General features: G+C 39.3%; 1 protein-coding gene and 1 long non-coding RNA gene across 17 annotated transcripts; one reads left to right on the forward strand and one right to left on the reverse strand.

Moving 5' to 3' along the window:
- Window positions 1-21405: 21405 nt before the first annotated feature.
- Window positions 21406-34081, reverse strand: ZNF391 (zinc finger protein 391). Of its 15 annotated transcripts, none has more exons than XR_009222090.1 (6): window positions 33959-34081; window positions 33303-33358; window positions 32372-33100; window positions 27923-28034; window positions 23103-27159; window positions 21406-22565 (listed from the first exon to the last, which is right to left on the reverse strand). XR_009222090.1 is itself a non-coding variant. In XM_058555026.1 (6 exons), the coding sequence occupies exon 6, from the start codon at window positions 27079-27081 to the stop codon at window positions 26005-26007; it is 1077 nt and encodes a 358-aa protein (XP_058411009.1). In that variant the 5' UTR covers window positions 27082-27159; window positions 27923-28034; window positions 32372-32485; window positions 32620-33100; window positions 33303-33358; window positions 33959-34081; the 3' UTR covers window positions 21406-26004. The 15 variants fall into 15 exon arrangements, 13 of the variants coding, with proteins under 13 accessions (XP_058411009.1, XP_058411010.1, XP_058411012.1 ...); XR_009222089.1 differs by having other exon boundaries at window positions 21406-21973; window positions 22285-27159; XM_058555026.1 differs by having other exon boundaries at window positions 21406-27159; window positions 32372-32485; window positions 32620-33100.
- Window positions 34082-40904: 6823 nt separating this feature from the next.
- Window positions 40905-57416, forward strand: LOC131414016 (uncharacterized). Of its 2 annotated transcripts, XR_009222094.1 has the most exons (4): window positions 40905-40926; window positions 53225-53736; window positions 54592-54664; window positions 55915-57416. It is a non-coding gene; the product is annotated as an uncharacterized LOC131414016 (long non-coding RNA). The 2 variants fall into 2 exon arrangements; XR_009222093.1 differs by lacking the exon at window positions 40905-40926 and having other exon boundaries at window positions 53035-53736.
- Window positions 57417-63855: the final 6439 nt, after the last annotated feature.

Here is a 63855-nt window from a genome sequence, read left to right on the forward strand (position 1 = left end):
GCAGAGGGCAATAAGCACCAAGAGTGACACAAGTCCAGGCTGCTAGCTCAAAGTGGAGCGGAAGAGCTTGTGGCCAAGTCAAGAAATCCTGCCTTAGACCAGGCTGATTCTCCAATGACCTCCTGGCTCTGCCCAGGGCCTACATGATGAATGCGACAAGGTAGATGCAAGTTAGTGATATTCAGTTTGTCACAAAAGGAGGAGGCAATGAACACAATCTCTAACATGTAATCTTAAAGAAGTGTAATTTTTGACCCGACCTTTCTGTGGGTCCATGAATGTATGTGTGTATGGGTGCATAACCACAACAATCAGTGAGCAGGGGTATTCTATGCAAGTGATCTAAGAAAGCAAGCAAGGAGCAAACTGCAATGCCTTTTATGACTTAGCCTCTGAGGTCACACATTGTCATTTCCACTTTTTTCTATTCATTAGAAGAGAGTGGAATAAGTCCAGCCCACACTCAAGGGGAGGGGAGTTAGGTTCCACCTTTTGAAGGGAGTATCAAGAATCTGTAAACATCATTCAAACCACTACAGTACCTATCTGTTGCAGTTGTCCCGAGGATCAGATAAGACAAACCTGTGAAGTGCTTAGCACAGCACCTGACTCACATAAGCACTGCCTATGAAAGCTAATTTAGCTAATATTACTCTCCCATTGTACAGGCCAGGCTGTCCCAGCAAGTTCTTTGCTGTGTGAGGAAAACTCCTAGAATTTGAGAGGAGACACTCTCTGACTGCTTTTGTGGTGGGAAAGAGTGTATAGCCCACTCTTTCACCAACTTTTAGTCCTAAAGTTCATACTATTTTGGACTCAAATAAAAGTTGGGTGAGTATTTGCCTCTTCATTTATCATAACTTTGATTTATATTTTCTCATGTTATTCTCACAAGAGGTCTTTGGGGGATGTGGGGCAAGTAATTCTCTCCAATTTTTCAAGTAAGAAAAACTGAGGCTCAGGTCTTGTTACATAATATCACATAACTAGTTAGTGGTACCACAGAAATCAGAATCTTGTGTTCCCTGAGTCTGTGGGCTTTTCCCAGACCATGCAACTTTGTGAAACTGATGTCTTAGTTCTAGAAAACTATTAAGTAAGTTAGTATTTGGTTTCCTCAAAAGCTTCTTAAGTAAGGTGGGTTTTAGGGAAGAGTGTCTGCCATTAACAATGCAGTTTGGGTCAGATGGGGGTAGACGCAGAGACTCAGCACATGTGTCTTATGTCCCAGACTTGGCCATTATCCATTGGGACTTGATGCTGTGTCTTTGGTCCAACACTAAGTCCTAGAAGGAGGTGGACCTTGATCTTCGTACAGAAGAAAGGGAGATTCCAATAAACACGTGGATGGTGATTTTTTGCATGGGAATCCTAGGAGCTTCTGAGTAGGACCAGTTATTATTTCTCAGGACTTTATCCTTCCCCAAAGGGGAGCACAGAAGAGGTGTACATGACTACTTTGCCTCTCATGGGTTAGAAGTGAAGAGAAGGCTGGAAAAGTAGGCTTTCATGCTAGGGCTTGAGTTGTATCGCTCACTGAATTGAGGAGTGCAATGATTAGATATGTTTTGGGGGAAGATAACTATGACAGCAATGTGAAAAGTGGGAAAAGGAAGATTAGAGGCAGAGGCCAGTTTAGGAAGCCTTTGCAAAGTTGTAGCTGAGAGCTCACATGTGAACTAAGCCAGTGACAGCAGCAAAGGAGAACAGACATTTCAGAGGTGGAATCAGTGGGGGTTGGTGATCAGCTAAATGTGGGGTAAGGAAAAGAGAAGAGTGGTAGATGACACTCTACAACTGTAGATGACACCATATTTTGAACCAAGATGATGGGATAGATGGTGAGGGCATTACCCTATTGGCATTTGGGTAGGACAGTTCCTGCTGTGCCAGACTGCCTCAGGCATTTTAGGATGTTTATCATCACTGACTCCTACCCACTAAATTCAAGTAACACTCTCCAGTTATTGTGACCATAAAAATGCCCTCTTGAGGGTTGGGAATACCACCCAACATAGTAGCCAGTAGAAAAAGTTGAGTTGAAGATGATGAGTTTTTTGGACACATCTGTTTGTGGTGCCAACAGAATATTGATATGGGTCTGAAGACACCTAGGAAGTAGTTGGAAATGTGGGTCTTGAGGTCATGAGGAAGGCTGTGTGTGAAGATGCAGACCTGGTACACAGAAGCATGGTTTAAACTGCAGCAGAAAGAAAGGACAAAGAGCCAGAGGAATGATGCACAAGATAACTTTGGAGAATGTCCATATTCAAGAAACAGGGAGTCAAAGAAAGGGAGGTAAGGCAAGTCAGAGAACTAGCAGAGTTAAAGCTCTGAGAAGCTAGAGGAGGAAATTCCAAGGAAAGATTGGTGTGTGGTATAGCATGCTATTGAGTTAGGATTTGTACCAGGCAGAGTAAATTTAGCAATTAGGGGTTAGTAGAGTCTTCAAAAATTTAGTTTTTGAATAGGTAAAAAAACAGTGACATGGTTCAAAAATCACAAAAGTATAAAAAATATGTAGAATATATACAATACAAATATATGTAATAAAAAATTTGTCACTCATACCTCTGTCCTCCATCTGTCTAGGACTCCCTCTCAAGTAGCCACTTTAATAAACTTGTGTACCCTTCCAGAGTTTTAATACAGGTATAAGTAAGTATAATTATATTCTTGTTTCAATTCCTTTTAAACACAGGATATAGTGCATAGAGTGTTATGTACCTGGTTTTTTTCACTCAGAAATATATTCTGGGGATCTTGCCATATAGACAGCATCTTCATTCTTTTTTATAGCTTTGTATCATTCACTGTTCTCTAGAGAAACAGAACCTATAGATATAGAGAAAGAAAGACCAAGAGAGATTTCTTTTAAAGAATTGGCTCATGCGATTGTGGGGGCTAAGTCCAAAATCCGTAAGGCAGGCCAGGAGGGTGGAAACTCAGATAAGAGTTGATGTTGCAGTCTTGAGTCCAAAATCCCTAGAGTAGGCCAGTAGGCTGGAAACTCAGGCAAGATTTCTATGTTATAGTCTTGAGGCAGAATTCCTTCTTCTCTAGGAAACTTCAGCTTTTGCTCTTAAGGTGTTCAACTGATTTAATGAAGCCTCCCACATTATGGAGGGTAAATCAACTTGACTTAAATAATCACATCTACAAAATACCTTCACACAAACAACTAGACTAATGTTTGACCAAACAACTTGGCACCATAGCCTAGCCAAGTTGACATATACAATTAACCATCACAAACTGCATAGTATTTTGTTGTATGGATGGCCACAATTTATTTAACCAATTCCATGATGGACGACAGTTAGGTTATTATCAACTTTTTGCTATTAAAAACTATTCAATGAATCACCATATGTATGTGTCATTTTAAATAAATGCAGACGGGCCGGCCCCGTGGCTTAGCGGTTAAGTGCGCGTGCTCCGCTACTGGCGACCCGGGTTCGGATCCCGGGTGCGCACCGATGCACCGCTTCTCCAGCCATGCTGAGGCTGCGTCCCACATACAGCAACTAGAAGGATGTGCAGCTATGACATACAACTATCTACTGGGGCTTTGGGGGAAAAATAAATAAATAAAATTTAAATAAATAAATAAATAAATAAATGCAGATATATGCAATTGTCAGATATTGCCAAATTCCCCTTCAGAGGTTGCTTCCGCCACCAGCAACATATGAGACTGACTCTTTCTCCACAATCTTAACAAGAACTATGTTGTCAAATCTGGAAATTTTTGCCAATCTGGTTAAAATGATATTACAGTGTAGTTTTAATTTTCTTTCCTTTATGAAAAGATATAGTTGAGTTTCAAGGGGATAGGTCAAATTTAAGGTGGAGAATAGAAGAAATAAGTAGTAGTCTAAAGGGATGGAAATCTGGCCATATTAGCAGAGAATTGTCTTAGCGGCTAAAGTAGATGTGGGTTTAATGAAGATGTTTCAAAATAGGAGAGATGTACTAGATTTGTTTAAAGTGATAATGAAAATGAGTCACAAGAAAAGAAGAGATTGAAAATTGAAGAGTGTGAAAGCCAAGTCGTAAAGGAGGCAGAAAGAAATGGTCTCTCTGACAAGGTTGGGATGGATAAGAGCTAAGTGGTGGGTGTGGAAAGTGTGAAGGACAGAAGGTTGTGGGTGGGGAGCAGCTGGCGCAGCTTTTTAAAGGCTGAGGAGGAGGAGAACTTTTTGAACAAGTATTAAAACGGAGGGATTAGATTCACCAGTGGGAGAGAAAAAGCACAGGCAGCAGATGCTACATTACCCACAGGTGTAGGGATTCCTGCCTGCAAAGACCCTAGGGTTCTAGATAAAAGGGAGAACGTTTGCTGGATGATTCATCCATGTAACAGTGATTGACTCAACAAATATTTACTGAGTATTTACTCTGTCAGGCACATTGATGTCACTCAGAATGAAATGAGACCTGAACAAGAGCAGAAGGCTATAAGCTAGATGCCAAAGTCAAGTGTATATGAGAGACCAGGAGGAGAGTGAGCTGTGGGAGAGGATGAAGTTGTAAAAGGGGTGTTCTGGGAAGAGTTGAGATTTACTTTAGTTTCAGATGTACTGTGGAAATGCTAGTAAGAAATTAGGTTTCAGGAAAAGGAATCACTGGGCATTATGGAGATGACATTGAAGGTGAAAATTCATCATTTGGGCAAGGATCAAAGGATGAATTGAACGTGAGGTGGGAGGGAATTAGCTGACCTCTTTGTTCCAAGAGGAATGCTAATATACAATTAAAAAATGTTATTACATAAAATTTCAAATAGACACAAAATGCAAATAGACACAAAATGTGTAGTGAACTCCAGTGTATCCTTCACCCAGCTTCAACAATGACTGATATTTTGCCAATTTTGTTTAGCAATCCCCCTCCAGCCCCACTTTTATTTATTCCTGGAGTATTTTTAAGTAAGACCCAGACATCTTATCATTTGACTTGTCAGTATGTATCTTCTAACCAATAAGGACTTTCTCTTCCTTTTAAACATAACCATAATGCCATTATCACAACTAATAAAATTAACAATAATTTTATAAAGTTGTTTTGACAATAACAGACTGAAGCATTTGCTAGGAGTTCTAAATAAAAACACTGATGTTTAGGAAGCCTGAAAATAAATGCTAATACAGGGACAGGATTAGTTAGTTCTTTGATGGTATCTTTAAAAATTATATTGTAAAACATTAACACGGGGAAAGTTCAAGATGAATGTCTATAGTAAACATTTTGTTACATACAAATTATAACTTTTTTGTTATGTATAAACACATATACACATAATCTCTCTCTCTCCATATCTAGCATATATAAACATATAGGTATCAGAAGAAAAAAAAAGGCTGAAAGAACATTTACTAATATGTTTAATTATCTGAGTGATAGAATAAGTGTTTATTTTTTGCTTTTCCGCCCTTTACGCTTTTCAGGGTGTGTGTGTGTGTTGGGGTTAGGGGAGGGCGGCAGGGAGAGTGTTAGGGGAAGGATCCTGGCCTCTTTGATGGGGCTGAATTAATATTCAGTGAAGAAAGTGACTCACCTTCAATCTCACAAACCACAAATGAGAAATGCAACTGAATATATACTAGGTGCGGAAAATACATGTTAAATGAATAAAATCTAACGAAAAAGAGTGAAAGCTTCACTCTGATTTATCACTTTGTTAGAAAAAAGAGTAGCAACGATTCAGGCTAGTCTACCCTCCCCAAACGAGGCCCAGCGATATCTCTACAGGACTTCCCCGCACCCCAACAGTAGGAAGCCGATGACGTCACACAGGGTTGTCGCGGAGGGGGGGGGGACTTCTCCCTAAGACTTCTGGGAAATGGAGTCTGAGAGTTGTGACGACTGCGAGTCTCGGGGGTTTCTGGGAACTGTAGTTCTCAGAGGCTTAGGCCAGGCAAGGAGGGGCGCGCGGTTGCCTGGCGTTTGCTGCGCAGTGTACTCCCGAGGCCACCTCTGCTTTGGGTGGAAGGATCCGAGGCTCCGCGCGCTCTTGCCTGCTATTAAAGGGGGTGAGAGACCCAGTCGGTGTGTCGATTATAAGCTCCATAACCGCAGCGACTGAACTTGGAGGGCGGGGAGAAGGCTGTGCATACCCGGGTGCTGTACGCGAAGTCAAGTCCTAGTGTGCGAGAGTTCTTGTGTGTAAGACTGTATCGGAAACGAGGTTTGGAGCCGTTGTTTGACGACAAGAACAAGTACATCCCAGTGCGTGGGTCTGGGCAACACTGCAGGGATGGGGTAGGACGGAGAGGCTTGGTACTCTGGGAAATATGAGTCTTGACTCGGAAAAACAAACCCAACCTAGAACTTTTCAGCCTGAGATTTTGGGAAGAAGCAGGAAAATCACGTGAAGGAATATAAAGCTTAAGCTGCTGAGGTTGAAGCCATCTCTGATTGCTTTACCAGGGAAATTTAAGGTAAAACAGTGTCGGGGGAAGAGGGAGAATCTTTCTCTGCCCTTTTCCTTAAGGTTCTTATGGCTGGCCAAATAATCAACAAGACGGGTTAGCAGGAGAAAATAATACCAAGTTTAATAACATGTATACATGGGAGAAACTCAGAAATGAGCAACTCGTCCTTCTGTCTAAGCTGCTTGCTTAAGTATTGCAGCTAAAGGCGAGGAGCGTGTTGGGGGTGGGTAGTGGCCTGGGACTTCAGAGGGCAGGAGGACAATTCTTTTCAGGGTCATCTATAGGTAATGTGGTCAGGGAGAGATAGAGTTTTTTGATAAAAGGGGCTTGGTGCCCCTCCCATTGTAACATCTATTTTACATTATCATTACAGCCATCATGATAGAAGATCTGTTCTAGGCAGGAGCCACCATGTCAAATTCTTTAGGCAGCTAGTGGGGGAGGTGAAATGTCCTTCAGAGAAAACAATCAAGGTAAAGAGATATATTTCAGGGTGGCCAAATTTTGATCTCCCACAACAGCAAAATCCTCTGTGAATACCAAAGAGGTGGTGAGTGGTGGGGTCTTTTGTTTGTTTCAAAGCCTCAGAGAAAGATATGAGTAACAGAAAGATGAGATTCAGGGGGAGAAGAAAATCTCCAAAAGGTGGAAAAGCGAAAAACAGACGTCTCAGAAGAGAACTCTTAAAAGGAAAGCTGGGAAAAAGAACATCTCTCTTGCTTCAGGGTGGGGTGTTAGCGGAATGCGTGGGATCTCTATGTCACCCTCACAGCAGGTCATCCAGACCACTTCTCTCCGTTACACTTTGCTGTGTGTGCCAGGATGGTCTCTGAAATTCCTAAGAAAACGCTTGCGTTGCCTCCTCGCATGGATCAGGGGAGGGGACAATGCAATTACTAACCCCCTTTAGGGAATCCCGCTTCCTAAAGGTGTGTTCCCTTGTAGGGAGGCACGGTAAGATAGAGCAATGTGGTCCCCAGACCCAGACTGCCTGGCTTCAAGCCCTAGCTCTGCAATTTACTTGCTGTGAGACCTTGATTACGTTACTCATCTCTTCCTCAGTGTCCTCATGTTTCAAATATGGATAATATTATGGATGTCTTTTCTAGGGTTTTTTAAAGATTCAATGAATGAATTCATGTAAAGCTTTAGAACAGTGGCTTATAGGTAAGCACTCAATGTTAGTCATCACTTTATTTGTGTTATAAGTTTATAACTTTATAAGTTAAATAAGTTTTTTGTTATTAAATATGAAGTTATTAAATACGAAGATCTGAGCATTTTGCTCTTAAAGCACTTTCATGTGTTTTAAATTTTTTATCAGAGGAATCTTGTGGGATAAATGAAAATAAAGGAGAAACTGAGACTCATGCTAAATGACTGACTTGTGTTCAGGGAGTAAGTGACATTGTTGGGGCCAGAATCCTTATCTAATGGATAATTCTTTTGACCACCACCACATGATGTCCCTGGCAAAATTCTTCTAGCCTCTATCTATGAAGCTTTGTCAAACCTCCTGCAGAATGATTCTGTACACACCTTAGAGTCAGGTAAGTGGTTGGGAATTCAGGCAGTCCTCAATTTATAAACAGAAACTATTTCACCTTTGCATGTGCTGGAGAGAAATTTGAATCCTAAGTTGATCTTTGCATGTTTCAAAACATCTAAGGAGAAAGTTAAATTTATTATGATTTATTCTCATTTATACATGCATGGGATTATGGACAGATATCTCCATGGAAAGGTAAAGTGTTAGAAAATTACCTGGTATCATCTCCCTTCATACCAGATGGAGCCTCATTCCAAATCCTTGCTGACTTCAGAGTGGCAGCTACAGAAGCCAACTGCATTGAGAAGAAAGTGTTGGGTTCTCATGTACGTAACTCAGAACACATTTTTCCCACATTGTTATGATGGTTTGTAAGTCAAAGACATCAGGGATATTATTCATTGCATAAGCTTTTAGGATTTGACCTACCATCCTATCTGCCAAGCAGTATTTCCTTGGAAAATAGCTTCTAAGTTGCTGACTTTTGGAATTTAACTTGTAGGTAAAAGGGAGAGTCCTGTAGTTTTTTTCATTTTGGTGTGGCAGTGACCAAGACCCAGAGATATTCAATCGTTTATTTATTCAATAGGTATTTCTTGAACAATACTGTGTGCCAAGTACTGTTTTGTAACTTGGGGTACAAAGGTGGATAAAAAAGACAAATTACCTGTCCTAATGTTTGATTTGATTAGGAAGTTTGGTTTGGAAGTTTGGTTAGGAAGATAGACTTTAATGAAATAATCATATAAGCTAGAAATTGTGAAGGAGCTGTGAGTGCAAAATGACAGTCTGGAAAGTTGTAGAAAGCTACCCTAAGGAAGTGACATTTGAGCTGAGAGCTAATGGGTGACGAAGACTTAATAGGTTGTATTAATCATATTTACTTTCTGTATTCTTGATGCTCTGGCATCTGGGGCCTTGCTGACTGGGGAGACACTCCCTTCCCAGGATTAACTAATTCCTAGAGGTAGCAAACAATTTGCCCCCAGCAGCATATCTTTCATATGCAAACTAACCAATACAGAGCCCACAACATCCCTCCCCACCTCCTCTCTTTGGCTTTTACTGTCTAGGCCACTATTCCCCTGTCCTGATAATCCCAGGGCCAGGTACCAGACAACTCAGGACAGCCCCTACAACTCAGAGCCCGCTGAAAAAATTCAAACTAGCCAATCCTAAACCTGTTTACCACTCCTCACCTGTTCTTTTCCACAGAAACCACAATAAAGGCTTTTGCCCATATAGAATTAACAGGATAAAGCTAAAGGGGATCATATCAGTATCCAGAAAGGTGATTTTGTTCTTGAGTGGAAGCTGTCCATTCCTGGAGTCAGTCGCTTCTGGGAGGTTTCTGAGAGTTCTTAAATTAAGATAGTCCATTGGCCATCAGTCAAGTTGAGGGTGGTGGCAGCAGTCTGTGTTAATTTGGCCAGATGCCTTGAAGATAAGAGCTGAGAGAAATTAATGGTCCCTCCCTCCACCCTGACCTCCCAGGGTCTAAGGTGTTCACTTTCCACCAGCCAGGGTTGTTGCTCTCATTCTACAGCTGCAGGCCTGCAGTGGTCACTTCATCCTTTTCCCAATGCTCCCCAAATCATATGCCTGGACTCACTCCTAAGTGGCTTGGCAATTTCTTCCTTATATTCCTTGTGCCATCTTAGGACATTTCCCACTCTCTGATGTGGTGGGCCATGCCAGGACTACCTTAGGAGCTGTCAGAGCATATTCATTATCATTATCACCAATATCCATGCCAAATCCAACAAGCATAGCTGGGCAGCAAAAGAAGCACCAGGCCAGAATTGCCCTGTCCTGGCTCTTTGTTGCTACTCGTAATTCTAGTGGCCTGGTTTCCCAGGGGTAGGTGCTGTAGGAAAAAAAATTGGGTGAGAAAGATGAATTATGTGATGTCGGGGGAAGAGGGAGAATCTCCCTCTGCCCTTTTCCTTGAGGTTCTTATGGCTGGCCAAATAATCAACAAGACAGGTTAGCAGGAGAAAATAATACCAAGTTTAATAACATGTATACATGGGAGAAACTCAGAAATGAGCAACTCATCCCTCTGTCTAAGCTGCTTGCTTAAGTATTGCAGCTAAAGGCGAGGAGCGTGTTGGGGGTGGGTAGTGGCCTGGGACTTCAGAGGGCAGGAGGACAATTCTTTTCAGGGTCATCTATAGATAATGCGGTCAGGGAGAGACAAAGTTTCTGATAAAAGAGGCTTGGTGCCTTTCCTATTATAACCTCTATCCTACATTATCTTTACAGCCATCATGATAGAAGATCTGTTCCAGGAAGGAGCCACCATGTCAAATTCTTTAGGCAGTTAGTGGGGGAGGTGAAATGTCCTTCAGAGAAAACAAGGTAAAGAGATATATTTCAGGGTGGCCAAATCTTGATCTCCCACAGTGATTTGGGTCTCACGCAGACAGACTGGGCTTTTTCCCTCACCTTCAACTTATAGTTAAATATTCTTTAAAATAGGAAGTACCCTTTTGGGAATTCCCACATTTAGGACCAAACTGCATGCCTTAAGTGTGTGTGTGTGCTGCACTAGGAGTTGAGTCTCAGTTGTTCAGTTATCTTTTTCAGTTTTTCCTTTGAGTCCATTCCATCTTTTAATATCATCTGCTGCATGGGAATGATATGGGACATGAAAGATCCAGAGAATATCCCAGGTAGCTGCCCATTTCTGGGTACTTACTGCTATAAAGGTGGCTGATTGGATGTATTCAGAGAATCCAAATATCTAACGTAGTCCATTAAAGAGTCCTTGAACAGTATGACCCACATCTGCTCTGTGGGCAAGGATGGCAGTTCCATACCCTTGAAAAGTTGTCTACTGCAGTCAGTGCTCAGCGATACCCTCAAGATGAGGCTAGGGAGCCTATATAGTCTATTTGCCATGACTGGCCAAGTCTGGTACCCCTGACAATGTGTCCCTGAGTTCCCTTTGCTGTTTGGCTGTGTAGCTGGCAGTCTGGATACATTTGGCAGACTTCCTTGGCCTCATATGCTGGAATCACCAAGATTTGTTTTTGGCCTAGTCATAGATTGTAGATAGATTACTATACCCTGTATGATGGTGTATCCAGGTGGGTATGGTCCTTATATGGGCAGCACAGGTCTGCTTAACTTCTGATTCCATTGGTGTTCATCCTTGAAGGTTTTTTCCCCATGGGCAGCTAGATGGGTCATGAGTAGGGATGTAGGTCTTGTGCAATCTGCTGCTATGTTTGTCCCCACAGAGGCCAACAGTTGTTCATCCAATCACCCTATTGCCAGGCACTAGACCACACTGCCAGACCGTTGGCTACTGCTCACGAGTCAGTGAAAATCTAACAAGGTGCATTTTCAGGGGTGTTTTTCAGGGCACGCACCACAGCCCACAACTCCACCCACTGACCAGAGTTCCTTGTTCCATGTATGATTTTAAGCGGATTTCTTTCGAGTTGCATAGCAGAAGCATCCTAGTATACCTCATCAGCCTTTGACTTAGCAAATCCCTCCATGAACCAGGTGCAGCCATTCTCAGGATCCTTGGTGTACCAAAGACCCCAAGAAGCCTGAGGTGCTGGCACAGACCCCACATCTGAGATAGCCGTATTTCGAAGGTGAATAGCTAGTTTTTCAATGTAGATATGAGACTCTATTAATGCCTAGTTTACTTCTTTCCTGGTTATACCACTTCAGTTGAATAATGGGTACTCGTTGGGCAATGCCCACTATGTTGTCGGCATAACAACATCCCATGAAGGGAATGTCAGGGCTTAAGAACACCTGCTGTTGATTTACTAGTCTTTCAATGTCCACCAGCATCCAATAACAAGCCATAATTGTCTCTCAAATCAGATAGACTAGGTGTCGTTGTCAGGCAAGCACTGTCTCCAAAAGCCCAGAGGGCACTGTTGTATAGTGATGCATCTTTTTGCCACAAGCTCTAGTCTGCATAATTCTCAGTCACTGACATTTATAGTTCAAAAGGGTCATTAGGGCTGACTGGCCCAAGTGGAAGGGTAGTCTGTACAGCTTGCTGGATAATTTCTAGGGCCTCTTGTTGGTCAGGGCTCCACTCAAAGGTGGCTGCCTTTTGGGTTATCTTATATAATGGGCTGAGTAGGATCCTCAGGTGAGGTACAAACTGCCTCTAATACGTAAACAAGCCCATCAGATGCTGTGCCTTCTTTTTGTCTCCTGGAGATTTTAAGTCCAACTGTTTTTCTTTAACAGGCTCAAGATTTTTTTCTGGCATCGGCTTGCATGCTTCCCAAGAAATTTACTTCAGTGGCTGGCCCCTGTATTTTGTCAGAGTTATCTACCACTCCTAGTGACTCAGATATGGAGTTGTCTTATCTAAAGCAGCCTGGATGCTGTCCTTAGGCCTTTCAATCAGACTAATGTCATTGATATAATGGTACTAAAGACATGTGGTGAGATTCCAGCCTTTTTTAGGTCTTAGTCTATCCACTGGTGACAAATTGTGGGAGAGTTTAGGTAGTCTTGCATTAGCATGGTAAAAATGTATTGTAATCCAAGCCATGTGAAGGCAAAGTGCTTTCTGATCCTCTGGATGCAATAAGATTCTAAGGAAGGCATTAGCAACATCCGCCATTGTGTTCCAGGCACCTTCAGTCTGGGCAATGGACTCTGTGATTGTTATGATCTCTGGAACTGCAGGTGCAAGGGGGACTAATGCTGCATTGAGCTTTCAGTAGCCCCCAGTGAGGTGCCAATTACCACTGGCTTTTTTTACTGGCCACATAGGACTATTAAAAGGCAATATAGCTTTTTAAAGCCCTTCTGCTTCCATTAGCTCCTCAATCGGTATAGTGGCCTTTTCAGCCTGCCATATCTTACACTGTTTCACAGTGGTGACGTGACTAGGCTGGGGAAGCTGATGGACGCCCAGTTGTGCACTTGTCCCACTATATTGTTCTAATCATGGCATTTATGCGTTGGGAATCTCTTACAATCAAGAGTATTACACATACTTAATACATCTATTCCCACAATATATTCAGCAGTATCAGTTACAAACCCTTTAGTGCATATTGCCCCAAAAGAGCCCATCCACAAAGTTACATCAGTTCATCATCTAATCTGAGAGTTATTTCCAAATTCAGTTAAAGTAATTTTTTGATCAGGCTTATAGGCTTTCCCAGCACAACAGTGACTTGTGCCCAGTATCTAAAAAAGCTGAAAAGGTTTGGCAACCTGGGTTGCCGTCCAGTCCCTATAATACCTTGACCAGAGCATAAGGCCTCCAGTTCTCCTTAGGGATGGAGGAACCTCAGCCTCTGCCCTAGTTCTGTTTGTTCTTTAAGGGGGTAAGGTCTGGGTAGAGAGGTAGTGTTCAAGATGTCAGATCAACATTAGTCCAAACTATAGGGGATCTAGATCCCTTTGGTCTTCCCTTCTGTTTGTCTGTAGTAACACCAAAGCTGGCTAGGGTCTCTGAAGGGAGTTGCAGTCAGGGACTCAGGTCCTTCTGGGCAGTCATGCTCTTCACATATTTGCATTTCTAGCCCAGGCACCTCATTCCTAGTTCTCTTTATATGAGACCTTGGGCAGAGGTGTTCTTCAGGTACCTCTTCTAAGGCTTCTGTATGGGAGGAAAAGGGAGAAATATTGAAGATACTTTTCCTAACTCAGACTCAGTACTTTTCCTAGCCCTCCCTGCAAACCCAGCATCCAAAAAACTGCCAGAGCCTTTTGTTTGGGGCTCCCTCAAAAGTGAGATGACCCTCACATCTGTGATGAACCACTTGACCTTAACCAGCAAGCAATTTCATGGAGGGGAAATAAAACAGGGGGCAGTTGAAACTTTCTCCAGTGTTAACCTCTTGCTTATATTATTGCAGTAAGTGATTAAAGGTTTCACATTGTTATTTTCATTTGGGCTCATTGTTGCTTTAATTAGCTACTGTGATAGTGGACAGCTCAAATCTCTCTCTCCCGGCTCAGCTGAACTCCTGACAGTCACAACTCGTTGCTGGAGGAATTAAGCACATTCTGTGTGACTCCACTTGGGAGAGAACTCTTGGAAGCTTGCATATGGTTGACTCTGACCCCATGTGCCTTTACTGTTTGCTGACTTTGCTTTGTATCTTTCACTATAATAAAACAGCCATGACTATATGCTGAGTGCTGTGATTCCTCCTAGTGAATCACCAAATCTGGCAGTGGTCAACGGGACTTCTGACACAACAACAAAGCAGGGAAAGAAAAGGTAAGTACAAGGTACATAGGTACAGCTTATAAGCACCTCAAACAGAGAAGGTAGAAAATACTCCACGGTTATAGTTGAGGACTTTAAGACCTAACTCTTAACAATTAATAGAACAATGTGCAGGAAACAAGCAAGTATAGAGAACTCAACAACAACATCAACCACCAGGATCTAACTGACATATAGAGAAGGCTTCACCCAAAAATAAAATACACATCCTTTTCAAGTGCCCACAGAACATAAACCAAGATAGAGGCTATCCTGGGCCAAAACACAAACCTCAAAAAATTCAAAAGAACTGAAATCATACAGATTATGTTCTCTGACCACAATGGAATCAAACTAAAAATTGATTAACAGAAAGGTAACAAGAAAACCTCCAAACACATGAAAACTAATGACACATGTCTAAACTAAACAAATATGCACATGAGGTGAAGAGGAAGTCTCAAAGGAAATTAGAAATTACATTGAATTCAACAAACGTGAAAATACACCATATCAAAATTTGTGGGGCACAGCTAAAGCAGTGTTGAAAGAGAAATTTAGGAAAGATGAAAAGTCTCAAATCAATTTTCTAAGCACCCACCTTAAAAAACTATGCAAAATAAACTCAAAGCAAGCAAAAGGAAGGAAATAACACAGAACAGAAATAGAAAACATAAAAAATAGAAAGTCAATGAAACATAAAACTAGTTCTTTGAAAAGATCAATAGAATTGACAAACCTCTAGCAAGAAAAAGAAAAAAAGAGAGACGACACAAATAACCAATATCACGAATTGAAAAGGGAATATCACTACCAACCTTGCATACATCCTTGCATAAATTTGATAACTTAGATGAAATGAACCAATTCCTATAAAAGCACAAACTACCATAACTCAATCAATATTAAACAGTTTGAATAGCCCTATAATTACTAAAACACTGGATTCATAATTTAAAAACTCCCTACAAAGAAATCTCCCGGCCCAGATGGTTTCACTTTCTGCCAAATGTTTAAAGAAGAAGTAACACCAATTCTATACAAACTCTTCTAGAAAACAGGAGAGAACACTTCCCAACTCACTTTATAAGGCCAGTATTACCCTGATACCAAAACCAGACAAAGATAGTACCCCCCAAATTAAATAAATAAAAGAAAACTACAAACATCCTTAATTAATATAGATGCAAAAATCCTCCATAAAATATTAGCAGATAGAATTCAGCAACATATAAAAACAATTATTCGAAATGAGGCAGTAACTGAGAAGGGTGGAGAAAAAAACAGGAGGAGGAGAGGGGTAAAATGGGTGGAATGAAAGTTCTCATAGAGGAGGCCAGAGTGAGAAACACACAAAAGAGGTTAGAGTAACTGAGGAGTAACTTGTCAGGTGATGCAGAACGCAGGACTAAATGGAATATTCACACAGCAGGTTCCATATTTGCTCATAAACTGGCTATTAGAGGCATCTGTTCTCTAATCAGGTTTTAGAGGAGAAAGCAGCTCTGCTGCAGATGGTCCTGGGATTCAGCCTCCACATTATTCCCTTCTTGAACTGCATCTTTTATTTCTCTTGGTTTTAAGAATTGGGGAGTTGGGGGTGGGTATTTCCTTGGCTTATACAGCAGGATGGTGTTATTCACTTCAAAGGCCTCCAAATCTCTCTCCTTGTAATAGCTTCCTGAAGTCAGTGTTTCTGGGGTTAGGAAAACGGAAATAATCTATTCAAAAGTTGCCCTCAGCAATTCCCAAAGAGCACGTGAAGAAGAGAAATAGATGCTTGAGGTAGCGATTATAATATTTAAGAAGCCTTGGTGCATAAGACCCTGGCCTAGGAAAGTTAAATACACACAAGTTGGCCTTTGAGTAGCTAATATTTTTTCTGGGGAGTGAAGAGGACTCAGATACATTTTGATTCTTAAGTGTTTCACAAAATGATAAGTATGACTGACATTGTTTTGTTCCTACATCAGTTTTTTCCCCATGGTTATGTATTATCTATCATTTACTTTGAAAAATTCTCAGCCATTATTTCTCCAAATATTTCTTCTGCTCCTTTCTTTCTTCTCCTTTCAGTATTCCCATTAGGCATGTTACACTTTTGTAATTATCTTATAGTTCTTGGATATTCTGTTCTGATTTTCTCATTCTTTTTTATCTTTGCTTTTCAGTTTGGGATGTTTCTATTGACATGTCTTCAAGTTGAGTCTTTGCTCTGCTGTGTCCAGTCTACCGATAAACCTATCAAAGCTATTCTTCATTTCTGTTACAGTGCTTTTGAATTCTAGCATTTCCTTTTGATTTGTTCTTAGTTTCCACCTCTCTGCTTACATTATCCATCTATTTTTGTATGTTGTCTACTTTTTCCATTAAAGCCCTTAGCATATTCATCATAGTTATTTTAAATTCCTGATCTGATAATTCCCAAATCTCTGCCATATCTGAGTCAGCTTCTCATCAAATGCTTGCTTTTTCTCTTCAGAGTGTGTTTTGTGCCTTTTAGTATGCCTTGTAATTATTTGTTGAAATCCAGACATGATGTATTATCCACGGTAAAAGGAACTGAGGTAAATAGGCTTTTAGTGTTAGGTTTTATGTTTGTCTGGCTGAGAGTTAGACTGTGTTTACTGTTTTCTGTAGCTGTAGGTGTCAGAGGCTAAAATTTCTTCATGTCCTTGTTTTTGTCTTCTCTGTTGTCCTTGGGATTCCCTCGACTACTATATAGTCTGAGTCTTACAGCTCTTTCATGTGTGATCCTCCATTATTATACAGGAACCATATTGATGTGGTGGTAAAGGTATCAGAGTTGGGGTGGGGGAAGTGTTCTATAATCCTATGATTATGCCTCAGTCTTTTAGTGTGCCTGTGACCCTGGGCTAGGACCTTCACAAGTACTTCTCAGCACCCCTCCTCCCTTCTAGGTGAGACAGGAAGGCTGGAGGGGGCTAGAGTTGGGTATTTTCCTTCCCCTACGTAGATAGGCTCTAGTAAAATAGTTTCCCTTGAGGCATTTGTTAAGGAGAATGGAACAACTCTGGGCATATTTCAAAATGGTTACTTCCAGCAGGGAGAGGGTTTTTCTCAGATCTTCACAGTGAGATCCTGGTAGGACTCCTAAAGGTAAACTTCATAAAAATGTGGGGACTCCACTAAGGTTGGACCCCCAGGAGATTTCAAGTCACACCACACTCAACAATTAGTTAATTACCCTTTAACTAATCCTATCAGTAGCTGGTGCCAGCCTTGGTTTCTGCTCTAGGTAAGTTGTGATTGTTTATATCCACTTGTCTGTCTCTCTAGTTTTCAAGGTGGTGTTTGCCCTATAACTTCAATTCTCCGAAAGATTGAAGAAAAGTTGTTGATTTTCAGTTTGTTCAGCTTTTTTCTTGTTGTGAAGATGGGAGTGATGACTTCCAGGCTCTTTACATGTTGGACTGGAAACCAGGAGTCTGTGTTATCTTTTATGAAGTTTTGATGCTTTGTGAAAGCAGATTTTTCTCTCATAATTCTCTGATACTGTGAAAGAGATAAGCTTATTGAACATCCTTCCACACTGCATATATTAATTTGGTTTCTCTCTAATATTTCTTCTTTGATGTTAAGAGATTAAACAAGATCAAAAGATTTCCCACACTGATTAGATAAATAATGTTTTTCTCCTGTATACATTAATTGCTATTGAGAGATGAGTTATGCTTCAAGGACTCCTCCCATTTACAATATTTGTACAGCCTTTCCCAACATCAATGATTTGATGTTTCATAAGGTGTGCAGAGCAATTGACGGCCTTCCCATATTCATTAAATTTCTTTGGTTTTTCTCCAGTATGAAGTATATTATATGCAAAATAAGCTGTGCATTTTGGTTTTAAGAGTTCCCACACTCACTGATGTTGAATAAGATGTGAACTCTGACTAAAGGTTTTCCTACATTTACTGAATTTATAGAGTTTCTTCCCAGTATGAGTTCTGTTAAAAGACTCTGATAAAAGTTCTGATAAAGGACTGATAAAAGAGGGAAGGAAGAAGAGAGGGAGGGAGAGAGGGACACAGGAGGGGGAATATGGTGAAGGAGAGAGAGAGAGAGAAAGACATCTGTTGAAAAATTGTCCCACATTCATTGAATGTATATGAATTCTATCTTGTACAATAAGGGAAGTACTTCAAGGAAATGCCTTTTTACATACAGTGCATTTTTAAGGCCTCCTTCCTATAGGTGTTATCTGACACTGACTTTGGACAGCATGCTGAGTAAAGGAGTTCCCATATTCATTATATGTATAAGACCTCTCTTCTTATGGCATTTCTGATGACAAATATGGACTTTTGTCTGAATTTTTTTTGCAGGGAAAGATTTGCCCTGAGCTACATCTGTTGCCAATCTTCCTCTTTCTTTCCTCCACAAGGTTGTTGTATATCCTAATTGTAAATCCTTCTAGTTCTTCTTTGTGAGCTGCTGCCAAAGCATGGCAAGTGACAGATAGGTGGTGTGGTTCTGTGACCGGGAAACAACCCAGGCCACCGAAGCAGTGAGAGCACTGAACTTTAACCACTAGGTCATTAGGGCTGGCTCTGAACTTTATTTATTTATTTATTTGCTGAGGAAGATTCACCCCGAGTTAACATCTGTGCCAATCTTTCTCTATTTTGTATATGGGATGCTGCCACAGCATGGCTGCTGATGAGTGACGTAGGTCTGCACCCAGGAACTGAACCTGGGCTGCCAAAGTGAGCATGCTGAACTTAACCACTAAGCCACAGGGCCAGCCCCTGAATTTTTTTTTCTTTTATGTCAAATAAGATTGGAATGGTGATGCAAGTCTTTCCCACAGTCATTATAATGGTATGGTTTCTCTCCAGTAAAAATAATCTGATGCTTTATTAGCTTTGAATTCCATCTGAAGCTTTTCTCACATATATTACACTTATGGGCTCTTCTTCCTGTAAGAACTCTCTGTTGCTCAGTGAATACTGTCTTAGCTTCTGCTAAATCTATTACATTCATACCCATGCTCCACAGTGGGGTTTTCTGAGTAAGTGACTAATATTTTTCTCAAAGCCCCTTTCCTCAGAAAGGCATTTCTTGCGATGTGTTCCTGCATAATATCTTCTGAGCTTTGCTATTCTCTTCTCACCTACACAAGATTCTTCATAAAAAGGGTGTTGAGAAAGGTTCTCAATGTGTCTGTCTCTGATGGGCTCTGGTACTGCTTATTCAGTAATGCTCTGCTCTGAAATTGCCAACTTGGCCTAAGTTCTCATCTCTGAATCTGAAACAAACAAAAACGCAAAAACCAGTTTCTCTCTATGTTCATTCTTTAAGTGCTTACTTTTCCAGATAATGAGAACACATCAATAAATAAAATAAATAAAAATCCTTCCTCTCATGAAGCTTACATTCTAGTAGGAGGGACAGACAATAAAAATTTTAAAAAGTAAAGTACAGAGTATATGTTTTGGGTAAAAATAAAGCAGGACATAGGGATAGAAAATACCAGTGGGGTATGTGTTGCAATTTTAAATAGGGTGACAAGAAACAGCCTCATTGAGAAGATGACATATTGCATGAGAAAGAGAGCCATGTGGATATCTGGGCAGAAGCCATCCAAGCAGAAGGAAGAACAAATGTGCAAGTCCTATGGCAAGAGTGGTCTTACATGTTTAAGAACAACTAGGAGGCCAATGTGGCTACAAGGAAAGGGAATGAGAAGAAGAGCAATAGGAGGGTAGATTCAAGAGGTCATGAAGATCCAGACGATGTAGGGTCTTGTAGACCACTCTAAGGACTTTGGCTTTTACGATGAGTGAGATAAGAAACCACTAAAGAGTTCTGAGCAGGAATGACATGATTTAACAAAATTTCAAAAGGATTCCTCTTGGTGCTGTGTTGAGAAAAGACTGTGTGTCTGGATGTGCTAGGGATGGGGCTGGGGGACAAGGATGAAAACAAGGAGACCAGTTAGAAGGCAATGATCTAGCAGAGATATGAAGGCATCTTGGGTTAGGGTAGAAATGGTGGGAAACAGTTTGATTCTAGAACAATTTTGAAGTAGAGCCAATAGGATTTGCTGATGGATTTGATATGGGATGTGTTTTTAATTTCAGTTTACACATATTCATTGTTAGAAGAGTCATTTTAGACTATGAAGTTGTAAGGAAATGGTTAACCATGGGAAGAAGACTTATCAGAGAAGACGAAAAGTGAGGAAAAATATTAGAAAATGGTTCTCAAGGACTCAAATCTGCAGGTCCCCAAGAGGAAGCCAATATTCTGAAGGATCAAACAGGCTCAGTTAATACAGTTCTACTCCAGGAAGTTGAGATGGAATAAGAGGTGAGAAGAAATGTCCTGTCTCAACTCCGAAATTTAGCACAGATCCACATCCGGACCTGGGGCTACCTTAGTTTCTCCCCATTGTCCAAAACAGAAGATGTAGCTCAGGTTGTGTTTCATCTATAAAATGAAGGGTATCCAAACAATTACTGTTAATTTTGTTAGGTATGATAGTAGCATTGAGGTTATGTAAGAAATTGTCCATGGTTTTTAGAAATGCATAATGAAATATGTAGGGATGAAATTACATGATGTCTCAGTTTTACTGAAAATATCTCAGCAAAAGAATAAAACAAAGGAAGAAAAAAGGGGCAAATAAAGCAAATGTGGCAAAATTTTAATAACTGTTGAATCTGGGCAATAGCCATATGGGAGTTCATGGTACTATTCTTTCTAATTTTGTGTATGTTTTAAATTTGTCATAATTTTTATAAGTAAATGTTATGTTTTATCAATTTAATTATTTCCTAGAGAACAAGTTTAAAGTAGATTTGCCTGGTTTTATGATCTTTGAGATAAAAATTAAAACTTCAAAAAAATCATAAAAGGTATGGACTTGGTGTCTTGATTCTCCTCCAACCCCTTTTCTTAAATTTTATCATCCTATGATAGTCTTTCCTATCTCCTTCATTTCCTTTCACAGCCAAATTATAAAAGATATCATGTATTGGGAGAGAAAAGGTGAAAGGTGATATGAAAAGATAGAAATGGCTTTGATGGGATGTGAACGTTAAATTTGTCACCAGCTGCTGCCTCCATCTCTCAAAATTGCATAAAGAGCCATCAAGTAGGAGGGCAAAGGGCTATTCCTCAGCAACTCCGAACTCTGTGTTGACAATATTTCAGACATCCAGGTTTCATAGACACCAATAGTCCTTTTTTATCTTTAATTGTTAAAAATATTAAAACACAACACCTTCTGATTAGTTTGCAAACAACTTAATTCATACCAGGAAAGACAGAAAATTACTAGCAGAATTTCATCACAAACATTTGCATAAAAATGGGATTGAAAAATGAGTATGCTGAGTTAGTAAGCATAGCCAAAAACGCAGCTTTTTCATTAAAACTAAGTATTAAAATAAACTGAATTTAGAGTCCAAATCGTTGTACCGAAAAGTATTAAAATAATATTAAAAGTAATGAGAGGCATAGTCAAGTTTTTGTATGACTAACAAATACTTTTTTCATTACAGAAGAAGTCAGCAAATATGAAGCAATAGCCCTTTTGTAAAAGAAAACTGCACAACTCACTTGCTGTTCCCACACTCTATATGTAACTCAACATTTCTTCCTTCTCGTGATAAGGTTGAGCACTATTTCGGATCTTGCTTTACCGCCAGCCCTACTTGTAGTCACGCATTAAACCACGTTCGCATCCTTGCTCAGGAGGTAAATCGAGAACCAGAATCCACACGTGCTCACTTCGTTCTACACTGTCTTAAATAAAAAGTTGGTCAATTATTGTTTTAAAAAGGAAAAAAAGAAACAAAAACGGGTCCAGTGGAGGGGCAAGTCACGCTCCCCGGCCCGGCCCAGCCCCGGACTGACTGCGGCCCCGGGCGACGCTCGCGCTCGGCTGGACTGCGGGCGGCCCCTGCGCGAGAGACTCCAGCCCACCACGCTTCCCAGATGCCGGGCCGGCCCCCCACGCGGCGCCCTCCTGGCTCTTTGGCGGATCTTCCTTCAGAGCGCCCCCACCCCGCCCAAGAAGCCACTCGAGGAATGGCCCAGGGGCCCCAGCGACCTACCACGAGGCAAGGCAGCTGGCCTCCGCGGGAGCCTTTCTCCCTCTCCACCTGCTGGGCTCGCAGAAAAGTAAGGGCCCAGGCTGAGCGCCTGGATGTGGGCTCCGTGTAAGGCAGGAGATTATTTCGAAGTGGTTCTTCAGTGTGAGCTGTCACGATGACTTCGGCTGCATCTGAAGGCCCTCAGTTTCTCCTTAAAATAAGGCTGACCCCTCCGGAACACTCTTCCATTCTGACCCGACTTCCCCACCGGAAATCCCAAGTTTCTGGATCCACACTGACTCCTTTTTAAAGATGCAGGTTAATCTTATCAGACAGTCAACTTTTTTATGTTTTGTGTTCACGACTAACTGCTGATTGTATATAAGAAATCCCTCCCTCCATGCCCTAATAGCTTACATGACATTTAACAACAGCAATTAAGGAACGTAGCCACTGGTCTCTCTTCTTCCTTGCCCCTATCTCGTCACCAATTTCACTGGATCTTTCCTTTACCGTTTCTTCATCCGTTAGCTGCTCTCCGTTTCCCAATACCACTATTCTGAGACTCCAGCTTCCCACCTAGTTTCTGCCTACTGTCTCTCTCTTTTCCAAATCATCCTGTCTCCTCTACCAGATTAATCTTCCCCCCTGAAATGAAACCCAATTACCATGATCAAAAACCTCCTGTAATTCCCTTATTGCCTAAAAGATGATCTAGTACTCAAGGCTGCCATCATCTAGTTATCCAATTCCAAATCAACTTTCTCATTTTTTACTTCATTAAACTCTCTGCCATAGACAGGGAGTTGTTCATCTACTGGAACAGGGCATTTTCCTACCTTTATGTCTTTACTTGCAGAGCTCTTTCTTTCCCAGATCTTGCCAGGGTACAGCTTAAGGGGTCCAGTACCGGTCAGCAGAACTGGGATCAAATCCTGGTCCTTGGGTAAATTATTTAACATCTGTATACTTCACTTTTTCTTTCCACAATGTGGTGAATTAAATGAGTCAAATGTGTGAAAAGAGCTTTTCTTCTGGCACCCATTAATTACTTGATTATCTAATATACTCTGCTCCCTGCTCCTGCTAACCCCACTCCACCCCAAGAACAATCTCCATCCCTGCCTTTCTGAGCCTTCTCCTATGAACTAAATATTTATTCACTAGAGAACCCACTATATACTAGGTGTTGTGGAGGATATATTATTTATTTTGCTATCAAATGCATTGTATAATTACATGAAGGCTAATGGAGAATTCATCTTAAATCTATTAGGAAAGCTTTGCTTTCCTTGAAAAATAGACATTTGTTTTCCTTCCAAATATAATATAAGCAAATGATCACCTCACTTTGGTTGCCAGAATGCTCAGTTTGCATCTCTAACTGAATAACCCTATGGCATACCATAACTTGTCCTCATCTTGATCTTCTGGGTGCTTTCTCTTTTTTCTAATGCTGATTTGTATGTGTTTTTGGTTTTCTATTTTACTACATCTTGTAAGCTATCTTGAGTCATTTTTGACACATGATAGAGTTATAATAAAATAGATGGCTATTGCCAATTATGGCAGTTCGAAGAAATATCTTCTAACTTATTTTCTTGTGATCCTAGTTTTTCATTTATGGTAATGGAGTTACAGACCCTGCAGGGGATGAAATGAAAGGCTACAGGAAGATGTGAAGCAGTAGAATCATAACAATTAGCATTTATTGAGTACTTACTATATGTCAGGCACTGTTTTCATGAATAAACTCACTCACTCCTTACAATAGTCTCATGAACTGGAAAGCCAAGAGGCCAGCATCTCAGGAGCTCTAAAGGAGAGTCAGTCCCAAGAGTTAATGTACATAATTCAAGGTGGGACAAAACGGAACAAAACAAAACCATTCAAAAGGCTAATTTTATTAAATTAAACCTTCCTGGTTTAGACTAAAACTAGAGTCCAGGCCTGCATTGTAGTTTGTATTAGATGGAGCTTCTCAAGATTTAAAACAATTTCTAACTTCAAAAAAGCTTATGGAAAAAAGCACCTGAAAGAACCAGAGAACAGAATAATAAAGTGTGTAATGCAGGAGAATAATGCAAACCATCCCTGCAAAGGACTTCTAAGAAGGCGGGGGACTGCAAGTATCAGAGGAGGCAGGACTTGAGCAGGGCCTTTTATAGAGTGTGGATAGGATTTCTGGAGATGCAAGGAAGAAAGTAGGACATGGAAAAGGGTGCCATGGAACAGTTTGAAAAGAAGCCAAGTGTGAGAAGAGGGTGTAACAGAGACAAAGGATAGGCCTGCCCATGTGTATTGGTAAGTAATGGAAAATAAGTAAATAGATCCAACTGTGTGAGGCCTTGAAGTTTCAGTTTGAACTTTTTCCTGGGGACAATGGGAAACTGTGGACTCTTTTTGAACAAAGTGGTAGTTTAGTCAGGCAGCTAGATAAAGACAGGGAGACAAGGGCAGTAATGATGTGATTACTCTAGTAAATCTAGTAATCTAGGCCCAAACTACCAAGGACTTGGCAACAGCAGTAAAATAGAAAGAATCAACTGTTAAGCCATTTCATATAGGCTAGCAGACTGATTACCTGGGATAAAGAGGTGTCAGTAAGCAATAACTATGGGACATTTAGTGACTACTCAGCACTTTGTGATGTTTAATAGGGATCTAAAACAAGATTTCTGTCTTCAGGAAGCTTACAATCTAATTGAATAACCTCAAGTTTTATAACCCAATAAAATGAGATTATTCTGGTTCAACTCTTGCCCAAAGTCACCGAGCTGATCACTGTTAATCAGAGGAGTGCTGGGAGGTAGGAAAAGTGTGGATCAGCACAGAATCCTGGATCCCAGAAGCTCAAATTTTAAGGCATAAGAGTGGCCAAAAGTGCCAATTCTGCAAATGTCAAGAAGGAAGAGGACTGAGAAATAGGCACTGAGTTTGTCCTTGAGAGATCAGCTTTCCAAGACTGGTAAGAGTCAGAGCCAGAGGGTATAAATTTTCTGAAGATTGTAAACAAAAGAAAAGTTTAAAAAATAGGGCAGCATTTTTTTTTCTTCAAGATAATGGAGGAACTAAATGTCCATAAGAGTTGTAGGACATTTTTGCTATGGATGAGATAAAATAACACTAGGATTAGTTAGGCGCATTACTGGAACTATGAGGGTTATACTTTGAGGAAAATATGCTACAGCAAAGAAAGGTGAGGGAGAAAAGAAGAGAAAAATCTGTCTTTATAAGTCCAGAGACTGCATTTGCCTCAACACTATTGTCCCCAAACTAGGGGGAAGTTTTTGTCCTGTTCTGAAGCTAGCTCCTTCTCTTCTGCTACTGGAGCCAGCAAGCATTGAAAATACACACACACACACACACACAGGATTTTCTCTTTAAGTGAAGGGGCTGATGTAGTTGGGAAACAGAGGGTTCACTGGTTGTTCAGGGACCCAACCCCCAAGGAACAGATAAGATGAAGAAATGCAAAGTGTCAGGTAGCTGTATACTCTTAAGGTTGGAGCACTCCAGAATATTAGATTGAATATATTAAGTTTTTAAAGTCAATCCCTTGTTGTATTGATCACTCATTTGAGCATTTAGTTTACAAAAAGGAAGGCAAGCTAGCTTAAAACTGGCTTCTAGCTAGCTAGGAAGGAAGGAAAATTCAAACAAGTATATATATATATATTTTTTCAGCTGTAGGAGGTTATACTGCATGCTCTTGTGCTAACATTAATGAAAGCTCAAATATTACTCTTTACTGTGAAGTTGCTGATGTCTGATGAGAGTTGAGCTCTGACTGAAGGCTTTCCCACAGTCATTACATTTGTAAGGCTTCTCTCCGGTATGAGTTCTCTGGTGGATAATAAGGGAAGAGCTCCGACTGAAGCCCTTTCCACACTCTCTACACTCATGGGGCTTTTCTCCAGTGTGGATTCTCTGATGTTCAATAAGGGATGAGCTTCGACTGAACACTTTCCCACAGTCACTGCACTCATAGGGGTTCTCTCCAGTGTGTGTTCTCTGATGTTCAATAAGAGATGAGATCCAACTGAAAGCTTTTCCACATTCACTGCATTCATAGGGACTCTCTCCAGTGTGTATTCGTTGATGCTGAATTATGGTTGAACGGTCACTGAAGGCTTTCCCACATTCATTACATTTGTAAGGTTTTTCTTGAGTATGAGTTCGCTGATGTTGACTAAGGTTAGTGCTTCGGCTAAAGGCTTTTCCACATTCACTACATTCATATGGTTTTTCTCCAGTATGGATCCTCTGATGCAGACTAAGGTGAGTACTCCGGCTAAAAGCTTTTCCACATTCACTGCATTCATAAGGTTTCTCTCCAGTGTGAGTTCTTTGATGTTCAATAAGGTGTGAACTTCGGCTAAAAGTTTTCCCACATTCATTGCATTCAAAAGGCTTTTCTCCACTGTGAATTCTACTGTGGATAATAAGGTCTGATTGGTAACTAAAGGCTTTCCCACATTCATTGCGTTTATAAGGTTTCTTTAGTGGGAAGAGTTTTGGGTGTTTAATTAAGTCTGAATTATCTTTGGAGTTTTTCCTAGATATGGGGGATCTAGTTCCCTTTGGAATTTTCTGCTGTGTATTAAGTTTTGAGCTCAGACTAAATTCACTGGATTCAGGGCCTCTCTCCCTGGTGAAAATTTCCTTGAGGGTCATTGACACTTTTCTGATTGCTCTTTTCTCAAAAGAAGATTTCTTCTGTACACGACATTTTGTCCGCCTTGATAACTGGTCCTCACTTTTACAGGCTTCTTCATTTGCAGGACCTTGGGCAGTATTTCCTCTGAGACTTTCCATGGCTGACCCTGAAAACTCTAGTTGTTCAGAAATTGCATGATTGGTGTTGATGCTTTGGTTCCTTTCAACTCTCCCTATCTGAAAGACATTTAAAGTGCAAATGTCACCTCTGTTTAATGTAGAGAGCAAGGAAAATAAATCAGCAGAAAAAAAGACAGCTAATTTGCAATTCATGCATACAAGCAACTTTATATGTGGAGAAAATAAAAAGAGACAGAGGAAGAGAAGTGAAGAAGGCCAGAAGAGATAACAGGCATTTTTACAGCGGGCATGGTGAGCACAGAGACATCAAGAAATATGGGAAGGGTGACTGAGTAATACGCTTAGCCAAAAAAATGGAAATAAGAAGATACACTAGCTGACGAGCAAAGAGTAGGGGATTAGAAAGTAAAATGAGCTATTAGTTACTGTAGCTGATTAGTCATGGTAAATGAGAGAAAGGAAAGAGACAAGAGTGGACCCTCAAGTGTAGAAAAGATACCCCGGAAAAAGCAAAAAGTAAGGATGACTCTATCAAGCATGGATGTAACCATTTTCTTGGCATTGAGAGAGAACAAAATTTCAGAAATGCTGACTACCACACTGCTACCCTCATTGGTTCTCCCACCCTTCTTCCAACTAGTTTAGGTATTCTTCTAAACAAGTCTACAGTCATAGACTATCAGAGGTTTAACAGAGCTCATCTTAACAGAGCTTGACTTTGAATTCATCTGGGCCAACTTGCTTATTTGACAAATAGAAAACATGAGTAACTTAAGTCACCCAGTGAATTGCAAGAGCTTAGACTAGAACTTATGCCTCCTAAATATCAAATTCGTGGTCTTTTCATGATAGCACTCACCGAGACAGGTATTTTTGGTCACTCCCCTCTTCAGCTCCCTGAAGATCCAGTATCTATAGTTGTTCTCCCTCCAACTGGGTGATCATGTCCAATTTGCCTCCTGGGATTCCTGCTGATTAGAAATGATTTAATACCAGGCTATTAGTGCTGGAGACACTGGGCTATTCATAGCTCAATCTTAATGCTTTGAATCTATAGAAAAGAAGGTATGAACTTTTATAGAAGCTGTGGCTGGAGGGACTGGAGAAAATGGGTATCTGAAAGGGACTAAAATTGGGTTCCAAAAGAAAGGTTACACACATAAACATCAGAATCACTTATGGAACTTGTTACTCCAGACACCTGGGCTTTGCCTCAGACTTAATAAGTATGATGGGGCCCAAGTATTTGTATTTAATAAGTTCATATGACTTGACAAGTTGAATTGTCCAAAAAGAACCGTAGAAACACGCTCTAGGTTGCCTGAAAAAATGTGCTAGCTGGAACCAGCCTCCCCACCCAACACTCTTCTTACAGCAGGGAGGTCTAAAACATAAACTCAGCTTCCCATTGGACAGATGGCTTCGTCCTTCTGCCAGTGGGGCCAACACTTCCCAGGGATTTCAAAGTTTCCCAGTATTAGGCAGCTAGCTTTCTCAGATGACTCCTGTTAAAAAGCTGACACCCCACATTCAGACTGTCGGGCACCAAGTAGTCTGTTTATCTCCCCAACAACAAGGTTGTTCTTATACTTGCCCTAGAAGGAAGAGTAGCAAGGCCCTCCCCTGGAACACTGACCTACACTGAGTGTCCAGCAGAGCATCATGGCTCCAGCAACCTTTCTGTTGGGAAAATGGGAGGATATGGGAATCTGTGTCTTTTCTTCTTGCCCATCTGTGGACTCTAAGTTTCCTCATTAAAGCTTTTTTCTTTAACCCATTCTTTTGTGAATTCATCCACAGCCCTTGGGCATGACAATAGGCAACAAACTGTATAACAGTTCCCCTTATGTTTCTGCTCACAGCACAATTTGATATCCACTGGGTTAGGAGTTGATCTAGGTCTTTCCTTTCTCATCGACTGGGAACCTTTCAGATATGGAGGTGAACCTTCGAGGATATCCACCAAGAAGCCCTGCTTGGAGAACCTCAGGAGCAATAGGATGATACTGTCCATTTTCACGTTTGCCAAAAACATGCCTTTCAACTGGAAACAGGGAACACAAAAGCCCTACTACTGGGTTGAATGAGAGTCAGAATTTCTAATTTATTAAGATCTTTGCAATAAAATCCAGTTGCATGCTTTATGGTGTCAACATTCCTTAATAGGAATTTGCCTTATGGTAGGTTGGCTGCCCTACATTCTTGCAGCCCAGATCCTTAAGCTACTCCATCATTATTTTGTTGGCAGTTCACTATTCTTTCTTTCTTTTATTGCAGTAATCCTCATGGCAGCAGTACTACCCCCTAGGGAGAGTGTGGGGATTTGTAAGGGTTTTTTTTGGTTGTCATGTTGATTGGATGGTGCTATTGGAATTTAGTGGGGGCCAGTAATAATGGGCATTCCTGCAAAACAAAGAATGTCCCTTATCCTGCCTGACTTTCAAAAATGTTGTTAATAGTTACCCGAGGCTAGAATCTAACACCACTTTACATATAGATACAAAGTATTTTGCACAGCTTTGATATATATTGGAAAATCAAAGAAATATACTTCTTTTTCTTTGAATGTTATTAGGAATTATTCACCATTTCAGGAAAATCAAACCACTCGTGGTATTAGATTCACAAATATGACATTCACGTATTAGTCTGCATTTATAGCTGTTGTATTCACAGTGATTTTATGAATAAGTGCAGGCATCTATTTCATCCAGTCTTTACATGGTGAAATGTATATTATTCTATTATAAATTACTTTTCTTCCCCTTTATATTAGAGTTAAGGTAATATATTGGTATTTTGGAAATTATACCGATGGGTAGTTAATACTATCTATAAATTTTATTTCAGGATAGTATAAAGGGGGATGGTAGGTCTGAAAGGTAGAGAAATACTTCTCTAGTGAAATGGAACTAAAGTATTGACAGTTACACAATAGATGAAGACTGTGTCTCTCAGCAGGTCAATTACAAAGCCTCTAAAGCAAGTCTTTGTCCCCAACAGAAGTCTCTGAAAATCTGAGAGCACCCACGCTACCATAAAGGTGATGTGCGAACTAATGGGAATTTTGTATATAGTGGAATATTGTTACATTATTATATATTATATTCCATCCTGGAGAAGAGATATTGTTGAGAAAATGTTCAGGTTTTTGGAGTAAGGAGAAACTAGGAAGATCTGAAATTTGAAAATCTTTGTAAATTGTGTCACTAGAACCATTAAAACATAGGCTACCTAAAAATAAGCTGAATATCTTGAATAGAGAAACAACTAGGACAGAGTTCAAAGGAGATGGCCAATATGAAGTTTAGGGTTCACTGTCATGCTTATTAATATCCTGATGATTGGTAAACTGTGCCAATCTGATATAAGATTATTTATAATTCAACTAATGTATATATACTATATGGTATAAGCAGCCCAAATGTAGTTGTTTTTGCATTCAAATAAGCTCTTTACATGTATAACTGTATAATGCATTATGTGTTTGTTATGTGACACATACGATACATACATAGAAACCCCATTGGGGAAAGTTTCTACATTAAAAAAAAAAAAGGAACCTAACTGTGAAAGGAATCTAACTTGGAGATTCTTTAGGTCATTTAGGTCTGCCTATTCTAGGCATTTTATGAACATTGACTCATTTATGTCTCACAACAATGAGAGGGGTATGATCATTATTCCCACAATACAAATGAAGAACTTTAGGTATAGAGAGGTTAAGTAGTTTGGCCCAACACCAAGTGATAAATCCTGGACTCAAACTCACTACACTACACAGTTAGGGATTTGAAACAGGGAAAGAACACCTGAGTCACACTTTCCATTCCTGTGGCCCCCTAAATGGCTAAGAAACTAAACTCCACTGATCCCAGGATGCCAGCATGACGTCAACTCCAGAGTGCCATGGAGGTTTAGAGAGTGACTACCTCTGGGAGGTGACTACCCTGAGAGCCTGCAGGAAATCCCAACCATGCTAAAAGCTGTATCTATGTAATCTAAGGTTGAAATTTTCCAGCCCCCACTGAAGTGCCACCACAGTGCAGGTGGCATTCTTGGCATGAATCAGTGAAACATCAGATAGAGGCCCTGTGGTAAAAGCATTTACCAGGTAATCTGGATTTTGGTCATAGCTCTGTTGGTAGCTATATAAAACCAGGGGAAAATAACCAATCTGGTTTTACGTCTCCTCATCTGTAAAATGAAGATGTTGGACTTGAACGTTTAGTCCAAAGATCTGACCCCTGGAGTTTAATTTTAGGTCCCAAACTCTGAGGCGCATACCTGTCTGCCTAGACTAAGGGACTAAGACTAAAGTAAACCTACTCTTTTTCAAATCACCAGAGACACGTAAGAGGTTAAGGTCCATGTTTCAGATGAAACTATTCAAGAAACAGGCCAATAAGGCTGGGTTCTTCAATAACCTAACGATGAAACAGAGTAAACAATTGTTGAGGAAGACATTAAGGGCAGTTAGCAGGCAAACAGGGAATAGTCCCATCCTGGACAAAATTTGGCAGACTCACCTAAGAAGGGAAGTTCTATGAAAAGAGAAATAAATGTGTCTCTGCTTGGCAAGATGACACAAACTTTCAGAAAAGAAGGAAGAATCCTTAACTCACATGGGATTAGACTTTACTGCGAGACAGATAGTTGCCTTTCCCTCTTCTACTTCCTCTCGGCTTTGTTTTGGTCAAAGGCAAAGCTGAGAACAGGTCTTATCTTAAGGCATCCAGAATCACTGGTCTAGTAATGTCTACATCTGGCCAGTTGAATGCAACCCGATAGTGTAAGGGGTAAAACAAACGCCTAAAAGTAATCCCACCTCCTCCCAGATACAAAGAAAAGGACAATAGATATTTATGTCTGTACTTAAGTCCCTAGTTTTTTGATGATAAAAGGTAAAAGGGATGGATCTGTAAGCCAAGTAAGGACTTGAACAGTAAGCCAAGTCCAAACTCAGTCTTAACTCTCCAGGTGATCTGAGGCATAAAATCCAGCCTCTTTGTCACTTTCCTCACACAGCTATGAGTTCAAACGGAGTATGGCAGTAGTATGACCCTTACTCCCTCCTGAGGGTCAGAACAGAGGGCCACTGACATGGCTCCACTACCCTAGGGCTGTGCAATCCCGGGCAAGGCATTTGCCTTTCTTAAAATCTGGTCCCACGGTGTAAAATGGCATTATTAGTACTTGGCTTTTCTCACAGAGCTTCTGTTAATGCTACAAGTTAAAAGATGGCAAAGCATTTACAATAAAGAACATCAAATACAACATAAAGAGATTATATTATTGCTGTGCTTACCTCGAATATATTAATTTTAAAATTGTGATGGTGTACATTTAAGGAAAGATGCTCTCAGAGGATCTGTGAGGCTCCCTTCAGCAGCTTCTGCTCTAGCTGCATTCTTTTTCCTGGCTTTGGAGGATGCACATGAATTGGGGAAAGGAGGGCTGGTGGATGTGATGAAAGTCTCGGTGGAGGAGCCTCCAGATATATTTCAGAAAGGCTAGGAGGTCACTGTCTCCACAAGGTTAGGGTCATATGCTTACCCAGGTTCCATCCAAGGGGTTCCTCCACCATGGTGTGGAAAGTTGTCTCTCCTTTTCTCTTTTCCTCCTTTCTTCCTCATACTTTAGTCATTTGGATTGCCTTCCTGCTCTGTGGATACTGTATCCACAAGCACAATGGTCACAAAGTGCTGCAGCACCAGCAAACCCAATCTGCTCTTTATGTGACTAACTTTCCAGCCCTAACAGCGCAGGCCACCTCCTATTCCCCTAACCATCTGAAATGCTTTTGACCATGCCTCTTCCTCTTGTAATCAGTTTCTGATCCAGCAAGAATTCTCCCCTAATTCTACTCCCTTCAATATTAAGAAATTATCTCATTCAGAAGGAATAGGGTTCTGAAGGTTCTGGAGTAGCTCTTCTCCAGGTGCTTTGCTTTCTGGTATTGGGCTGACCGCGTCCTGGAGCCTTTGCCAATGCACAAAGGAATCAGCAGGAGGGCCTAGGCAGCCTCAGTCCAACCCTGGAACAAATAATCAAGTTCTCAGACCTACTAAAAGATGGTCTTCTGGCATCAGTGTTCACGGAAATTGGCTCAAAATAACAAATTCACAGAATTTGATATACAGAATTTGTCAATACCTCTACCAACAAATAATTAACACCTACTATATTCAAGTACCAACCCTCATCATCAGAACCATAAAATAAAGGCTACTACTTACAAGCTCTGTAACTTCAAGGAAAGGTATTTCATCCCAGTGTGCCTCAACTCCCTTATCTGTAACACAGGGATAATAACACTACATCTCATGGGTTTAATGAGAGGATAAAATGAGTTAATACGGGCAAAAACTCTTGGAACAGTACCTGGCACACAGTAAGCACCCGAGAAACACCCCGGGTACAGAAGCCCTCCCTCGCCGAGTTAGGGGGGAGCGGAACGCCACTCGGATCTTTTCCATCTCCCAGGGGCGCATCCAGAGCGGAGACCAGCACCCGCGGTCAGTGCAGCGGCGGGAGGAGGCTGAGCCCAGCAGCGAGGGGGACGCCGGGCGACTAGCAGAGACCCGGCGCCACCTCCCCGCCGCGGAGGCGCCTCCGGGCCGGATCTGCGGCCACACCACCCGCGGCCCTCTCGCCTGTCTCCCCCAAAAGAACCGAGTGTTTCCGCACGACCACTTCCCAGAGCCTCCAGGCTCAACCGTCCAGGCCCCGGCCCCGGGTCCCTGCTGCCCCACTCACCAGCCGCCTCCGGCCCAGCTCCGGCAAGCACCCTGGGCCGGACCCGCGCTGGGATGGAACCTGAGTGCGCGGGGCTTGGGAAAGCCGGAAGGATTACTGGGAAACCCTCGCGTCGACCCGCTGCTCCAGGGCTCACCAAGTTTTCCGGGGTCACAGACACTCTTCCACTCAGACCCACGATCATGTCCTGCTCGGTATGCGGGGCCAGTCATTTCCAGATCAAAGTCGGACCTAACTCTCCTGGCGCAGACGACCCGTTAGAAAACAAAGACGTTAAGGCGAGCGAGCAACGTATTAGCGGGCGCGGCTCTGCGCCTGCGCCAGAGAGCCCGGGGCCGCCAGGCTGCGCTCAGACTCACTTTCCTGGAGGTGTTTGCAAAACCTGGTGTTTGTGAGGTTGAGAAGTCGGTGCTAGCGGCATGAGAAAGCGGGTCTTCCAGAGCTCCTGAAGACCTTAATACATCTACAAAGTATGGCTCAGACTAGTGGTTTATAAATAGTTTTAGATAGCGTACCTGGAGAGCTCTTTAAGATACAGATTCCCAGGCTTCGCACTCTGAGATGGATTCAATGGTCTGAGGAGATTATCAGGAATGCTGCGTTTTCAACCGACATCCCAGATAATTCTGATGCAGGTGGTCCCTTGACCATCTCCAGAGGGACAGGCTTCTTTGCACAGCCTAGCTATTTAAATGCAATGAAATGCAGGACACTTCTCAAATTCCACCAGGGTACGTAAAGATGAATAAAATCAGGACCCAACCTTAATCTAGTAGATTGAAAAAAAACCCCACATTTCCACAGATAATTTTAATACAAGATAGTGTAGTTGCACCAAAAGCGGTACCATTTTTTCTGGGGTTCAGAGGAGAGAGAACGTATGGGCCGAGGGACATTGGAGTGGTTTGGCTCAGGGAAGATTTAGTGGACATTATAGCAGAGGGTAACCTTAAAAAGAATTGGTGACCTAGAACAGTGGATAGCATGTGCATTTGGCATATGACACCTGTGTGCAAGTACCATAGAATAATTCAGATTTACTGAAGCAAGAAGTAAGTATAGAGGAGCAAGATCCAAATCATAAAGCTAGAAGGGACCTGGAGACCATGTAATTTTATCATTTCCATTGTATTTCTAATTAAAGTTTCAAATTGTAGTAAAATATACAGAACAGAAAAGTTACCATTTTAAAGTGCACAATAAAGTTTTTAGTATATTCAGAATATTGTGCAAACACCACCACCATCTAATTTCAGAACATTTTCATCATCCCAAAAGAAATCATAAGCACATTGAGCAGTCACTCCTTATTACTTTCTCCCCCTAGCCCCCAGTAACCTCCATTTTACTTTGTCTCTATGAATTTGCCTATTCTACACACTGCGTGTAAGTGGAACTGTATGACAATTGTCCCTTAGTGTCTGGCTGGTTTCAATTAGCATAATGTTTGCAAGGTTCATCCACATTATAGTACGTATCAGGTTTCTCTTGTTCAAGGTTCATCCACGTGATAGCATGATCCATTTATCTGCTGTTGGGCATTTGGGTTGTTTCCATCATTTGGCTATTGTGAATAGCACTGCTGTGAACATTGGTTACAAGTGTCTGAGTCCCTGTTTTCAAGTCTTTGGGGTATATACCTAAAGAGGCGAATTGCAGGATCACGTAGTAATTCTATGTTCAACTATTTGAGAAAACTCCAAACTGTTTACCACAATGGCTGCATCATTTTACATTCCAACAAGCAATGCATGACAGTTCCAATTTATCCACATCTTTGCTAACACTTATTTTCTGTTTTTTTTGTTTTGTTTTGTATTATAGCCATCCTAACGGGTCTGAAGTGGTATCTTGTGGTTTTGATTTGCATCTCCCTAATCACTGGTGATGCTGAGCATATTGTCATGTGCTTATTTGAATATCTTCTTTGGAGAAATGCCTATTCATATCCTTTGCCCATTTTTGAATTGAGTTGTTTGTTTTTTGTTGTCGTAAGGGTTTTTTTATATTCTGGATATTAATCTCTTTTCAGATATATGATTTGCAAATATTTTCTTCCATTCTGTGGGTTGTCTTTTCACTCTTGATAGTGTCCTTTGATTCACAAAAGCTTTTAATTATTTAAATTGAGATATAATTGACACATAATATTATCTTAGTTCCAGGTGTATAATGTAATGATTCAATATTTGTATATATTGTCAAATGATTATCACAGTAAATCTAATTAACATCCATCACACATTGTTACTTTTTTCTTGTGATAAGAACTTTTGAGATCTAGTCTCTTAGCAACTTTCAAATATATAATACAATATTAACTATAGCCACCATGCTGTACAAAAAGTTTCTAGTCTTGATGAAGTTCACTTTATGTATTTTCATTTTAATGCCTGTGTTTTGGTGTCATATATAAGAAATTATTGTCTAATCCAAGGTCATGAAGATTTTTACTTATATTTTACCCTAAGAGTTCTATAGTTTTACTCTTAAATTTAGATCTTTGGTACATTTTGAGTTAATTTTTGTATTTGGTGTAAAGTAAGGGTACATCTTTATTATTTTGCATGTGAATATCCAGTTTTCCCAGTACGATTTCTTGACAAGACTGTCCTTTCCCAGTTAAATAGTCTTAGCACTAGTTGAAAAATCGATTAACGCATATGTGAAGGGTTTTTTCTGGGATCTCTTTTCCATTCCATTGGTCTATATGTCTATCCCTTACCAGTATTACACTGTTTAGATTAGTACTGTAGCTTTGTGGTAAGTTTTGAAATTAGGAAGTGTGAATCTTCCAACTTATTTTTCTTTTTCAAGATCGTTTTGTTTTTTGGGGGTCTCTTGAGATTCCATATGAATTTTAGGATAGGTTTTTCTATTTCTGTAAAAAACATTGTTGGAATTTTGATAGAGAATACATTGAATCTACTTTGAGTAGTATTGTCATCTTAACAATATGGTCTTCCAATCCATGAACATGATATGTCTTTCCATTTATTTAGGTCTTCTTTAACTTCTTTCAGCAATGTTTTGTAGTTTTCAGTGTACAAGTCTTTTGCCTCCTTGCTTAAATTTATTCCTAATTATTTTATTCATTTTGATACTATTGCAAATACAATTCTTTAATTTTTTCAGATTGTTCATAGCAAGTGTATATAAATACAACTGAGTTTTGTGTGTTGATTTTATATCCCATAAATTTGCTGACTTCGCTTATTATCTGTAACCGTATTTTTGTAGATTCTTTACCGTTTTCTACATTTAAGATCGTGTCATCTGTGAACATAGATAGTTTTATTTCTTCTTTTCCGATTTGGATGCCTTTTATTTCTTTTTCTTGCTTAATTGCTCTGGCTAGAACTACCGGTACTATGTTGAAAAGAAGTGGCAAAAGTGGGCATCCTTTGTTCCTGATCTTAGGGGGAAAATTTTCAGTGTTTTATCACTGAGGATGATATTAGCTGTGTTTTTTTTTTTTTTTTTTTTTTTTTTTTTTTTTTTTTACATATGGCACTTATCCTGTTGAGGAAGTTCCCTTCTATTCCTAGTTTATTGAGTGTTACCATGAGAGGGAATTTAATTTTGTCAAATGCTTTTTCTGCATCAAGTGAGATGATCATGTGTTTTAATTCCCTTTAGTAATGTGGAAATTCATGTGTAATCTGTTACATTGATCGATTTTATATGTTAAACCATATTTGCATGCCATTTGGTGAAGATATACAATCTTTTTCATATGCTACTGAATTGGGTTTGCTAGCATTTTGTTAAGGATTTTTGCATCTTTATTTGTAAGGGATATTGGTTTAGTTTTCCTTTTTTTGTAGTGCCTTTGTCTAGCTTTGGTATCAGGGTAATGCTGGCTTCATATGATTAATTGTGATGGGTTCCCTTCTCTTCAATGTTTTGGAAGAGTTTGAGGAGAATTTGTGTTGATTCTTTAAATGTTTGGTAGAATTTATCAGTAAAGCTGTCCAGTCCTTAACTTTGTTTTGTTGGGAGACTTTGATTACTGATTCAATCTCCTTATAAATTATAGACCTATTCAGAGTGTTTATTTCTTCTTTAGTAAGTTTTGGTAGATTTTGTGTTTGTAAGAATTTGTCTTCTTCATTGTATTCTCTTATAATTCTTTTTGTTTCTGTAAAATCAGTAGTAATGTCCCCATTTCATTTCTGATTTTAGTAATTTGAATTTTCTCTCTCTCTCTCTTTTTTTTTTCCTTAGTCAGTCTAAATAATGAGTTGTCAGTTTTGTTGATCTTTTTAAAGGATCAACTATTGGCTTTGTTGATCTATTCCTATTTGTCTCTGCTCTAATCTTTATTGTTTGCATCCTTCTAGTAGCCTTGGGTTCAGTTTGCTCTTTTTTTCCTAGTTCTGTAAGAGTACAATTAGGCTCTTGATTTGAGATTATTCTTTTTTAAAGTTTGCATTTTCAGCTGTAAATTTTCGTCTTAGCACTGCTTTTGCTGCACCCCATACATTTTGGTGTGTTGTGCTTTTGTTTTCTTTCTTCTCAAGTTATTTTCTAACTTTCTTTGTGATTTTTGCTTTGATTTATTAGTTCTTTAAGCCTGTTTTATTTAATTTCCACATACTTGTGAATTTTCCAGTTTTCCTTCTGTTATTGATTTCTAGCTTCATTCATTTTGATCAGAAAACATAATGTGTATGATATCAATCTTTTAAAATTTATTGACACTTTTATTGTGGCTTAACATATGCTCTATCCTGGAGAATGTTGCATGTGCACTTGAGAAGAATGTATATTCTGCTGTTGTTGGGTGGAGCATTCTATATATATTTTGTTAGGCCTAACTGGTTTATATTGTTGCTCAAATCTTCTGTTTCCTTACTGATCTTTGGTCTAGTTGTTCTATCCATTATTGAAAGTGGGGCATTGAAGTTTCCAACTATTGTAGAATTTTCTATTTCTCTTTTCAATTCTGTCAAATTTTGCTTCATATAATTTCAGGCTCTGTGGTTATGTGCATATGTTTATAATTGCTGTATCTTGTTATATTGAACCTTTTATCAACATATAATTTTCCTCCTTATCTCTTGTAACCTTTTTTGATTTAAAGTCCTTTTTTTTCCTGACAATAATATAGACATTCCAGCTGTATTTTGGTTACTATTTGTATGGAATATCTTTTTCCCTCCTTTTACTTTCAACCTCTTTGTGTCCTTATTGCTAAAATGAGTCTCTTGTAGATGTCATATAGGGAGATCTTGTTTGCTTATCCAACCTGACAATCTTTATCTTAGATAGGAGAGTTAATCTAGTTACATTAAATGTGATTACTGATAAAGAATGTTTTACTCTGCCATATATCTATTGTTTTCTGTATGTCTCATATGTTTTTTATTCCTTATTTCCTCCATTACTGCCTTTTTCAGTCTTATTTGATTTTTCTGTAGGGTACCATTTTGATTCCCTTCTTTCCTTTTCTGTATATTTTTTAATTATTTTCTTAGTGATCACCTTGAGGTGATCCTAAACAATGTGTTCCTATACATCCCTGTCTCTCCTCTTTTATATTCTTATTGTTACAGATTACATCTTTATTCATTGTATGTCCACTAACATAGAATTAAAATTATTTAGAATTATTCTATAATTAGAATTATATAATTATTCTGTAGAATAATTATAAATTAGAATTATTAAGTTCCCATTGGCTGCCTGCCATAGTGCTGGGTGATGGGGGATGGTAGCCGATACATGTAACAGTGACATTTACCAAAATTTACCAACTTCTTCATCAGTCTCCCATCTGGACTCTGCAAGTGTTTTACTGGACTCCAGAATTCCAAGAGTTACTTCACACAGTCCTGCCAGCTCAAAATTTGTTTCCATGGAGGGACAGATTCCTGTACATTCCTACTCATCCATGTTCCATGACATCACTGTCATTTCCTTTTACAAATGATGGGATGTAGAGCGAAATGACACAGCCAGAGACAGGACTAGAATTAAATCTTGTATCCTTTTAGGGGAAAGAGGTCTTCTGGATACAAGGAGGTTAAGCAATACAAGGAGAAACTGGTTGGAAGAAAAAGGACAAGAAAAGATTGGTTTTGTTTTTTTATCTTCAAGACAGAAGAAATGCTGTACATACTTATCTTCCATCTTTCTATGTGACCTCTTGGACTTGTGTTTACAATTTTTGTACTGCAAAGAAATTTGACAACCATTTGTAAACAATTTCTGTGAATTTTGAAATAAGACTTTTATGAATCTCTGCCAAACTTACCTTTAAGATGTTTCCTATTTGTATATTTGTTGCTTCATGTGAAAGAAACTTTTGAAATTGTATTTAATAAAGTGTTCTTCAACGAATTACGAAGGATGACAGATTGGCAAATCTGGCTATACTGTCTATTGAAGGTGAATATGCAACCAGGATAAATTTCATCAGTCATTGATAAATTTGCAGAAGACTCGAAAACAGAAACCATGACATTATTATTAATTACTGCAACAAACTAATACATAGGTAAAAGTTTTTTCGTCTTTTCCCAAAAATACATTAATGTAATTAAAAATATCAGTCCATTATTTAAAAACTTTTTGGCCTATATTAAATTTTTTTTTTACTGGCATAATTATATACGAAGTTCAATAAAGAATATTTCACTGGCCATTATTATTCATTCCATTTCAAGATTACAGTGTATTACTGAAAACAGTTTTTCTCGTACTAAGGATGAAAGTGTTAAAAATTATCCGCTCTGGATGTTAAATATGCCTTAGGGAGGGTACCCAGTTTAGCTTCCTAAATAACATAAATGGAACCTGAGACTCTTCGTCTAACGCAGGCGTTATTCTCTGCTGAGAAGCCGAAGGCGTGGAGGATCAACCAAGACCCCATCGCGAGCGGGAAGATCGGCACACTTAGCGCCCCCAGCGCGACCCTTGGTTCCCAGGTCCAGATCAAAAGCCACTGCCTTGAGCAGTGGGACCAATCTGGTGAATTTCGTAGGTGGCTGTTGTCATGGAGACGGCCTGCCAGTGATTCGCGCTCTCTTCCCGGCGCCTCTGTTGCGTCATTTCCCGTCACCAGCTCTGGGCTCTGTCGCCCCAGCGTTAGTTGGAGGGGTGAGTGTCTAGTGGAGTCTGAATAGCGTCTCCTGGAGTGCTGGTTGACAGTACACTTTTCCCTAAGGAAAATCGAGATTTCTATGGAGAATGCCCCATTGGCGGTTGCAAGGTTGTGGCACCACAACGCTCCGGACCCTGTCGTGGGAGCGTCTGGATGGGTCGCGGCGCATCCTGGCAACCGCCCGACCTCTGTGTGACCTCTCGAGTCCTTTCGCCAATGTCGGGGTTGATTCGGGGCTAGCGTGCGGGTGAAAGTCTTTAACATTTGCCTGCCTTTTCCGTTCTCTTCTCCCTCATACGTTTCCCCACTGTGAGATCTGTGTCACGCCCTCTTCAGGGGATCGGTTGGGACACACTCGGTGTGACTGTTTTCTGCCTGTTTTGGAGACTCATACGTTTTCTTTAATGACAACGTCATGCACCTGCTTTACATCCTTAAAATGGACTTTGTAAAAATCGTTCGGCCATTCTTTTGACATCCTGAAGTAAGTAGGACTTGGGGATGAAGGTTGCAGTATCCTTTCTCCAACTGCCAGTGAAGGCCCTAGCTACAGAGATTCATTTTCTGCGTTTGACAATTCTCATTGTTTCTTTTAATCTTCAGGTCTCAGAGCCGTAGAAATAAAATGCTTCTTCAGACTGAAAGCATAAGAAAACATTTTTTCTTTCAAATAGGATAGAAAATATAGTGCAACACATATAGAAAGGGCAAGTGTTTGTTTTGTGAAGCTTTTGCGTATTCAAGTGTGTGTACTGGGTTGTAAAATGTATTTCTTACTGTGTAGTCAAAAGTTGAAAGACACTGGTGTTGCTTCCTGTGAAATGTATGCCATTCAGGAGGAGACACATGAGACCCAGAGAACTCCCTTTGTCAGACTTTAGGAGATGACTTTTGTCTATAAAGCAGAGATTTGATTCTTGAAATTGTCAGATGGACAAAGTCCACTGATGCTAAGGAATGCTCTGAATAGCCTTCCAGAACGATTAGCATTTGGATGGGGGCACAATATCTGGGGATCAGGGAAAACGTAGTGACTAGTGTTTTTCAAACTTTGGGACCATTGTGAGTCATGAAATCAGTTTAGTGGCTTGTAAACAGTGTTAAAAAAATAGAATAGCAAATATGTATACCAGAGTAGCTAATACACATAGTAAGAGTAACAGATAGCAAACATACATAATAAGAAGAATTATTGTTTTGTGACATTGTGGTCCAATTAGACACACACTATACACACACAGAGGCAAGTTTGCAGTAGGTTGCAAAGTAAAATGTATTTCCAAATGGAAAAAAGTACTTCACTAGTAGATGATTAAACTGAAATGATTGAGGGGAAAAGATGAGAATAAATAAATGAGGGAAAGGGGTTGGTGTTCTCAGAATAAGTAAAATACAGCCTTTTCAGGGGTTGTGGTAGAGGTGAGGGACTCTCAAATTGAAATTTAAGAAAAGTAACCTTATTCTTAGGAATTTAAGATAGATATTGTTGCCTTGTATCAGTAAGAATGTATCACACCTTATTTCTTTTTCAACTGTTATGTGTCAGTCAGCCACCAAAACAGGAGAGGGAAAACAACTTAGGAGAAGAATGTTAGAGATAATCATATATAATTTTTAGGATTATTTTTCTTCCTTTGAAACCGGCAAACAGTTAGCCATTGATGATTAAGTAGCTAGGAACTAAAGTTTTTCTTTTTTCCTTTTTGCAATTACTAATTGTAGCTTTTTATTTTATTTTATTTTTTTGTGAGGAAGATCAGCCCTGAGCTAACATCCGTGCCAATCCTCCTCTTTTTACTGAAGAAGACCAGCTCTGAGCTAACATCTATTGCCAATCCTCCTCCTTTTTTTCCCCAAAGCCCCAGCAGACAGTTGTATGTCATAGTTACACATCCTTCTAGTTGCTGTATGTGGGATGCCGCCTCAGCATGGCCGGAGAAGCGGTGCCTCAGTGCGTGCCTGGGATCTGAACCCGGGCGCCAGTAGCGGAGCTCTTGCACTTAACCGCTAAGCCATGGGGCAGGCCCGCTAATTGTAGCTTTTAGTTGTTCCCCCGCCTATTGTTAACTGTGCTGTTTAGGCAATATGCTCTCTGACTCCCACTAGGTTCCCATAGATAACATCTCCCTGGCACCTGGGTTACCATGGTAATGGATATTTGAGCTGTTTTTCAGAAATTAGAGCCCCTTGTCTACTTCAGGCCGGTTGAGACCACCAACCTATCAACTGGGCCCATGCGGATGGCAGATCAGCACCCTTTTGACATCAAGAGGCTAAAAACTTCACCCTTGGGTCATACCAACACCGCCATTTTGTGAACACGCATCCTGTGAAGAGGCACGAAGTCTGACTACTCTTGCGCAGATCATCAGTTACCTCACCTCTCCTCATCTCCAATCATCTATCTCCACATTTCAGGCCAACTTGCCCCCTACCGCATAAGTATCCCTGAGTCCCTATTTTTGGGGAAGTGGATTTGAGACTCATTCTCCCCTTTCCTTACTTGGCTGCCTTGTGATTAAACCCTCTCTCTCTGCAATCTCCTTGTCTTGGTGATTGGCTTTCTGGGCAGTGAGCAAAACCAACCTGGTTGGGTAACACCTTTTCCTTTTCTTCCTTCCTCCTCCCTCTTTCTTTTCTCTCTCTCTTTTTTGAGTATATCTTCTTAGGAGGAAATTATCTTCCTTATTAATCTTATATTTAAAACAAATTACTATGGAAAGATCCAACGACATGAAAGCACAGAGCTTTGTTCAATTAACCCAGTGATACCAATTGCTCAGCTTCAACAACCAACAACTTTCTGCTGTTGATCATATATTTTTTGTCCTCAGAGGTGTTTTGAGAGATAGATGAGGCATACAGAAGGAAATGAAAACATCATCATCCCTCATTTCAGAGACATGGCCTAAAGTCATAGGAGCAGAGACGAAAATATAATCTAGGTCTTCAGAATTTTCCTATTTTCTTTCTGTGGATCATATATCCTATATTCATGTTCATATCATACTTTATCAGTCACTTTATTTAAGGAATGGGCAATTTGTTTTTTTCACACTGTGTTCTTGTAGGTTTAGATTTGGAGGAGTGATCATGGGGAAGGAGAATATTCAGGGACATGTTAAATAAATAAGTGAGGCATAGAAAAAAAGACTAAGACTTTGATTCATTTTAAATTATATATATATTCACTATATATCATTGATATCACATACAGAATCTAGAGGCTTTAAAAATAATCTGCTTCTGCGCCGGCCCGTGGCTTAGCGGTTAAGTGTGCGCGCTCCGCTGCTGGCGGCCCAGGTTCGGATCCCGGGCATGCACCGTCGCACCGCTTCTCCGGCCATGCTGAGGCCGTGTCCCACATACAGCAACTAGAAGGATGTGCAGCTATGACATACAACTATCTACTGGGGCTTTGGGGGAAAAAATAAATAAATAAAATCTTTAAAAAAAAAATAATAATCTGCTTCTGTTTCTTTTCTGAGTTGAATCAACTCTTGTTTCATTTCTTCCTATTTTGGGTCTATTTCTTATTTTGTGTCCATTTCTGGTCTTAGGTTTTGTACTTCTAATTCAAGGAATTCTTTCATATCACCACTTGTTTGAGGATATTTAATGTAGTTTGGAGTTTTCCTCATCTTCACGATTGGCTTTTTGGGAGTCTTTTAATTAGTAGACAGCTTTTACTCACATTTTCTGACTTTTTGCAGTAGTTTTGTGTGGATGTCATCTGCTTTTTTTTTTCTATTTCTATTTTTGTAGACAGAGGAAGGGTCAATGTGTCTTGTTTTCTCTTCATTTCTGCAGAATCCTTCATCTTTCCTTCTTATTTCTTTCTTTCTCTTCACTGACTTGTCTTTAAGGGGTGCTGCCTCTTCCCTACATATGTGATTCTCTTTCAGTGTCTTCTTGAAGGCTATCACTCTTCATTTTCCACCCATTCCCCATAGCCTGGGCTGTTAACTAACAAGTCCCAATCTGTGTTCAGTGTTTTGGCATTTATGGTTTCACTTTTCCTTTCTGGGAATGGTTTTGTGCTAACTCTAAGTCCTCTGTTCCCCTCTGTTCTTTCGTGAAGTCTTTTCAGCCTTGCTCCCTCTGCTTTCTGTACCCACTGCCTTTAGTGGTGGTGGGTGGACTTCAGGAGCTCTGTTGGAATTTGTTTCTTTTTTTCTCCTCTACTTATTTGAAAGTTGCAGTATAATGCTGAAGGCATGGGTCCTGAATGTTGTCTTTGTTCTCTTTGTTGACTTGACAGCTGTTTTGGGAGAATAAGGCAGAGATTTGGAATCTGGTTACTGCCCTTGTTCTCCAAACTCAGAGGTTACAGAGAACATTTTTGATAAAATTAAATATCCATTCATGACAAGAATACTTAGTAAAGTAGGATTAGAAGAGAATATACTTAACTAGATGATAGGTATTCATAAAAAAACCCATAGTAAATGTCACACCTTAACCTCAAAATGGTGAAAAATTTCCTTTGAGTTCAAGAACAAGATAAGAATGTTTCCTCTAGTATCATTTCTATTCAACATTGTACTGGTGGTCTTAGCTAGTACAGAAAGGCAAGACAAAAATGTAAAGATTGGAAAAGAAGGAATAAAAATGATTATTCACATATGATTGTATACATAGAAAATCCAAAAGAATCAACAAACAACTTATTGGAATTAATAAGCAAGTATAGCAAGATTTCTGGACACTTCATCAATGTAAAAAATTATTTACCTTTGTTTGGACAAGCAGCAAGCAATTAAAAAATGAAATAAGAAAGATACCATTTATAACAGAAATATAACAAATACCTGGAATAAATCTAATAAAAAATGTTTAAGATCTCTATTCAGAGAACCATAGAATATTATTGTGAGTCATTACAGAAGATTTAAATAAATATTCATGAATTGAGTTTTGAGTATTATAAAAATATCATTTCTTCCCCAAATGATCTAAAGATTCAGTTTGAATCTTGACATTGTTTTGTGGAAACTGCCGAACTGATTATAAAATTCATATAGACATGCAAAAACCAACAATAGCCAAGATACTTTGAAAGATGAAAAAAAGAGGGAGAGCTTGCTCCACCATCCATCAAGATTTTTTATAAAACTATAATTAAGACAGTATCGTATCAGCACGAAGATAGACAAATAGTATAGAATACAGAGCCCCAAAACAAACTCATGTGCATATGGATGCTTGGTTTCTGACCAAAGTGATACTGCAGAGCAGAGGAGAAAGGACATTCTCCATGGGTTGGGACCATTAGGTAGCTGTATGAAGAAAAAAAGAGAAACTTGATCTCCATTTCACATTGTACATGAAAATCAATTTCAAGTGGATTAGCACACTAAATGTGAGGGATAAAACAATGAAGCTTCTGGTACATAATATAGGAGAATATCTCTGTGACCTTGCTGTAAAGAAAAACTTCTTAATACCAAAGAAATCACTAATAGTTAAATTGGACTGCATTAAAATTAAGAACTTTGAAAGACACCATTAAGACAGTGAAATGCAAGATAATTTTGTAATACATAAGACCAAGAAAGTACCTATGCCCAGGATATATAAAGGACTCCAACAAATCAATAAGATAACCCAATAGAAAAACGGGCCAGAGACTTGAATAGGTGCTTTATTAGAAAAGATATGCAAATAGTCAATAAACTTATGAAAGGATCCTCAAATCCCATTTGTAATTAAAGAAATACAAAGTAAAACCACAATGACATACCACTACACATCCACCGTAATGCCTAAAAGTTATAAAAAGACTAACTACCATTGGCAATGATGTGAAGCACCTAGAACTCTAATGAGATTTTAAACTGATACAACTTTGGAAATAAGTTTGATATTAGCTAAGTTGAAGGGAGAGATATATATGTTATGACCCTATAATTCCATTCCTAAAAAAATTCTCAACAGTGCTGCATACACAAGTGCACTAAGCCATGTGAAGGAATGTTCATAGTTGAATAATTTATAATAGCCAAAAGCTAAAAATAACTTGAACATCCAAAAAAAAGTAGAATGGATAAATAAATTATGGTATAAAATACTACATCTACCTTTTTATTTTATGACCTTGACATTTTTGAAGAGTCAAGGTAGAATGTTCACAATCAAGATTTGGCTAGTTATTCCTTATGATTAGATTCTGACTAAGCATTTTTGGCAGGAGTGCCACATAGGTGATTTGTACCTCCCATTGCATCACATCAGAAGGCATATGATGTCAATTTGTTCCACTATTGGTTAAGTTTGATTACTTAGATTAAGGTAATGTCTATGTAATATGTTTAGGTACATTTCTCTCCTTTTATCACTATTATATACTCAAAGGTTCTTTTAAATAATTCAACATGTTGTACACCATTACTGTCATCATTCTTTTCAATTCTCAAATTATCTAAAATTTTGCTAATGGAATCCCTTCAAGTTGGCTTCTGTGTCTTTTTGCTGTATCTCCACCAGTCTTCAAGACCTTTCTTGTTTTCTGGCATAACTGGGCTTTCTGCTTGCTTTATATATTCCCTGCCTGAGACTTGGACCAGCTATTTCTTCAAGGAGCTCTTTTTTTCAGTTGGTTTGTTTGAAATGGAGCCAGTTGAGGCCCACATATTGTGCTTAAGTATCTCTTTTTTTAAAAAACATAAACTTTTTATTTTAAAATAGTTTTAGATTTTCAAAAACGTTGCAAAGATAGTACAGAGAGGTTCTGTATACCCCTGACCTAGTTTCCCCTATTGTTAACATCTTACATTACTATGGCGAGTTTGTCAAAACTAAGAAACCAACATTGGTACATTACTTTACTAGGATTTCACTATTTTTGCCTCATTTTTTTTTTTCCCTGTTCCAGCATCCCAGCCAGGATACCATATTACATTTAGATGTCATGTCTCCTTAGCTTCCTCTGATCTATGACATTGACTCAGAGTTTCCATGTTTTTGATGACCTTGGCATCAAAATACTGGTCATATATTTTATAAAATATCCCTCAGGATTTTTATGTTTTTCTCATGATTAGAGTGGAGTTATAGGTTTGGGGTATGAAGACCACAGAGGTGAAGTCCCTTTTTCATCACATCATCTCAAGGATACATGCTATTGACATGACTTATCACTGATGATATTTTTGATTACCTGGTTGAGGTACTGTTTACCAGGGGTCCCTTCTGTAAAGTTACCCCACCCTCTATACTCTGTTCTTTGAAGCAAGTCACTAAGCATAGGCCATACTCAAGGAATGGAAGGGAGAGAAGTTTACCTTCCCCTCCTGGAGAGGAGAGTGGTTACACAAATTATTTGAAATTCTCTGTAAGGGAGATTTGTCTTTTTTCCTCTTTTTATTTATTCAATCACTTATTTATATCAATACTGATTCGCAGATGTTTATTTTATACTTTGTGTTATAATACAATAGTACATTATTTTACTGCTCAAATGATGTCAGCTTTGGCCATTGGGAGCTCTTTTAGGTTGGCTCCTACGTCCATTTGACATCTCCCCTCCCCGTCTCCTCATTATTTTTTAAAGCATTTTCTTACTTTCTGTCACTACAAGATGCTCCAATCCATCTTGTATTTTCTCTGTCCCAGTCCCAGAGTCAAACATTTCTCCAAGGAGCCCAGATTCCTTTATTGGTGCATGGTATCAGAAACCAAGATCTAGGTGCTGGGTGTGCTCATTGTTACTGGGGTGTTAGTACTTCTAGGCCCTCTCAGCTGACAATGTTAGACTATATATTTATGTACACTAACCCATGTATACATATATATCTATAGTTATTTCTATATCCATCCATATCTATATTAAGCTAAACATGAATTCATGTTGACATCTCTGACTCTAATCCAGTACCACAGGTATTATTTTAGCCTGCTCCCTAGCTTATCTGTAACTTCCCTCTCCAACAGTGAGAAACCTGGCATTCACAGTCTACCATCCATTTACTTATTGTGTCAACGCCAGTATACACGTGTGTCTGTTTCAGAATTTCTAGCCACATATTCCCATGAGAAACAAGTTTACCAACTAGAGTACAGTGCTTATGTACAGTTTTTGTCTTTAGTCTTATAGTCTTCTGTCATTTCCACAATTACTTAAATCATGTCCCTTAGTCTCCATCCTCCTTAGTGAGGTTATGTCATACATTTGTAATACAGTTAGACTCTTTTTTCACAGCTTGCATTCTATAGGATTTTATATCCCCCAACCTCCTGATTTGAGTTTTTTAGAATTCTAATTTATTAAAGTTCATTTTTTGTGTTGTAAAGTTGTTGGTTTTGAAAAATGCATAATGTTGTATCCAAACTACAGTATGATACACTTTAGCTCTGTCACCCTAAAAAATCGTCTGTGCCTCCCCTAGTCAAGTGCCTGTCCCTCTCCAAACTATTGGCAACCACTGATGTGTTTTCCATCCCTATAGATTGTCTTTCTAGAATGTCATATGAATGGAATCATGTAATATGTAGCCTTTTCAATTTGCTTCCTTCACTTAGCAAAATGCATTTAAGATTCATCTGTATTGTTGTGTAAATTAATAGCTCATTACTTTTTATTATTGGATAGTATTCTATTGTAGGATGTACCACAGTTTGTTTATCAATTTACCTGTTGAAGGACATCTTGATTGCTTTGAATTTTTGAAGATTAGGCAAAAAGCACCTATAAACATTTGCATGCAATCTTTTGTGTGGATTAAGCTTCTCTTGTTTTATTGAGATAAAATTCACATAACATAATAATCACTATTTTAACCATTTTAAAGTGTATAATTCAGTAGTTTTTAGTATATTCACAATGTTTGCAACTGTCACCACTGTCTAATTCCAGAACATTTTTATTATCCCAAAATAAACCTTGTACCCATTGAGTAGTCACTCCCAATTTCTCCCTTCCCCCAGCCTTGGCATGCACTAACCTATTTTGTCTCTATGGATTTGCATATTGTGGACATTTCATATAAATAGAATCAAACAATATGCAGCCTTTTGTGTTTGGCTTCTTTCACTTAGCATAATGTTTCAAGGTTCACACATGTTGTAGCACATATCAGTACTTATTCCTTTTTATGGCTGAATAATATTCCATTGTATGTATATATCACATGTTTATCCATTAATCTGTTGATGGACATTTGGGTTGTTTCGACTGTTGAGCTGTTCTATGAAAATTCATGTACAAGATTTTATATGAATATGTTTTCAATTTTCTCTGGTTTATACCTAGGAGTAGAATTGCTGGATAATATGATAACACTATATTTAAATTTACAAGGAACTGCCAAAATTTTCCACAGCAGCTGCACCATTTTACATTCTGAACAGTAATATATGAAGGTTCCAATTTGTCCACATCCTTGCTAACATTTGTTGTTTTTCATTGTTTTGGTTATAGTTATCCGACTGGGTGTGAAATGGTATCTTGTGGTTTTGATTTACATTTCCCTAATGACTAATGGTGTTGAGCATTTTTATGTTCTTATTGACCATTTGTATATCTTCTTTGGAGAAATGACTATTCAGATCCTTTGTCTATTTTTTAAATTGAGTAGTCTTTTTGTTGCTGTTTGTGTAAGAGTTCTGGATGCTAGACCCCTGTCAGATATACTACTTGCAAATATTTTCACCCATAATGTGGGTTGTCTTTTAACTCTTTTAATAGTGTCCTTTGATCCACAAAAGTTTTAAATTTTGATGAAATCCAATTTATCTATTTTTTCTTTTGTTACTTGTGCTTTTGATGCCATATTTAAGACACTGTTGCCTAATCCAAGGTCCCAAAGATTTATTCATATGCTTCATTTTAAGAATTTTATAGTTTTTGCTCTTATATTTAGGTCTTTGATCCATTGGGAGTTAATTTTTGTATATGATATGTGTAGGGGTCCAAATTCATTCTTTTGCATGTGGATATCCTCTTGTCCAAGCACCATTTGTTGAAAAGATAATGCTTTCCCCATTGAATGGTCTTGGAGCTCTTGTCAAAAATCAATTGACCATAGATACATGAGTTTGTATCTGGACGCTGAATTCTGTTCTCTTGATCTACATGCCTATCCTTATGCCCATACCATATCATTTTGGTTAGTGTAGCTGTGTAGTAAGCTGTGCTAAAATCAGGAAATGTGAGTCTTCTTATTTTGTTCTTTTTCAAGATTTTTTTTTTTTTTTGCTGAGGAAGATTGGCCCTGGGCTAACATCCGTGCCCATCTTCCTCTACTTTACATGTAGGATGCCTGCCACAGCATGGCTTGATAAGCGGGATCCGAACCCGTGAACCCCAAGCCACTGAAGCAGAGCAAGGGAACTTAACCACTATGCCATCAGTCTGGCCCTCAAGATTATTTTTACGATTTGATGTCCCTTGAAATTCCATATGAATTTTAGGATCAGCTTGTCGATTTCTGCAAAGAAGGCAGCTAAGATTTTGAATCATTGAATCTGTAGATCATTTTGGGAATATTGTCATTTTAACATATTAAGTCTTCCACTCCATAAACACTGGGTATCTTTCCATTTATTTTGGTCATCTTTAATTTCTTTCAACAATGTTTTGTAGCTTTCAGTGTATGACTTTTGCACTTCTTTGGTTAAATTTATTCCTAAGTATTTTTTCTTTTTCATGGAAAATGGAATTGTTTTCCTAATGTGATTTTTGGATTATTCATTGTTAGTATAAAGAAATACAACTGATTTTTGCATATTGATCCTGTATCCTGCAACTTTGCTGAACTCGTTTATTAGCTCTAGTAGTTTGTGTGTGTGTATTCTTTAGGGTTTTCAAGATATAAGATCACGCCATCTGTGAATAGAGATAGTTTACTTGTTCCTTTCGAATCTGCGTGACTTTTATTTATTTATTTTTCTTTCTGAATTGTCCTGGCTAGAGCTTCCAGTACACTGTTGAATAGAAATGGCAAGAATGGACATTCTTGTCTTGTTCTTGATCTTAGGGGGAAAGCTTTCAGTCTTTCACTGTTAAGTATGATGTTAGTTGTGCATTTTTTCATAGATACCATTAAGTAGGTTGAGGAAGTTCCTTTCTTTTCCTAGTTTATTGAGTGGTTTTTATATATTTTTTAATCATGAAAGGGTTTTGGATTTTGTCAAAGCTTTTTCAGCATCTACTGAGATGATCAAGTGTTTTTTTTTCCCCTTTCATTCTATGAATAAGGTGTATTACACTGATATTTTTATGTTGAATCATCCTGCATTCCTGGGATAAATCCATTTAGCCAAGGTGTATAAGACTTTTAAGCTGCTGGATTCAGTTTACTCGTATTTTGTTGAGGATTTTGGCATCTGTATTCATAAGGCATATTAGGTAGTCTTCATTTTTTTCAGTGATGTCTTTTGTCTGGCTTTGATATTAGGGTAATATTGGCTTCATAAAATAAATCAGGAAGTGTTCCCTCCTCTTATATTTTCTTTGAGTCATTCTTCCGTGGAGCCACCAGACAGGTCAAAACAAACAACCACACTTCTTTGTGGATGAGGTACATTCTGCTCCCTCTGGTACTAGTACCTAGATTGCAAATGGGGGCTTTTAACTTCAAGGCCACTGCCAAACTGGGGAATGTGGAATGGGACCAGTTAAAATGCTAGAAAGTTAAAATGCCATAAAGCTCGCTGTTCTTACTAAGATTTAGCTAGTTTTCCTTGATTAAGCATTCCACTGGTTGCTGCAAGCTTTTGGTTAATTTCTAGAATTTTGAAAAAGTTGATTCTGACAGTTTTTGCTCAAACTGCTTTTGTTGCTTTTGGGAAGCGACAGACTTTTAGAGTTCCTTACTCTGCCATTTTTTCTGACATTTTGAAGTCTTAATTTATAACAGTCTCCTTCCTCTCCCCACCCCATATCATTTTCTTCTTGTTGTTGAAGAAACAGGGTCATTTGTCATGTAGAATTTCCTATAGTCTGGATTTGGATAATTACATGCTGGTGGTATCATTTAAAAATTCTTCTGTCCTCTGTAATTTCTATAAACTGGCAGTTATAACTAAAGACTGTATTAGATTCAGATTCAGTTTTCTGACAAGAATCTGTATGCCTGTGGCTTTTTTCTTATTCCATCACCTCAGGTGGCATATGATTGCTTGATGTTTCACTGTTACGATCAGTGGGTTCAGATGTCATCAATCGGATTTATGCATTATAAAGATCCCCATCAACCTTCCCCCTAATAGTTTAACATCTTTCAAGTTTGGAATTCTGGTGTCCTCTACAGAGTACTGTACAATAAACGTTCACAAGTGTGTTTCTGCCCACAGGTTCTCTGGATAGAGGCTTCAGTTTGAGACTTTGGAGGCTAAAAGTACAGCTCAAATGCCAGGGATGGAGGTGAGCCTCCAAGGAAATTGCATCTCTGAAGAGAAGTTGCAGTCTGAAGAGAAGTTTTAGCTTTCAGCTCCTTTCAGCCATCTTCTGAACAACTGTGTGGAGGAAAAGCCGGTTGTGCTGGATCAGTCAACAGACAAATAGGACAAATCTGACCCAGAGGTCCGTAGAGCATTGGCACTGGCAAGATCAGAGAGATGGTGGAATTACTTGTGCTGAAGGAATTCCAGACCCTCCTGAACAAGGAGTTTAAAATTTGTCTCAAAACTCTGAAAATAATGAAGAGGCTGTGTCTCTGGAGGATTTAACCCAAATGAGGAGGAGATAAGAATGACTTACAGAAAGAATATACTAATGAAATAGGCTCAGAAGAAGGCAGTCTGCAAAGTAAAATTAGGAAACATCATTTTTCCTTGCCCTTCTTTAGGCACAGGGTCAATCCCAGGTAATTTTATTTTCTATTATTGCACAAACTTTGTAACAATAATGGAAAGGGGAAAAAATCAGCCAGAACCTCATTTCCATAACACATGAAGTGTATTTTCCATGTTTCCTCCCTGTCCTTGCCTAGGTAAATGCGTACTTTTTACTCAATTATAATTGTAGAATAGAAACAATAATTGTTTCAGATTTTTAATTCTACCACAAGCATTTTATATGTTGGCTGTGTAGTTTTCATAATTACTTTAATAGTGGTGTGATATTCCCTCAAGATACCATTTCAATACTTTGTAAATTTTATTTCTTCTTATGGGTTGTTTAGATTGTTTGGAATTTCTGATATTTTAGTGCTGCAGGGATTATCTCTTATCATGCGGTATTTTTCTGTGTTTTTTTTTTAAATTATTCCTTTATAAATAATTGCTAAGAATACTATTGCTGCAATGAAATGCTGAACACTTCTGTGATATGAGGGGCCAAATTGCTTTCTAAAGAGGTCATAACAATTTACACTGCTTGAGCACATTATTGAAGTGAAGTTTCTCCTTAGTATTCCCGTCTTCCTTCCTATACCTTATTTCCACCTCCTAGTGTTTCCCTGTCCAAGCAGCCTTTATCCTCATTTGGGTTCTGCCCATAACAGCATCCAGATAACTGTTCCCTGCAACCCACTCTGATAACAGAGACAGGAATTCCTTTCTCTGAATCTTGGGAACTGGAAGTTACATCTGTCCTTTTGCTTCCTTTGATAGCTTTCTCTGGGGAGCGGGTAGGGGTCACATCTGTTGTTCTGAGGGGCTTGTTGACCATTAGTTTGTCTTTAGCTCTCCATGTTCTTCTGACATCTCTGTCTTCCTAGGATTCTCCTTTCCCTCAAAATGGTGCCCAAAGGACAGAGGCTGGCCACCATGCTTCTGAGTGCAAGGCACCAAGTAAGTATGAGTTTGTTCCCATAAGAAATGCCATTCACGTGTTCAGAGCATTAATACATTTTACTCTCTCACCTTGGAATTTATGTTCTCATATGATAATTCTGAAATCAAATCTTAAGTTATTTGGCTTATTGTGGTAAATGGTAGGTTCTGTAGAAAAAGCTCTCTCTCAACAGTACCATTCTTTAGTAATCAGCTCCTCAAGACATACATTTATTTTTCCATCCATTAAACATTTTGTATTAGTTTCCTATTGCTGCATAACAAATTACCACAAATTTGGCAGCTAAAAACAACACTTGTTTATTATCTCACATTTTTGTAGGTCAGAAGTCAGAGCAGGGCTCATCTAAGTTCTCTGTTTAGGGCTTCATATAAGCTGAAATCAAGGTGTCAGCTGAAGCCATGATCTCATCTGAGGCTTGAGATCCTCTTCTAAACTCATATAGTCTGTTGGCGGAATTCAGTTTCTTGAGTGTAGGACTGAGGTCCCATTTTCTTTTTGGTTGTCGTCTGGGCATTGTTCTCAGCAACTAGAGGCTGTCCTCAGGTCTTAGCCTCACGACCCTTTCACAACGTGGCAGTTTGCTTCTTCAAAGTCAGCAGGAGAATCTGTCCAGTCTGCTACCATATAGTCTTATATACTTAATCTAATCAAGGGAGCAACTATTCAGTCATAGTCACAGGAGCTGCTCACATGCAAAGGGAAAAGATTATACAGAGTGAGTACAGTGGGAGTGGGAAATTTGGAGGCACCTAGAATTCTGCCTACCATACTTTTATGGAATACTTACTAATTAATTCAAGTAGCACTTATTAAGTATTCACTATATGTTTTCTTGGAGATACTAGAGAAGTAGGAAATAGAATTTCTACCTTCAAGGAGCTTGGCATCTGAGTGGGGAAGTCAAACATGCAAATAATACCATTGTAGCAGTCTTAGGTAGTAAATGATTAGTATTTTTGAAAGGAGTGGTGCAGAAAGGAAGTGCACTAGGGATTTTAAGACAGAAGGTATAAGTATGGACAGTAAGGATCAGGAGAAGTTTCAAGGGAGAGGTGGAATTTATGTTGAGACATGAAGGATGCATAGAATTTGAAAAATCTGGGAAGTGTGAGAAATACTATGATGGAGACTGTTATTATCCCCCAATATCCATATTCTTCTCAGTAACAGAACCCCTAAATTTTAGCTAGCCACACAGCCAGAAAGAATAAAGGCAATGCTTTCCTGCTTCTTTTGCCCCTAGGTGTTCCATGTGACTAACTTCTAGTTGATATATGCAGAAGTGTCAAGTGGCAGCTTCTGGGAAACTTTCCGAAGAAATGGCTGATATGTGCCCTTCTTTACCCCTTCTGCCCTCCTGCAACCATCTTGGATTATGAAGTCAAGTTCATACATGATGGACCAACAAGATAGAAGACCCTGGGTCGCTGACACTTTGGAATGCCGTGGCAGCCCTCACCACCTACCTAGACTTTTTGTGTGGTTCCTGGTTGAGTCACTGTTATTTTGAGGTTTTGGTTAGTTGTAACATAACTGATTCTTAATTAATGCAAGTGTATTTCCAAAAAACTGAATAGTACAATCAGATGCTAAGAAATGAGGGTAGTCACTATCCCACGTGAGGAACAAGGAGAAACTCAGCTGGTAGAAATAAAGGAGTTGTGCTAGGAAATAAGACTAAATTACGTGATAGTCTAGTTTGGGACAAAGAAAGCACTAATGGCCCAGCTAAGTAATTTCTAATTTATCTTGCATATAAAGGAAAGCCAGTGGAGTATTTTTTAAAAGAAATAGGCCATGGTGAACGTAATGTTTGAAAATGAAATTGTAACTGAATGGATATATGAGGTAAAAGAAAGTGAAGAATTGAAAATGATGTGCTGGCATCCTTGAGAAACGGAGCCCTGAGGAAGAAGGGACATATTTAAGATTGAGTTAGTTCTGAAGGTATTGCTTTTGAGATGATAAGAACATGCAGTGAGTGTGGTTTATGGGTAACTGAAGATTCAGAACTAGAGCTTGAGGTGTCAGTTCTTTATTTAGGGGAACAGTGCTAAAGCTGAAACAAAAAGAATATAGAGAGAATTATCACACCCAAGGCCTGAGCTTTGAGAAGTACTCCTATAAAAAGCATAAAAGGTAGAAGGTATCATGAAAGAATCAGAGCAATAGAAAAGCTAGAATAAAAGGAAAGGAAATGCATGGACAAGGAGTGGGTTTCATGGTATGAAGGATGTCATCAAATCCAGCAGAAAAGTTGAAAAGAATGAGGACAAAGATAGTGGGTTTAGGTATAGAAAAGGAAGTAATTGTGATCTCAAAGACTGAGTCTCAAATATAGCCTGGCAAATCTAAAGATTTCCAGTTCTACAAAGAAGGAACTTTTCAGTCTCCAAAAAAAGAAATCCTAGCAGGCTGCAATGTGTAGTTAGAGATTAAAGTATAGTTGAAAAGTATAGTAGCTTTTGTAGTTTGTCCCAAGTTTGTCTCAAGCTTGTCCCAAGGTTATTTATGTAGTCAGTGAGACCATTTACTCTCAGTGAGGGTAGGGTATGGAGGAAATTGAAGAAAAATCTGAATAATACCCACCAGAGGAGGGAATAACCTAGGGAGTCCATGTAATATGAATAACGGCATTGTCTAACAGAAGTGAGGGATATATTGAAGATGGTCTGAGAGACCTTTTATTTATTTATTTTTATCAAGTCAGTATATCAGTTGAGAATGCTTTTGTCTACAAATAACAGAACATTTAAATTGACAGTAGCTTAAACCATAGTCTGCAGCAGGGGTTAGTAAACTATGGCCCACAGGCCAAATCCAGCCTGTTTTTGTAAATAAAATTTTAATGGAACACAGCCATGCCATTTGTTTACATATTGTCTGTGGCTGCTATAGCACTACAATGGCAGAATGGAGTAGTTGGGACATAGACTGTATGGCCTGTGAAGCCTAAATTATTCAGTGTCTTTTCCTTTTCAGAAAATGTTTGCCACCTCTCATCTAGACTAGAGGAACAATTAGTGCTTATTCAACGAGAAGTCTAGAGATAGGCAGATTCAAGGTTGATTCAGTGATTCAATAATATAAGGGAATTGAATTAATGCCCCTGCATATCTCATCCTTGTCTTTTATTATTGCAAGATGGCTGCCACAGCTCCAGCCATCATAGTACAATGTTTAATGCAGGAAGCAAAGACATTAGGTATGCGGCAGATAGGCTTTTTCCTCTAAAGTGATTCTTTCTTTTTCTTGGGGAGTAAAAACTTCCAAGAAGTGCCCATCAGTGCCCTTAACTTTTCATTGGCCAAAACTGTGAGACACTTTGAGAAATATTACTGCGTAGAATACACAGGCAATGATAGTTCTCTTCCCCTAAGGTCTAGTATGTCATCTTTCCAGTGTTTAAGGGGTGAGGAGAGGAAAAGGAACACACAAAGGAGAAAGGAAGAGTAGTCCTTCAGCTACAAGAAGAAGTACAAGTAGGAAGTGTTGAGAAAGACAAGGAAGTGGAGAGAGAGAAGAAAGAAGAGCAACCAAGCAGAGATTCTATAAGAGAAGACAAGATTCAACCAAGATGAGATTCTATAAGGACAAAAATTGCCTACGATATTTAGCAATTCAGTGGCCACAGGTGACTTTAGTCTTTGCGGTAGTCTTTTAGACTTTGAGAGCAGAAGTCAGACTGAAGTTCAAAGGGAGTCAAAAGTGTAAGAAAAAGATTGAATAAACATTACCCAGAAGAAAGATATAGGTTAAAAAAAGGGAATTTTAGGTTGAGAAATGACCTGAATATTTTTAAAGGGCAAGGAGAAAGAGCCATTGAGATGAAGGAGTTGAGGATGTAAAGAAGAGAGTGTGACTGCTGGAGTGAGATTCCAAGGGAAACGAGATATCAGAGGTACAGAAGATAAGATTAGCCTGGGACAGCAGGGATGCTTTAATCTCTGGGGTTGGAGGAAAATAGGTGAAGCTATGTGTAGAAAGAAACTAGTTAGAGTGCTTTTATTTATATCAGTATAGCCTTATGGATTCTTACTTTAATCTATGAGATATAATCCATTATTGTCCTTTATTTTGATGCTTAAAGCGTCTCAGATTTGGCTAGTGGCACTCCCTAGAATCTGGCTTCTGTGTTCTTCTGACATGTCCTCATTATTTTTGGAGCAGTTCCTTGTTTTCTGGCACAAGATATTTGAGGCTTATCTTGTACCTTTCCTGACCCAGCCAGCCCTCAAATCAGCTATTACCCTACGGAGCTCCATTTTAGTGGAGAATGAAATTTAGAAATGAAGGTTAGGGCAGTAAGTGTGCTCAGTTCTACTAGAGTATCATTGCCTCTAGGCCCTGTCAGTGACAGAGCTAACAAATAACTCCTCCTCACCTCAGGTACATATATATAGACAAATCTATTTTTATATCATCTGTAGATAGATATAACGCCATGAGTTTTTACTGATAACTCCAAATTCAATCCATCAATAAAGAGTTCATTTTGTTCTGCTGTCTTTCCATAATTATTACTCCCTTTTCTAAACCTGTCTCACATTAGCATCAATTTATTTAATCGTTTGCTCAAGCCTAGAATACACAGGAATTAATTCATATTTTTGTAATCCATACAACGTAAAAAATAAACCTACTAACTAGAGTTCAATATTTGTTTACAGTTCTTTTTTGAGATAAAATGTTTAAATTTGATGAATTTTAATAAATGCACACACCCATTTAATAACCCATTAATTTAATTTCTGTTAACCCACAAAGTTTCTTCATTCTCCCTTCCAATCATTTCCCACCCCACTCCCTATAAGCAACCACTGTTCTGATTTCTATCTCAATAGATTTTGCCTGCTTTTGACCTTCATGTATGTGAAATCTTATTATTATGTTCTCTTTTGTGTCTGCTGCTTTCCCTCAACATAATATTTTTGAGATTTATCCATGTCATGGGTGTATCAGTATTTCATTCCTCTTTATTGCTGAGTAGTATTTATTGTGTGAATAGACCACAATTTATCTGTTCATTGACTTTTTGATGGACATTCAAGTTTTTTCCAGTTTTTGTCAATTAGGAATAAAACTGTTATAAACATTCTTGTACAAGTCTTTTGTGTATATATATTTTACTTTCTTGTGGGTTCCACCTAGGAGTGGAATTTTTGGATCATAAGGTAGTCATATATTTAACTTTAACTTTATATGGAACTGCTGAATAATTTTCCAAATGGTTATATCATTTTGTACTCCCATTAGCAATATATGATAAATCTAGTTACTCCTTATCCTTGTCCAGCAATCTTTTAAATTTTGACTGTTCTAGTGGGGGTAAGTGATGCCAGTATAATGGTGGCATAGGAATTTCTACTGCTCATTCCTTCCCCCCAAACATCAATTTGAACAACTATCCATGCACAAAAATAGCTTCACAAGAGCCAAGGATTCTAGGTGAAGGATTATAGTACCTGAATGAAGCACAGAAATAAGAAAAGACACAGGAGGAAGACAGGAAAGATAGATTTACACTACTCCTATCACCCCTCCAACAAGCCCCGGCAGCCTAGCATGGAGAGAGACACCCTCCCCATGGGAAAAGGATAGTGAAGTGAGTGCCTGACTTCACCACAAACCCCAGAGCCAGCCTGCACAGCACCAGTCTGACTCTTTCAGTCCTAAATGGCTCCCTGCCAGGTCCCACAACCTAGTCCCCTGACTCATCTCAGCACCTGCTTGCTCCAGTGGCCCCAGGTATCATCCTTGGCACCAGGGTTCTGGCAGGCTTTCTTGAATCCAGGCCATGGACTCACACTGATGCCTGCCAGCTCCGGCAGCCCCTGGTGGCTCCTATGGCTCCAGGTGGCTTCCAGATGGCCCCAATGAACCCATTTTCCTGGCCCACCCAGGTGCTGGTCAGCTCCAGCAGCCCCAAGTGGCTTCCATAGCACCAAGCTCCAGGTGGGCTCTCTTGAACCCAGACACTGATCCACCTTGGCACCTGCTGTCTCCGATGGACCCAGTAGGCTCCTGTGGACCCAGGCTCCCGATGGGATCCCACAAACCCAGACTGTCGGCCTACCCTAGCACTGGCCGTTTCCCATGGCACCAGACTTCCAGCACATCACAAGGGCCAGCTGGCTCCCATGACCCTAGGCAGCTCCTGTGGCCCCAGGCACGCAATTAGTCCCCACGAAGCCAGGTGCCAGGTGAGCACATGTGAACCCAGGTTCCCAACCAAGCCCAGCAACAGGCCAATTACCACATTACCAGGCCAGCTTTCATGACCCCAGGCTCTTGACCTACCCCACATCAGGCCAGCCCCCATGGCCCTAGCCTTGAGATTGGATCTCACAGACCCAGGCTTATAGCCAACTCCAGCACCAGACTGGCCTCTGCAGCCCCAACCTCCAGGCTGGCTCCCAAGGCCCAAGGTTACAGGCTGACTCCTGTGGTCCTAGGCTCCAGGATCACTCAGCACCAGGCCGGCTCCCACAAATCAGGTTCCCAGCCCATTCTAGTACCATACCAGGCCCCACAGACCCAGACCCATCCAGTGGTCCCTGTCCCCTGGGAACCTAGGATCAAGGTCTGCTCATGCAGAACCAGGTCCCAAGACTATCACTGAAGACTCAAGCACCAGGCTCACCCTAGTGAACCCAGGTTCCAGATCCAGGCACTGGGCTGATCCCTGTGTATCCAAACACCAGGCCTGCCCACCTGCTCACCCAGGTACCAGACCTGCTTCCACAAGGACTCCAGTAGCAAGCTCACCCACAGAAAACACCAGACAGCCCACCCATAATCTCTGGATGGACTGATTGGTGAAGAGCTTTGCCTACCAAAGCCAGTCTTTCAAAACTAGAAGAGATGCCTACTTCCCCAAATGTGGAGGTACCAACGCAAGGACACAAGGATGACAAATAATCAAGGAAACATGACTCCACCAAAGGACACTAATAAAACTCCAATGACTAACCCTAAAGAAATGGAGAGCTAAGAACAGTCTGACAAAGAATTCAGAATAATCCTCTTAAAGAAATTCAGTGAACTACAAGAAAACACAGATAGACAACTAAATGAAATTGGGAAAATAATGCATGAAGAAAATTAGTTCAACAAAAAGTTGGAAACCCATTAAAAAAAATCAAACAGAAATCCTAGAGTTGAAGAATACACTGAACTGAAGAATTCAATAGAGAGCTTCAACAACAGACTTGACCAAGCAGAAGAAAAAATTAGTGAATTAGAAGACAGGTCATCTGAAATCATCCAATCAAAGGAGCAAAATAAAAAAGAATGAAGGAAGTCTACAGGAATTATGAGGTGCCATTAGAAGAAACAATCTACGCATTATTGGAGTCCCAGAAGGAGAAGAGAGGGAGAAAGCAGTAGAAAGCTTATTTAAAGAATAATGGCTGAGAACTTCCCAAATCTGGGGAGAGATTTGGACACATAAATTTATGAAGCTAGTTGGTCATCCCAAAATTTCAACTCAAAATGATCTTCTCCTAGGCACATTATAATAAAAATGTCTAAAATCAAAGACAGAGAGAGAATTTTAAAAGCAACATGAGAAAAAGAAATTCATACAAAGGAACCCCTATAAGGCTAATAGTAGATTTCTCAGCAGAAACCTTGCAGGCCAGGAGAGAGAGGGATGACATATTCAAAGTGCTGAAAGAAAAAACTGCCAACCTAGAATGTATTACCCAGAAAAGTTGTCTTTCATTAATGAAGGAGAAATAAAGGCTTTCCCAAACAAACAAAAGCTGAGGCAGTTTATCACCACTAGATCTGCCTTACAAGAAATGGTGAAAGGAGTTCTTCAAGCTGAAATAAAAGAACGTTAATTAGTAGCATGAAAATATAAAACATATTGGTAAAGGTAAGTATGTAGGCAATTCAGAATACTCTAATACTGTAATATGGTGGTTTGTTGACCACTTAACTCTAGCATAAAGGTTTAACAGACAAAAGTATTTAAAATAACTATAGCTACAATAATTTGTTAATGGATACACAATATAAAAAGATGTGACTTATAACATCAAAAACACAAAATGAGGAGGGCAGTAAAGAGTAGAGGTTTTGCATGCAAAAACTTTGAAGTTAAGTTGTTATCAACTTAAAATATCCTGTTATATCTATAAGATGTTTTATGTAAACCTTATGGTAACCACAACGCAAAAACTTATGGTAGACACACAAAAGATAAAGAGAAGGGAATCAAATCATATCACTATGGAAAGTCATCAATTCATAACGAAAGACAGCAAAAGAGGGAGAAAAGATAAGGGAGAAACAGACAAAAAACAATTAATAAGATGACAGTAAGTCTTTACCTGTCAGTGATTACTTTAAATGTAAATGGATTAAATTCTCCAATCAAAAGACTTGATGGATTAAAGTGGCTGAATGGATTGAAAAACAAGATCCAACTATGTGCTACCTACAAGAGACTCACTTCAGCTCTAAGGACACACATAGCTTCAAAGTGAAGCCATGGAAAAAGATATTCCATGAAAATATAAACCAAAAGAGAGCAGGGGTAGCTATATTTATATCAGACAAAATAGAGTTTAAGTCAAAAACTGTAATAAGAGACAAAGAAGGCCATTATATAATGATAAAGAGGTCAGTTCATCAAGAGGATATAACAATTGTAAATATATATGCACCCAACATTAGAGCACCTAAATATATTAAGCAAATACTAACAGATCTGAAGGGAGAGAGAGATAATAATAAAATAATAATAGAGAACTTTAATACTCCACTTTAAACAATGAATAGATCATCCAGAAAGAAAACCAATAAGGAAACACTGGACTTGAATTATACCTTAGAACAAATGGACCTAATAGGCATATACAGAACATTCCACTGAACAACAATAGAATACACATACTCCTTAGGCACACAAAGAACATTCTCCAGGATAGATCATATGTTAGGTCACAAGACAAGCTTTAGCAAATGTAAAAAGACTGAAATTATACCAAGTGTCTTTTCCAACCACATGAAACTAAATCCTACTTTTCATCCAACTGGTATGAAATTAGAAGTCAACAACAGGAGGAAAACTGAAAAATTCACAAATGTGTGGAAATTAACACACTCTCAAACAACCAATGGGTTAAAAAAGAAATCAAAAGGGAAAAAAATATTTTGAAACAAAGGAAAATGG

Source organism: Diceros bicornis, chromosome 14, assembly GCF_020826845.1.
Source record: "Diceros bicornis minor isolate mBicDic1 chromosome 14, mDicBic1.mat.cur, whole genome shotgun sequence".
Taxonomy (NCBI): Eukaryota; Metazoa; Chordata; class Mammalia; order Perissodactyla; family Rhinocerotidae; genus Diceros; species Diceros bicornis.

What these genes read in the sequence shown, in the direction of transcription:
- ZNF391 (XM_058555032.1), bottom strand. Translation starts at nt 27,081, where the DNA reads ATGGAAAGTCTCAGAGGAAATACTGCCCAAGGTCCTGCAAATGAAGAA.